The sequence below is a fragment of the Calonectris borealis genome, chromosome Z, assembly GCF_964195595.1.
Source record: "Calonectris borealis chromosome Z, bCalBor7.hap1.2, whole genome shotgun sequence".
Lineage (NCBI taxonomy): Eukaryota > Metazoa > Chordata > Aves > Procellariiformes > Procellariidae > Calonectris > Calonectris borealis.
Genome location: NC_134352.1, coordinates 46983231 through 47055319, shown reverse-complemented (window position 1 = coordinate 47055319; position 72089 = coordinate 46983231). Strand labels below are relative to the sequence as shown.

The 72089-nt window shown below is 40.7% G+C and overlaps 2 protein-coding genes across 4 annotated transcripts in view; one reads left to right on the top strand and one right to left on the bottom strand.

Annotated features, from left to right (window-relative positions):
- Positions 1-11998, top strand: part of ZFAND5 (zinc finger AN1-type containing 5) — a 15478-nt gene extending 3480 nt beyond the window's left edge. For all 3 annotated transcript variants that reach the window (XM_075137570.1, XM_075137571.1, XM_075137572.1), the window contains exons 2-6: positions 412-569; positions 986-1097; positions 1520-1617; positions 9985-10110; positions 10334-11998. In XM_075137570.1, the coding sequence (XP_074993671.1) occupies positions 419-569; positions 986-1097; positions 1520-1617; positions 9985-10110; positions 10334-10482 (636 nt within the window). In that variant the 5' untranslated portion in view covers positions 412-418 and the 3' untranslated portion in view covers positions 10483-11998. The remainder of the gene's footprint in view (positions 1-411; positions 570-985; positions 1098-1519; positions 1618-9984; positions 10111-10333) is intronic.
- A 20441-nt stretch (positions 11999-32439) lies between these two features.
- GDA (guanine deaminase) lies at positions 32440-60944 on the bottom strand. Its single transcript, XM_075136278.1, has 14 exons — positions 60714-60944; positions 55801-55889; positions 53997-54168; positions 51349-51436; positions 49993-50098; positions 47193-47220; positions 45672-45779; positions 44507-44614; positions 42258-42355; positions 41413-41480; positions 40796-40942; positions 38275-38393; positions 37134-37161; positions 32440-36094 (listed from the first exon to the last, which is right to left on the bottom strand). Exons 1-14 carry the CDS (start codon positions 60834-60836, stop codon positions 36024-36026), a joined length of 1353 nt encoding a protein of 450 aa, XP_074992379.1. The 5' UTR covers positions 60837-60944; the 3' UTR covers positions 32440-36023.
- Between the last annotated feature and the right edge of the window lie 11145 nt (positions 60945-72089).

Below are 72089 nucleotides of genomic sequence, written 5' to 3'. Positions count from 1 at the left end.
GTGGGGAAAAAAATAAGCTATGTTATTTGCCAGAAATGTTTAGCAGATAGGAACTTGGTCTTGCTTATTCTGCGTATCCCTGTTAGTGCTCAGAGGTTGGTAATAAAGGGCTTTTTTGGCTGTCAAATTGAATTTGGTAATAACCTGCACATGCAGCTCAGTACCCAGCAAGTACATTATTTCTCAGTATTAGTATGATGACACTTATTCTTCTCTTAAAGGTTCGTAATGATGTTACTTAGCAGTACAATTGCACTATTGAATGGTATATTAACATCCATATAACCCTCTTTAAGAATGCTGATATCACTTTTGGGGGACAGGGTGAGCAGACATACTTTAATTCTATAACCCTGTAATTGATTTTGGTGACATGCCAGCTCCTAATGCAGTTCTTGGTTTTATTTACAGCATCGAGATGACTCAGGAGACAAACCAGACCCCAGGGCCCATGCTGTGTAGTACAGGATGTGGATTTTATGGAAATCCTAGGACAAATGGGATGTGTTCTGTTTGCTACAAAGAGCATCTTCAGCGACAGCAGAATAGTGGTAGAATCAGCCCAATGGGTAAGGGTGTGTGGTTTCTTTTTTTTTTTACTTCTTTTAAAATAAAACATAGAAGATGACAAGGAATCCCATAACATTTTTCAGGAGAACTTCTGAAAGCTGTGTACTAAAACAATGAATATCAAAGAGAATACCACTTTAAAGCACAGTAAAGATGAAAATACATTTCTGTGTAATGTGTTCTGGTCTGCTTGGCATTCAGTCATAACGTGCTTTCCCGCTTAGCCTCCTCTGTTAGCATATTCTTACACAATCTGTATTTTGGTTGTTAACAGTATAGCTTGTCTTTAAGTAAAAAGTAATATGCAGTAGCAGTGACGTTTGTATGCAGACAGTTCATAGCTGTATACAAGACTGTTTGACTAACATATCATACAATTTGTTCATAACTAACTTGTTAAATTCTTGTTATATAGGAACAGCCAGTGGTTCAAACAGTCCTACCTCAGACTCTGCATCTGTACAGAGAGCAGACACTAGCTTAAACAACTGTGAAGGTGCTGCTGGCAGCACATCTGAAAAATCAAGGTAAAACGAAGGTATTTCTTTGAGATTTGAATGAGCTTCTGTGAGTGTGCAGCAAGTTGAAGGCCTGCAGCAATCCTGCCCCATTGCAGTGAGTTTTTGCAGAGGAAAAAGGGACAGTTTACCTGATGGTGCTTTATGAATCTGTGTAAATGAGAACTGATTAAAATATTTGGTGTTGGACTGCTACATTTAAAAGGGTGTTTTTGATTTATCTGGAGAAACATTTGCTACAGGTTTGCCTGTTTTCTTCTAAGGAAACTAAAATAGAGTAAAAAGTGTGTTTTGAAGATCGTAGAAGCAGAGGTCAGGAAAGTGTATCAGTAGTAATTGAACAGGTAGTTTATTAATGGGTCTGGACAGTTTAAGCTTTTATTATGAATGCAAAACTAATGTAGACTATGTGTTACACTGTACTTAAACAGAAATGTGCCTGTTGCCGCTTTGCCTGTAACGCAGCAAATGACAGAAATGAGCATTTCAAGAGAGGAAAAAGTAACACCGAAAACAGAGACTGAGCCAGGTATGTCTGCAGAGTAACACTGGATACAACTGGTGACTTAATGGAAGCTGACCGTTTGTTTACTTTCTAAGGCATCTCCTGTTGTGGTGACGGTCTTGAGGAACTGTTAAGATGATTGTTAAGCTTGCTTTTTGAGTACTCTCATCAGAATCAAGAAAAAGGGCCACAATAGAGTTTTAAGATGCAAGTTCCATTTTAGTAAAAAAAATTGACACCTGCGAGGGTGGTTTTGGCTCCCAAACCTCTGCTTTTAAAAGTAAAGCATTCTAAAATTGCATTTGGGCAAGGTGTTCAGTTTTGAAGTCAAAATGTTAAGATTTCTGTGTATTATCTAGCAGTAAAATTCATGCTGACTCATGGCAGTCAAAATGGCTTGTTGCATTTGGAGAATGGAGATTCCGTTCTACAGAGGAATGAGGCTATGAGGGCAGGGAATACCTAGTTTAAAAATATTAACAAAAGCTGTTTAGGCTTCTTGACCTAATTGAGTAATCAGTAGATACAACCAAAGCATTGATCTGCGGATGTAGGATACTTGCAGCCTTAATTGCTAGGTGTGAATTGTCAATTTAAAAGTTTTATTCTTGCACTGGAAGGTTGTAGCTATAGTAGTTAAACTTTGAAGTGTAAACTGTTACTTGGAGGGAAGCAGGGAGGGGCAGCTTTCTTACCTACAACTAGTGAGTGAGTGAATTCATATCAGTTTGTTCAAATGGATATCTTAACATACTTGTTCTGTAGTTAAACATATCCACACTTTATTTAATTTAATAGCTCTGAAACAGTCTTAAAACACTAAAAGCTGATGTTTAGTAGGAAGCCTGTTGACTCAAGCTGAAGATAAAATTCATTTTTTCAGTCTTGAAGTCGGTGAGATGAAAATTGCAGAAGATGCTACTCAGGACTGTATAAATGTAATTTTTATCTAGATATATCTTTGTCAGCAAAGACTGCTCTGACACCTGATATTTAATTGCCGAGTATTTGTACAGAGGATTTTACCATTTGCAATGTCATGCTAAGTCAAGATTCTGTGACATGAACTAAAGTACAGTTCTACAATAGACTGGGTTTTTCATTATGCATAGACTGAGAGGAGATTTTTGCAAGTATAAACTTCCTGTAACTGATGTCACCTGAAGAGGCTTTCGGTATGTAACTGAGAAGTAATTTAGACTTTGCTACAATATTTATAAACCCATCTTGCCTTGTTATGAATTCCTACCTGAAAAGTTGCAAGCAGGAAAGAGGAATACATAAAATGGTAGCAGTGGTGAAATAATAGGTGATTTTACTCTTACTAGAACTGCCAGTAGAAATCTGTCATTTTGCCGGTTGTAAAGGACAATCTTCAGTTATTGTTGACCTATTACCTGTTTTTCAGGTACTGTGGGTCAACTGTATGATAGGTAGTGTCACACAGCATTCTATTAATTAGAGGAAAAAATCCAAAAGCAGCTCAAGATACTTATGTATTGTTATAAATAATCTCGCAGGTTGAAACAAGCAAAAGCTGTCACAAGTTTGTGTAGAGATCACTGGAAAAACTACCAGAGAACTTAAATGTGTCTGGAAAATTCTTGTGGAACAAAACTGCTTTCCTGAGTACATACCTGTAAATTCATGAGAGCCTCAGCTGCTGTAACGCCCAAATTCCCTTTTAAGTGCTATGGTTTGGCAGAGATTGTAAACAGCACAGGATAGCGTTCTTATATACTACTTTTAGGGTTTGTTGGACATCTAAAATACACAAAGTGTTGGCTGTAATCAGTAGTACATTGATCTGTCTCGCAGACAAGAGAAGCTGGCCTAGACTTTTTATAAAAATCCCTGTTGTGTCTGGACTGGTTGCATTTTTCTTCTCTTCCTTTGTCCAGCAGCATCCAATATCTGTTGGTCTCTCCTCTCAAGGAGGAACTGAAACAATGGTAAATAATTCACATTGCCTCATAACAACAAAGCTAATACTTTCTATGAGGTATAGTTCTTTAAGATGATGCCACAGTCATGGAGTTGCTAATGAAAACACAGTCTAGTTATAAGCACAGTCTGACCCTAGCAACTGAATTTCATAACCCTCTATCAGATAGCAACAGATCATGAACAAACAATGTAGCCTTCAGTGCTCTCCGTATAATGTCTGAGTCACATTCTCTTCTGCCAGACTTTTATTAGCAAATGAGATTTTGGATATTTCCCTTACAAGCCAGAAAGTTAAAAATAGAATTACATCTGGTGAACTGATTATTTTTTTTTTCGGCAGTCTGTAGCATAAAATTATACTTGTTTGCTGTTGGAATTGAAGCAACTGACTTGAGAAGGCGGTGAAGTTGAGAACAGTGGAACAATGAATCTTAACAGGCATATTTTTCTTGATTTTTGTTTTTGTTTGTGTTTTCCTTCACACAGGTTGAGGATGCAACCTGGATTCTCATTCAGAATAAATCCGGTGCTAAGACAATTAATTGTATCTTAACATTTGAAGGAGTAAAGGCATGATAGATGTAACTGACCTAGTTGGTTGTAATTCACATGTCTAATGTGCTGTGTTTTCTTGTAACTTGTAATTTCTTAGTTCAACTTACTTGTTTGTTGCAGTCTTATAATTGAACAGTGGCCTGTGTTCAGTGCAGTTGTGTGTCTGAACTGCTCATAAGTCAGAGAAATCTAAAGGCCTTTATGTCCAAACTCAAATTCATAAGTGGGCACTATTTACAAAATACTTCTTAGAGGATTTTGATAAGCTTTTACACTACTTATTAAGGATTGAATTCTAATACAGTCTTGACCAAAGTCAGACTATACCCAAAGCATTCTAGAAATATGTTTCATAGTTGCTTTTTTTGCCATGCTGAGTTGCAGGAATTAAATGCAAAACCTAGCAAGCTCGTTTCCTTTCCTTGTGTTACGCTATCAGAGCAATGTATCTACCAAGTTGGTGAGGCATAGTGGAGCCCTTCCTTAAGAAACATGGGCGTTTTTTAGCAGTTATTCAAACTTGCGTTTTTGTAGGTCATACCTTGCTGAATGATGAGCCTCCCAGTCATGTCTGTCAGTGTTTCCAGATGTAATTAGTATCAGCATGTGTATCAGAGGCTTGGGGTTCTTTTTTTGTTGTGTTTTGTTTTGTTTTGTTTTTTTAAAAACCCAGTAATAGCTCTGTTTTAGGGAGTAGTATGATTAGCTATCATTTTGTGAAGCCACAGCTGCAGAGTAGCACTGCTTTTAAAGTGAACCAGAAATTGAACTGATTATGGTCTTGGGTAAATTACGTATTTAAAGAAATACCCAAATACTGCTAACTTACTGTATAATTCCATCCATGTTGTAGCTTACCCTTTCTGTTCCTGAATTAGTCGGCTTCAGAAGACAGCAGGCAATGGTAGTTGGCTCACTTGTCTCTTGGCTTTCTACCAAGCCAATATGATTAGAGTTACTTTACAGCTGTCTTGCATGCAGGTTGAGACCCTGTTATGGGTTACCCTCACTTATATTGTAGATATAACACAGTGGTTCTGTCTGTGATGTGTACAGTGTGTTGCAGGTAATACTGTGAGTAAGATGCCGAGTAGAGGCTAGCTTATGAGAGATAGTAGGCTCAAAATTGTAACTAAATGCTATTCCTTAGATCTTGTTGTAATGAGTACCTTGTTAATTCTGATTCGTTTTCACACACGGGTATAATATTTTAACCATGTTGCAATCTGTAGACAGTTCCTTTGTGGCTGTTGGTAAAATTGTCTGACATAACAACTCTGTCTTGTGTTGAAGATAATTAGCTCGTCTTCATGTTTCCCATGTCTGCTGTAGCTTCAGTAGATGCCCCTGACTGAAACAATTCAGAAGTGGCACTTAGTCTCTTCTAAGCCCTGAAGCTGTCCACCTTGGAAAATAAGACTGGGGGCCCAACTGTTGGTCCTATGCTTATTGGTGGTAGGACGCTATTACTATTTTATTTCAGCAGCGGTATATCACAGACATCAAGTCTTCATGGTGACCGAATTAAACCATATTTCTGTGTGATACTGAAACTGGGGTATCTTTACATTGTATTAATGTAATAGTGAAGATACTCAATACGCCTGTTAGAGTTGGGCTTGTGGGAGATGAGTTGCATGCTGCAGAACGTTTCTATTTCCTTTCTTTGGCACGAAATTAAACATGATGGAAGTTTATTCTGCAGCCTTTCGTCATGGGCACCTAGGTTGACATAGCAATTGTAGTTCCTGAAGAATAAAATATTTAAGCTCAGGAAGCTTGATAAAGCATAATAAGTACTGTCCATCTTTTCAGAATAAAACTTTATCCATTGTGTTAATATGCAATATAAGGATTGCACAATCTTTAGTACAGCTTTCTGGTCCGGTACTGCAGAAGTGCAGTCTAATGTCTTTCTGATGACTCTTGACTTCACCTTTTTTCTCTCTTGTTTTAATTTTTCCAGTTCTTCCATGGTGGGAATTGGAGGTTAGCTTCATCAAGTTAGAATGCTTAAATCAATTTTTTTTTCTAATGCATTCATGCTCCACTGGTATGCTTACATTTAGTACTACTGTGAAAGTCATGCAGTTTAAGCTGTTGGGATCTTATTTTGGTTAATTTTTGTTTAGTCAAAGAAGCTTCAAGAAACTTGTTAGTGTTACTTTGGTAGCTCTTTCTGGTTGCTTTTCATATGTGGAGGGTTAAAAAGTAATATTGCTTTATTTTCGTCAGGTTTTGTTCAGCTGAAATACTGGATTCATTCCTTTCCAGTGTGAATTCTCAGTGGGAAAATACCTGCAGTAGGCATGCTCTTTTGCAGCAGCCATACTGGTTTATATAAGGAAAACTACTGTCAATTTTGAAAATCCTGTTCTTAGGGTGGTTTTTAATTTTGAGTGGCAGTCCCACATAGTCACTGTGGCTTAATACTTTGGGGTCTGAGAGCTTTGTTCTCCAGTTTGTAGGACCTTTCTGCATATAGGTTGAGTAGCTCTTATGCTGTGGCATGCGGCTAACTTCCTTCATCAGTGGCCTTGCTGTTCCCACATGCCTTTTGTAAAGATGCATCTTCTTTTTGAGTACACATGAAGGAAATTTTCCCAAATTCATGATGCAATGCCTGTATTTGTGGGGGTTTTTTTCAGGCACCTCTCCAATACTAGGATTATGTTAGTCTTTACTATCCTAGGAGATCGGTGATAGTCTTCCTTGTGCATGATGGTAATGCATCTTACAGTGTCTACAGATAATAATTTAAGACCAAAATAATAGTTACTAAAGGCCTGCCCGGTTCTGAAAATGTGTTGCTCCTAAATTTTTTAGCCTTGTAATAGGAAAACTGGTATGGTAAAATTCAAGTGAAGTAAACCTGATTGGGTAACCTCTTGAGCCAAAGGTTGGAAAGGGAAGTGACGAGGTGATTGGAGCGGGGCATATGCCAACAGGAACTGTGTTAAAGTGGTAAAACCTGTTTTAGTGGGAGGGGTTTGCTTCACCTGAACACTGTTACTGAGGAAGCAGGTCTACAGCTCCTGATATCATGGCAGAACAACTACAATTTACAGTATTTTTTTATCTGAGCCATAGGTTGATGAAAAAGGATTTTTGTTCTGAGCTTTAAGTAAGGAGCAGGGTAGGCAGCTTTGCCTCTGTCCTCGCCATTGCTCAGAAGCACATTTATGAAGGCTTAACGTGATAAAAACTCGTTATCAGACTCAACTCTGCTGGCGTAAAAGAATAGGATAGTCCTTTATTTGGGGAGAGTAATAAATTGAAGGCTTTAATTTGGATATATATTTAATTTGGAGAGGGGGCTATGTCCCATTTGTCTTCGGACCTTTTAGTGCCCATTACTGCATGTTGTGTACTGCTTTTCTTTCTTGGAACATGTTTTAGTTGTGGGGAAGGATCCTGTTCAGCAGCCCTTTCAGGAAATGTGCCTTCTTAGGATCACTTTCATCACTTTCCAGTTCCTGGGCTGCCAGTTGTCACAGTTTCTTCATGCAAAGGAGGAAGTATAACTGTAGTAGTTGGTAGCATTTTCCCTCAGATGGATTTGTTCTCAGTGTCTTTGTTTTGGGGTAGTGATCTGCTAGGCTATCTCTTTGCCTTGGTGATTCCTGGGAAGTTGCTGTTTCCACTTACGCTTCCTTGTTGACATGTTAGGCAGTGATAAAGGTTGCTCCTCTTTTGTGAGTGACTTTAGGTCACCGTTGATTTGCCCCTTCTTCTACATTTTCTTTGGCATCTGATTGAAACAGCATGCATGCTCCCAGGGCTCGTATTTATAAGTTAGTTCTGATGCAGATGAAGCTTCCCCCTGGCTAGCTAAACACCAAATTGCAAAGTGTGTGAGCATTTCTGGTTCCTGTTTTTCATCTGCCATGGCTTACGATTAGCATTTCATTTTTAAACAAATTAGCAATACAACAAATATAAAAGGAGTTTGACCTTGCTTTTTGGGAGGTGTTTGGTCATTTTTTTTTAAGGTCTTAGCTGATGACTGTTAGCCAAGGTGCATAGTATGCAACAGGTTTACACTGCTTGTGATATCACTGTTTTTTAACCTAGTTTTTGGTCACAGGCTCTCAAATAGATTAACTGATACCAAACGCTGCTTTCCATGGGATTTAAAGACAAGTTCAGAGGATCATATCTGTTCATCTAGAAAATGTTAATTATCAAGACAAAGAAATTGTATTCTCAAAAAAACAAAAGCGGCAGCAGAAATTACTCCCAAAAATTACCAACAGCAGTAGTGACTGTAGTGCTAGTACTGTAATAGTTTTCTTATCCCTCAGACTTGGCAAAATAGCACTGACACTGAACGTCTCAAATTTTTTAGAAAAAGCTCTATGCAAGGTGACAAAAAATAAAGGTGGTAAATGGCCTTAGTTGTTTATTAGGACTGATGCTATAATGTGTAAGTAAAGTTTAAGAAAATATTAGCAACCATTGTTTTACTGCATTAAATTTTTTGGTGATGAGCACTGAAGGTTCCTTGTTACCTCTGAGAGCTTGTCACTTTTAAGTCTTGTTTAGATTATGAAGTCTTTGTCTTGTACAATAAATTGTGAGGCTTCCTAGGTGTTAGTCATAATCGTGAGCTGGTTTTTAGAATACCTATGAACATGGTAATGCAAACGCAATTTTAAAAAACAAGTATGAAGAGTGAAGATAGAAAAATAGTCAACATAACTGTTTTTTCGCATCTGGGAAAAATCCACTTTTCACAGGACACAACACTTACTGATACAAAAGAACTAACAAATCCTATTTGTGTGCATAAAGTTGATTACAAATAAGTCCTTAAAGCTTACACAGTCAATTTATTCTGGAATGCGTTTTGTAGTTTGTTCTATTTTAGAACAATAGATATCATCATCATATAGCTGGGAGTGTTCAGGGAAGTTGTACCAAGAGCAGGTGTTAAAGTTGTGTACAAACACAACTCTCAGCTTTCCTCTGTTTCAGTTTGGATATAAAGAGGATATTAAAAAAAAAAGTTTGTTTGATAGAAAAAATACTTTTTTAAACAAAATAAACAGGTTCACAAAAGGACAAATTTTTATCCTTCAGAGAACTTAAGGTGACTCAGGTTTGTCTGAAGGTGTTCATGACAGAGGCAATTGAAAAATGACTCATTTTGACTATACCTGCTTGAACACTAAAGCTGAATACAGTACAAAAATACAGTTACTCAATGTAAATCTGCACTTAGTTCTTTAAATTACTGAAACTGTTGAAAACGTGAGGGCTCTTTTGAACTGTGTGTGTTTTGTAGCTGTGTTCTTCTGAATCTCTCACAGAATAGGTGGCTTGCTGGCTGCTATCCTGGTGAACTGTTTTAGACATCTGACTTTACAAGTGTAGTGGCAGAGTAACCCAGTACTATGATAGTAACACATTACTGAATTTCATTTGCTTCTAAAATACGTTCCTATTATATTCTCTACAGGTAAGCCCTCTGTTCAGTAACTTTAGCTGTGACAATATCGTTATTGTTTTAGATTAAATGTTACTTGATCATCTGATTTTTTAAAATATTAAATGTGTACATGGAACTTCTGGAGTGCTTTCCGAGCCTGTAACACCTGTATACACCTGTATAGGTGTAACGAATAAGTGTCTTACATTTTCTAGCTGGTGGAACTGTGGGGAAAATCTGATTGTCTTGTGTAGAGCCAAGAGGAAAGAATACAGTACCTAAAAATCCCTATTCCTGATTTACATTTTCATAGACTAGTCTATGTAGTACTTTAGACAACAAACATCAGGATCTTAGTAGGGGGAATTAATCCTTAAGAAATACATGCACGCTACTGAATAGCTAGTGAAGACAAGAAAAGGAAATTTAACCTTTATTTCCTTTGCTTGCTTTAACAGTTGTTACTCAACCAAGCCCATCAGTTTCTCAGCCTAGTACTTCGCAGAGTGAAGAGAGAGCTCCTGAACTGCCCAAACCAAAGAAGAATAGATGTTTCATGTGCAGAAAGAAGGTTGGCCTTACAGGTATGAAAACACTTTGTCAATTTTGAACAGATCTGTATGATTAGTTGCCTCTTGCTAGATTAAACTTATTTGCTTGTTCAGAATCCAAACAACTTAGTTCATTTTTCTTACTCTGTATGTCAGAGTAGACAAACATACCCCCTTTGTAGTGACTAAGCCCTTAATTTACAATGTAATTAAATATGAAGCTTCCTAGTGATGTTTCTTCTCTTTCTATGTACAGGATTTGACTGCCGGTGTGGAAACTTATTTTGTGGACTTCACCGTTATTCGGACAAGCATAACTGCCCGTATGATTACAAAGCAGAAGCTGCAGCAAAAATCAGGAAAGAGAATCCAGTTGTGGTGGCTGAAAAAATCCAGAGAATATAAATCAACCTGCTTGTGAAAAGACTGACTGACTTTTGTTTTGTTTTTAATATATCCTAGGAAAACACAAAAGAGCAGGTGCATGGCCATTTTCCTTTGTTCTCCAAAGTTTTACTTTTAGTCTTGTCTGTCTTAATGATATTTCAGAATGTTTGGGTGTTTGTTACAGGCAGAATTGGATAGATACAGCCCTTGAAAATATATATGCCCTCCCTAGAATATAACTGGATGATCAGAAACCTGCACAGGAATACACATGCACAGAGGACAGACTCTCTAGTTCACATGTGCCAAACAGATGTATGCTGTCTGCATGTTTGCAGCAAATCTGCCTTTTGAGATGTGTTTGAGGTATATAATCTTTGGCTAGTGTTACGTGCCTGTTTTGGAGAAGGATACATCAAAAAGGTTGGCAGTCTACTTTATCATTTAAAATCTCACTCTAATTTTAGTTTCTACACTCCATTGTTTTCCAGCAGAATGTAAGCTATGTAGAAGGGTCTACCATCCCAGTAAGATTAGTGTTGATGCCATCTTTAAGAAAGTCACTTATCAATAGCACTGAGAAAAATGGAAAAAAAATCAGATAAGTACGAGATGAAAACGGTTTTGAAAAAGATTACGTTAACTTTAGAATCTTGAAAATAGGTTCCCAAAGGAAATGTCCTGCTAGGAACTTCTAAACTGGCCTGCAACAGATTGTCTGCTTTTCCTTGCATAGCTAAAAATATTGTTGTGTAGCACAAGATTGTAAGATTGGTTTACAAAAAAAAAAGTTACATATGTTTTTAGACATACCACAGCAGCTCTATCAAGCAACATGTCTGATGAGTAAGTTGCTGAAGTATTAGAGCGGCTTATTATTCATATAATACTTATGTTCTGTGTGTTCTGAGTTCAAAAGAATATTAGGAGTTAATTTTTTCTAGTTTTAAATGTAACAGTTGCACCGTTCTGCATGGAAAAATCATACCCAACATGGCTGCTGTAGACTTAAGTGGTAGCTGGAACCACTCTTGGAGGGCTGCTTTATCATTTTTAATTGTACTTGGGTGTAGGACTGTAGTGTTCCTGGGTGTATTGCATGGGCTGCATTATCTACAGCATTGTACAATAACAACTCTAGAAAAGACAGTATACTTCACTGATGCTTGTCTGGTAATATCACTTCTGTGTTATAATGGAAGGGTTTTTTGTGATGTATGAAACTTGTGTTTTTTATATAAACAAGTACAGTTTAGACTAGTGTTGTGGTAATGCCTGTTCTCATCTGTAAATAGTTACTTATGTACACCAGACGCAACTCCTGAACTTCTGATTTTTTTATTGCAGTCTTCAGTCTTAGTTTCTACTTCACTATTAAAAGCATCAGGTTTTTGCTTCTAACTTTGTTCTTCTGAGTTACTAGATATGCAAACATGTACAGATAGTTCATATTTATGTATTGCACATAATCATGCTACCCAGCATCTATGCTATATTGTATTATGTAAATAATAAAATCATGTACAGAAGGAAATACTTCCTTTTGTGATAGTTCATTGGTTTTAGGTTTTGCTATAATCAGAAGGTGACCTTGTAGAGGTTGAGGTGCAAAGTTAGTACTAAGTTCTTATAGATGTCGTCTTTATGCTTAAGCCTGCCTATGTCCTTATTTCTTATTTAGATGTATCAACTTCTTTTAAGATAACTAGCATGAGCAGCTGGAATACAGATAACTACTTGATGGCCCGACAAAAATGCCAGCAAACAACAATGTGCTTAGAGGGAGCAAAGGAAAGCGTTAGCAATGAACTTCAAAGGTTTTTTCTTTTGCCTACAAAACTTATTTCCAGTGGATCTGTTACAATAGAGCCTAATAGAGCCAGTACACTGACTACGCCGTTCTGTCCACATCTTCACCAGCAGACCTTGGCAGAGTTATTGTCAGGGTCAGCATCCAAATACAGATGTTAAATATGCCAGATTTATCCTTCCCAGTGAGAGGAGAAGGACAGAGCACACAGCACATGTTGCCTTGGAGAAAGACATCTTCACTGCTGGATAATGCATAAAAATTGCTTATATCGGAAATGGCTAATGTGCATCCCACCAGTTAGCTGATACTCACGTGATAAGTTACTACTACAGCCACTGCATATACCTCCAATAAGGGAACACAGACATGCTCTGGGACTTCATTTTCCAGGATTAATTGTATGACTTAATCATTTGAAACGATCTCAGTAGAACTGTGGAGGAAAGTATGGAATGAAGAATCCCTCATTGACCTGTAAAATCATGAACTGTATCATACGTAAATTGCCCACAAGTGGGGTATGAGCCTGTACTCAAAAGTAAGCCTGCAAGCTCCCCTGAGCTCTGTTCTTTTAATAATTTATATATTAGTGATAATCATTCAGGAGCCCTAATTCTGTTGAGGCTCACTGAACACTTAAAGGAGGGGAAGGTTGTTTAAAAAGCGCAGGTATTGACAAAGTGTGTGTGAGGGGAGTGTTTAAACTTAGGTGCAAACATAGTGGTATATCTTACTTGGCCAAGAGTAAGAATGTAGGTGCAGAGACTTTCAGATCCCACTGCCTGCCACCGAACTTGGAGACTCTTACATATTCCTAAAATAAATGGCTGACTCCCACAGCACTGTCAGTCACAGTCAGTTTTAATACAGTGGTATTAAAATGCTTTGAGAAGAGTCCGTCTTCTCTAACGTCTAAACACAAGCCATTCATAAATCTGCTGTCGTTTGCTCTTTCAGTTTAAAGTGACAAACAGCTACGAATAGTATACTCGTCTTCCAAGAAAGAAACATGATCGCTTCACATGACACTGATCCTGATTTAACGTTTGGCTGTTAGACTGGGATGTTCTTAACTTACACATAAACACACTGTTCTGGGAAGAGTCTTCCTCTGTCCTGGACAAGTTTACCAGATGATGGGGACTTCTTAGAGAACAAAAAGGAACATACAAACAAATGAGTAAATGAAAGCAGCTAAGTGACTAAAAACTGTTTGGTAATCTTCAATCTGTGAAATACTTGCCTAGCTAGTGTTACGGCTGTGCACTACTGTGTTCCACAGGATTCTGTGCAAACTTACTGGCAGCCGTTACTGTTAAACCTGAAATTTGGAGTGTAATGATGAGCTTCCTATGGTGTTTCCAACCTGTTGCTGTAAGGCTGATGAGCTGCCAGATGACTTGGTTGGTTGTGGTACATAAGGATACTATGGGGTCAAGAAGCCCTGACTATCTTCCCGGTATTTAGCACTTTGAAAACGTGCTTCTGATAATCAGCTACTCTGCCACGTGTTTTGGAAGGTCATTATTCACAAGTGTAAGGGCATGTCTTGGACACTTGCTTGTATTTGTCATGTCTCTTAGTCTCAGTCACTCAAAGGATACTTAATAAGGATTTGACTCGTGTCTGGTGTCTATAGTAAGTCAGAACGCATGTCAGTTTCTCAGCATTCCTAGGCAGCTCTACGATATCACCTGATGCGTAGACTTGAAGGAGGAAATGCACAGCAAATAAGGAAATTGGTTTGTTTCAGATACCCAGGTGTGTTAAATAGCAATGATTCAGTAAGAAAAGGAACTTTGCGTTCTGTGTAGATGTGTGATTTTTATGTTTGTTTTATTAGTTTCTCAGCCAGCCAAACAATGAAAATGTGTTTTCTCACAAATGACCTATTACTGACTCCCTTGACCTTTTTCGTAATTAAACACCCAGGAAATTTGCAGGACTGTGCTCTGATTCAGGAGACACAAAGGACTCTGGCAGTACATCTGAAAGTACCAGGATGCCACTGGAATTAATAAATGATAAACCCGAACAGTTAACTGAGGAGAACAGTTAGAAAACCTGAGCTGGAAAAATAATGAGAGTGACTACCTGTGGAAATGCTAAAAGTCCAGGAGCAAAGTTCTCTCTGTGCGTGCAGTGAGGATTAGTTATCACCACAGTGAGGTCAATACCTAACACAAGAGAATTTTAAATGCCATTTCACAGCCCTGAGTTACCCCTTAATCTACTGTAAACACTTCAGCAGAATGTGCTTCAGCCTTTAAATTGCTCATTGTAGTAGTAAGTTAGTGATGGCCAAAGAAGAAACAGGGTTGGGTTGGGATTTTTTTTGCTAGACTGAAGAAAATACAGGCTGTTTCTGCTTGAAAGGGCACATCAGCACAACGAAACAGAACCAAGTACCAGATTTCTGACCCAGATAAAGAATTTAATTCAGTGGAAGAAGCAAGTCTTGGCATGTGGGATGCAAAATAGCAGAGTATCAGCAGCCTGTGATTTAAATAGAATGAAAATAGAGGTGTAAAACTGTTAAAGATGGCAGTACTGAAATAAATGCAAAATCAACAGCTACAATGGCAATCCAAAACACTGTGGCTTGACTGCTTATTTGTGTAGATACAAATCTGCACCATTTAAAAAAAAAGTGTTGATTATTGAAATGACTAGAGTCACAGCTTCCTGAAGAAGCTGTGTCTCACTCTTGCCTTTTGTACTAGATGGTAGGATGTGGATGACAGATTTTTTTTTTAATGCCAATTTCATTTCAGTGTGTGTTTCTCTCCTGTAAGCTCGTGGCCAGTATTGTAGCAATGTTGGAAGTTGGGTTTCTCGTGTGAATGTTACTTTGGCTCAAGCCCCGTAAGTAAGATATCTGTATCTTTACTGAACCTCCTTGTAGTCCTAACTTTTTTCTCCCTGTATCTACAACCAGCTCACAGCATTTATTCCCAAGTAGCAATAAGCCTCATTATCACAAACTGAGGTTTATTTATTATGGAGAGAAAATGAAGAATAAATAGGATAATTATATCTACTCTTACACCTGAGTACAAGCATGCAGGGTAGACTATATTGTGTAATTAGTCCTGACCCAAGGCAGGTTAAGTCTTGCACTTAACTGACTGTATGGGCACCTCAGGGGGTTGTAGGGTGAAGTGCCTCCCTCTCTGCAGGCATTTCACAGGGACGCTACCCATGGCCTGTGCCAAGCAAAGGCATTTCCAGAGCCCCCCTCCTCCTTCCGAGTTCCCGTCGGGATGCCTCTCATGATAAATGACTACCATTGCAGCGTGATGGTACTTCTAACCCATACATGGGTGACAACATTTCTCAATTATGTCACTGTGACTGTGGAGCAAGTTCTTACTTTGTTTTGTTTGCTTTTTTAATTGTTGTGCATGTATTTTTTTTTTTAAATATGTATAGGGGTTTCCGTGTATCAAGGAATTTTATGTATAAAATATCTTTTTCATTTTTCTTCTAGTTAACATTCCGTATTTTAAAGGATTCAACTGAACACAAGCCTGATGTCTGCAATGTCATATACTGTAGTTATAAAGTGACCATCTCTCAGCATAAGACGACCTTCCCTAAGAATAGACCAGGGTCGTGTTTGCTAAACAAACCACTAAGGCTGCGTTGCTCATGAAAAATGTTTAAATCCAAGGAAAGAGAGTCACTGACTGCGTAATAGCCAAATGTACTTACCTAATTGGACTCAAAACACCTTAGCTGCCCACTGCTTCACTTGCTAAGCTACCTTAAAATGCGGCTGCATCTGAATTGGTTTTACTCTCCTCCACACCCACAGCCAGCCAGCCTCACAATGACATGGTTTGCTGTTAGGGCAAAATCAACAGTTTTAAAATGTTTTGTTTGGGGGTTTTGTTAGGTTTTTGAGGTTGTTTTGATAGGACTGTGAGCACTGTTGATGGTAAGTCACTTTTAACCTGCTCTTCCTGGTTCATGTGTTTCTTCCTATAGCTCCTTCTGATGGTACAATAAAGAAATCAATATAAACGGAGGCAACATGACCTAAAGGATAAACTGAAGCCATGATTTAGTATGGGGCCCTGCTCACAGCAGAACTTTTCTTTCAGCTTCATTTTCCCACTGCAACCATAGGTATCTCCGGATCTCTTTATCTAGTGTCTGAAAGATGTCATTAAATGTTAGCTGGGCATATTTAGAGATCTGTATTTGGACTCCTCTTTAATGGTTGATTTTATTTTCAAATTTCATTGAGAGTGGTCTTTATGTGTAGTTAATATATTTTGTTTTCTGAAAGCATTTCGGTGGTGATGCTTATCAGCTTGTTGGTATACTGTTTTATGAGAGAGGTGTTAGAAGCACAAGGTGTTTGCTGAGCTACTGCATGCCAAACATGTAGGTGGAGAAATGCTCCCTACAGCTCAGACCTTTCACCTTCAGACACCTACAGTGCCCTTCTCTAATATTTTTGCCTGATTGGTGATTTTGCAATATAGCGAGACAGGATGAAGTCCCACTGTGAATTTTCACTTGTTATGTCACCGAAATAGTAGCACAGATCTGAGGAAAAGAAAAGCAATTTAATTCACTGTTCCTCATTCCTGTTTATCTACTCTTTACCATAGTGTATACTTATATTTATATTGTTTAAAACCCACCCAACCTGCCTCATTTGCTGTTGAGGATTTTCCTTGAGCGGACAGCATTTTTACTGTAGATTTGATACACGTTTACTTAGTAGGTCAGCGAGAAGTTGGGCACATGATGAATAAGCCCTGAGTTCCTAAGGGAGCCAGTGAAACGGTTTCTGCACAGGACCATTTGACTTTGATAATGCTTCTGGGAGATCAGGTCAGACTAGGTTTAAACAGGATTAGGCTAAAGTAGATTTTCCTTAGTTGTATTTTAAGTAGCATGGGATTTATAAGGGGAAAGTAGGTTTATGACCCCGGAAAAATCTTATCCCTTTCAGTCTGGTTACAGTCATCAGAGTGAGGCTGAGCTGGTTCCTTTGATTGCTATACTAGACTTGTCTGATGGATAATATCCATACGGATTCTATCTAGAAGCTCACCTTCTGACTGACCTTGTAGGACCAAATACTTGGATGTTTTGCTGCCAGTTCAGTCACCACAACAGCTCACGGAGAGTTCACCGAATACTGGATTTCGTGCAAGCAGGAGGCAGGGACGGGCAGGAGAGGTGAGACCACCACACACGGATTTGCAGTTGCAGTTTCACTCTTGGTGCCGAGACAAATTGGCTGGTAACTTCAAGCGTGTAGCAGTGACACAAAGGTTGGCATTTGCCATCATGGCTTCAAGGTTTGCTAGCCGAGTCTGAGCCCTTAACCTGCAGGTTGCAGAAATGGGTTTACATTAGATTTAAGGTGATATTTTTGCTGATATTAGTAATTTAGTCTCTTAGATGTAGGCACCTGGCAATAAATAAAGGACCAAGAGTGGGAATAGTTCACTGGCTCCTCAGCAAGATTTTCTAAGCCAGAGTTTGGAAATCATACTACGTTGGGAAATGGCCTGGAGGTACAAGTTAATTTACTCAGCGTTTCACGTAAGCAGAGGTTGTTGTGTTTAACGGTTTGTCATCTGGTGAGGGTGAATCACAGGTCAGCACAGAGTCATTTCTCAGTGTCGACGAGCCTTCAGTAAATAGAGGCATTTAACACTCATCTGCAAATAGCTGCTGGAGACCAAAGATTATATCGGTGAGTAATAACATTAGGACTTTTAGAGCCCTCTTCCTCTTTGTTTCCCAGAGCCCTTCACGATGGAGGGTAAGGGTTGTCCCCAATGCACAGAGGCGAGGACGTAGCGTGGAAGGGGTCAGTGAGGACACAGCCCTGCGGTCCTGGCTCCAGCTGAGCCATATTACCAGGCTACTGCCACCAGCTGCTTGACTCTCACACATCCCTAGTTTTTCATTCCCTCCACCCTAACATATGCTATAGCTCCCTGATTTGTTTTTGTCCAAGTCATCCAAGTTAAAAAGCCACATTTTAAAGAGCAATACCACAGATCACAGAGAGGGTGGGTAAGTTACGCTGCCAGGAGCAGAGGCACAACACCTGGCGATGCCCCAAGTGCAGACCAAACCCATCTTTCTGCGAGAGGAGCACATATTCGTGTCCTAATCTGCCCCTGGCTGCGTAAAGCAGCAGTGACAGTGCCACGTTCCAGACCCAGCTCTCCTCACTTCTTCAAGGGTGCCTCTGCCGCATCCCTGCTTCCCGCAAGCTCTGGCGTAGCAACAGCTTCTCCCCCTCCCCGAGGGCGGGGAGGGCCAGGGGAGGTGCAGCAGCCCCTTGGTTGGGGCCTGAGCCGGCACTACACAAGCCGCACCTCCATGGCGTTCTGCTGGCGGGCAAAAACAGATGAAGCCTAGAGGTAACCGTTCCTATTTTTATCTTAGAGCAAACGCTGCCCCAAAATATCTATGTACTCCAGTGTGCTTCTATGAAAGCTAAAATCCACCCACCACCACACTTTGTCCTCGATCAGGCTATTAAAAATCTTCAATTGCTGGCACTTCAGCTCAGGAAACAACTGTGTCACACCCACGCCAAACAATAAAAGCGGCAAAAGGCAAGAATACCCTTACTCCGTTACGCTGCTGCTCCCAGACCTCAGAAACACCCTGACTCTATAACACCCTACCTCCTGCAGCAGCTTTGGCTAGCCTTTGCTTTCCTCTTACATTTCATCCCCCTGTCCTCCTGGTAGCATTTCAATAGTCTGAAGCAAACCTATCCATGATTTTCTTAATGCAGTTCAAATAATTTGAAAAGCTGCTGGGGGGGTGTTATTTTTTAACTAACCGCAGTAAAAGGTTATGCCAAGAACAAATCTTTGCAAGCTTATTAGTACTGGAGAAAGAAAGTTAATACATGCACAGCCTGCTCCTGAGTATAAGTAGTATGCTGTTTTGGGCTACAAATAGAGGGCTATTTTTAAAAAAGCTGACACAAGAATGTCACTATTGACTATAAGTCCTAAGCAGTCAGGGTAACTTCCACTTTTTTTCTGCTAATTATGCCTTTTTTTAGGGTATGTTTTACTAGCAAGAGTTAAGTTGCTGACTTATGTTTATTTTGTTAACCAAATACAATTTAGTTAGGTGGAGTACAGGCAAAGGAATTGCATGAAATCCCTGTGTTTTCCCAAACCTGGTCATTGTGTTTTTTTAAAAGTCTGTTGTTCAAACACACCTTGTTGGTGCACAGCTCTGGTTCGAGATGAGAGCTGGATCTGAAAATCTCTGCCCCTCGCTCTCCCACCTGAGTGTCTTAGTGCTGTGTGTAGAGAAGAGAAGCCTTGTGTTTTTCAGAGACCAGATGCACACTTTTGCTTTTTTAAAACCTTTTGTGTATGCAGGGTTACAGCCACGAGCATAATGTATAGCTTTTTTGTTTCCTACTTCAAGGACAGAGCCGTTCGGAGCCCACGAAGGTAGTAGCACAACCAGCTCATGAGTCTGATTCAGCTTAAAATAACCTGTGGCTAACCACAGCCTTCCCTTGTGCCTCGGCTCCCCACTGACACGTCCAAAAGTGATTGCTGGGTAGGTCCTGGCACTTCACAAAATCTTCTGGAGAGGAAGGGTGGCCAGGACAGCCCGGCAGGGCCTCACGGCTACGGGTTGAGCCCTGACACTGCCACCCCCATGTGAGCGGGAGTCCCAGCTGCCATCCCTCTCAACAGCCCAGTTCGGGCTGCCTGTGGCCCTCCAGCAGTCGTGGCTGGCCAGCAGGGCTGTGGGAGCCCTTAGCCGTACCCGCTGCGGTGCCACCCCCAGCCCATCCTGTCCCGTCCCGGCAATGCCTCCTCCGGCCGTGGCGAGCCTCTCCCTTCAGTGACTCAGCATATGAAAAATAGCCTTTCCCCCCCCCGCCCCCGCCTGTGTATTCACAAGGAATTTCAGCATAAGGAAATGGCATTTAGAAGGAAATTAAAATAAAAGAAGCTAACTGGCATCTTAAGGTTCCCTTTTCCCAAGGCTACAAACTACGGACAAAGCTACGCTATTTGTTTAGTTAAAGAAACCATCAGACACATCAGCTAGTCCCAGAACAAGGTTTCAGGGCCAAGTAAATATTTTGGGCAGGTGTGTTTATTTTATCTGGTCTGATAATGCCCAGATCCAGCACCATGAAATCAGACCGCTTCGACCGTATCCTGCTGAGCACCAGAGCTCAGAAGGACTTCGAGTAGCCCAAAAGGCTCTCCAAAGGGCAGGGTTATTCACAGGGCTCAGGGGCTGTCTATGCCACACCACCGCTGCGATGCTGGATGCGGAGTTTCAGCAGTGTGTGGATGCGGTCAGCTGCCCGGCCCTGCCTAGACCAACTCAGCCCCTGCCAGGTGCACCACGAAGGGGGTGAGCATTTACGCCCATGGCACTGCCTCTGCTGGTCCCAGGATGCTGGGGCGAGTGACTAAAAGATGGAGAAAATGCTTGAAGTTGGCCAGGCAGAGCTGTTCTGGACAGGGGCAGGACAGCGTCCCTGCCACCAGCATTGCTCCAGCAGAAGCAGTCTCATACCCCCACACTCGCTGCAAGTGCCAGGGAAGATTGAATTTCCCCAAGGGATGCTGACCTCGCTTTTACCTGTGCTCAGAGGCAAGGCACAAATGTGCCACCAAAGTTCGCACAAAACCTTGCAAGCTGCCATGTGGATCGCTCCAGTGAGGCAGTGTTGTGTCTCAGGGCCCTTTTTTGATTTTCAAAGTGATGTTTTTCCTTTAAAAGCGACAAAGACAGAATTTCTGCAATATGCGATTGCCCTTTATAGGGCCTCCGCATGAATTTTGCCCATATCTGTCCTGATTTGTGAGATTTTACAGCGAAGGTTTCCCTGGCTGCCCAGGCAAACTGCAAGGGGAACACCACAAAAAAAAAAAAAAAAAAGGGAAAATGCAAAGGAAATTATTTCTTGACAGGGAAAGGGGGAGTACTTTTTTTCCCTGTTTATTTTATGATTTTATAGAGGTTTGCAATCAGGAATTTTAAGTCACATTTAAGTGATCTGTCATGCAAGCAGCAATAAATAAGAGCATTTGTTCTATTTTTCTGATGGTACGATAAAATGTTAGGAGTCTCAAAGTCCAGCGTACAAATATTTTAACCTCTGGTGTCATGTTCAACTGTTATTTTAGTGCTGAAAAGGCCACAGTTCCCTAAAGGTGATCACCCTCTGCCAGGGGAAATGCAGAGGGAAGTGTGGGAGCTTTTTATGCCACTGAGAGACACCACACAAATCATTCTCATACTTAATTTTGTCTGATTATTAGTATGCATTTGTGTGGGCAGTAGAGGAATCTGCTTATTAAATACCTCTTTGAAATCCATTAGCTCAGCCCCCATATTTTGCAGTTAAAGATGTAGAGATTTAGTGAACTCCGTGAGTCACCATCTCAGCAAATGCAAAAGCCAGTTCAGTGCATTTAGCCCTAATATCACATATACAATTAACACTTCAGAAGCCTGGATAAATAACAGAACTACCCAAAGCAATTATTTAGACGATATTACTAACTAGGGTGCAGCGTTCTTCGCTGAACAGGCAAGAGTCCCCTTTATAAGCATCTTCCCATGCTGTTGAGGCTGGAAGTAGTTGGTAAAATTATGCCTGCAGAAAGGCTTAACGTTCCCAAAGCAGCACAAACATTACAGAGTGGAGCAATATGATGCAATCTTTCACTGCGCATCAGAGCAGGTCTTTTAGACCTTTGCAAGCAGTCAGCAATGGCTTTCTATTCTCCAGAGAGGGGCAGAGCTGGCAGGTGAATCCTCGAGGCCAAGGGAGATGCACATCATTAGATCCCCTCTCTTGGCAGAGAAGCAGCAGCGTCCAGCTGGTCTTTCCTGGGCTCTGCCAAAGACAGAAGAAGCAATGGGGCCATGCTGATTTTCTTGCCCTCTAGTGCAAAAGGATGAGTAGGTCTTATTAAAGGACTATCGTGGTTATTACAAAGTAATTCTTGGTAATGTGTAGGAGCTTGGTTTTGTAACCTTCTTCCACAAGAGACAGCCAGCTGAAATTTCCATGGTCTTTGCATCTATGAGAATGTTGGGGTTGCATGGTAATCTCGGGTTTAGAAAACAAGTTACAAATGCTTATCCTTGCTATATATTAATATCATGCAGTTCATCCATCCATCCCACATTTGTCATCACATCATCTGAATGTTTACCTAATTGTACTTGAGGACGATTTAGAAAACAAAATGTAATTGTTCTGGGTGCTCATGGGAATAATAGAAGTGAGTATGAATAATGATCCAAAGGGATATTTTGCACTTTTTGCATCTGTTTGCAGTCAAGCTATTTTAACTTTGAATTTGCAGGGGTCGGAGCTCAAGTATGTCTGTAGTTTCATGCAGATTTTTAAAATTGTCCCAGGACATAAAGTTTTGGTAGTGCTCACAGACTGCACATCAGCAGGAACCCACAAAACACCTCTGGAAGGGGTTGTGAAGGGTGACACCGCTGTCAGCTATGAGGCCTGTTCCTCTCGTGTCCTTATATATAATAACCATGTGCTTAGTGTACCCCTTTTCTGTCAGAAAGGATCTCTTTTAAGAATTAGGTTTTACATAAGTAAGGACCAGTGAAGAAGAAGGAAATATCCTCCTCTTGCCTCTCTTCCCTCTTTCTAAGCCCTGGCATACAGTTACTGCTTCCTTCTGCATCGTGGCTCTCATCCCACACACCACATTTGTACAGGGAGGAAGAAACCGTGCACACTCGATACCGTTAATCAGTCTTGGATCAAGATAAGGACGTTAGCTGTACAGTATTTTTTCTAAAGTCTGGCCAACCCTGAATCTGACGCTGTCCTTCAGCAATGCCCAACTCAATATGTGTATCAGTCTTGGCACGGACAGATCAGACATTTCTGTGGCTGCAGACAAATCCCAAGCTCTTTGGCCCTTGCGCAACATGTACAAAATGTTCTGCTGCTTCCACATCCACGAAACGGTCTGTTTTGTTCGGGGGATAGGTAGGACTGGCTGTTACTCCATGCTTTCTGTGAAACCAACCCAATCCACTTCACATGTAATTTGCTGTCCAGCTCTAAGCTTTCTCTATCGAGCCAAATTGCAAAATAAATACATTTTGATAAATCCGAGCCAAAATGATAAGAAGCACAAAACATTCCTACTTTTCCTCGAAACTGATTTATAAGGACAGTGCTGCTAACAGAAAAGGTGACACTATATTATTCACTATAGCTTGCAGTCTGGGGAGCAGGGATGTGTTTAAGCAGCCAGTTTAAAACAAACAGAAGAAATTATTGTGCCACCCAACACATAATGAACAGGTACGACTCACAGTCACTGGCTGTTACAGAGAGCAAAAATGTAAATGTTTCAGAAAGGAATTAGACAAGCTAAGGAGCTAAACCAAACTTCACTGCTGCAATGTGGGCTTTAAACTTCTTTGACTTGTTGGCTGAAAGCGGGGGAAGCTACGAGGGAAGGCTCTTGCTGTGTTCTGCTGTCCTCTTGCACATTCATGTTCATCAGCCTTGCTAGAAATAGGACAGTTGTGCTAGATAAACCTTTGGTCTGACCCAGCTCAGTCCCTTTTACATCCTTGCGTAAGGAAGAGCGCAGTTGTCCCTGCAGGAGGAGGGATGCGGCGAGCAGAGTCTGGTGTGCCGTTGAGGACATACTCGCTCTCCACGTGAAGAACGTTAACACTGCCAACAGCTCTGGGGTTCCTGAGCCCACTCCCCTTTGCTGTAGTTTTTGCCAAATCAATTATTTTAAATAAATGAGAAAGGGTCTGAAGATGGAAGGGCCAGGGTCATCAGTGTGAAGTCCTCTGTGGATTTACAGAAGAGGTATTGTGTAGGAGCGAGAGTTGTTCAAGCCACTTTGATGCACAGTTAGTCCCACAACAGCCTAATATGCCCAACAGGATATACAGATAACATTTGCCAGGAGAAAATCAATTCTCTTTGCAATGGGTGAAATTTTACTTTCTTTCTTCTTTCTTATTCTATGTTTTTTCTTTTCGTTCAGTTGCATTTTGGTTAGCAAAGGCCACTGAACAACCATTAGCTTGCAGCAACTTTCTGCTGCTGACAGCCTAAGCTGGATTTAGTGGATACCCTACAAGTGACACTTCATGAACTAATTATAGGAGCAGCTGTTTTTCAGCATCCCAGAAAAATGATTCCAGACTGACACAGGGATACAGAAAACCACTGCTCCCGTGATCTCTCAGCTGAGCATTTACCTCACTTGGTTGCTCAGAGATACGAACTATTTCACTGGAAGCCCATGTTGGCTACATCTTGCCAGTTGCGAAAATGCCTATCGAAGAACATTTTACCTAAATGATGGTTAAATTCCACTGGAATTTATGAAATATTGGAAACAACACTTTTGTCAAAAGACATTTTTCCACCCGAAAATGTTTCACATCGCATTTTACAAGCAGCTCTATGCTCAATGTTGCAAGCAGGGCAATCGCCTGGCTCTTTTTGCAGAGAAAAGCTGAGCTGATGTTACTGACTGTGAGGAACAATCATTGCGCATCTTCGCTGTTTCTGTTTAGGGTAACCAGGGGTAGGTGGCCACATGTTTGGTGGGGACCTGATCAATTTCTGCAGTGCCATCTCCCCGGAGGGCGCTCCCTCTGCAAATACCCACCATCATTTCAGGTGACCCCAAGCCCAGCCAGTGCCTAGGCACGGAGCGGGAAAGGTGTCCCAGCGGTTTACATGTTGCCTTCATGGCCTCCGTACCTGAAATCACCCATCAGTTTAATGAGGTGATGTGATAATGAGGTAAAGCCATTTGCTTTCCTGTGTTTCACAAAGTTTTGTTTTTTACTGTACCGATAGTGTGTCTCGCTCTTTCTGCACAGTCAGTTGTGCCTGAATACTTGCATCTCTCACTACAGTTTACCAACCTGGCTATAAACAAAAGCCAGCCCTGCCAGCATTAACAATAGATGCTCTTTCCTTAAGCGGGGATGAAAAATGCTCCTAAAAGCATATATAAAATAAATTCCGTTGCATTCAGTTCTTCCTGTTTGACTTTATCTTTCCTGTTTGGGGTTAAAAGGGAGCAAAAATGCTGGAAAGTTGCTATAAAAATAGCCCTTCTTGGAGACCACAGTTGCACTGAATAAAAGGACTAGACGTGCTGGCTGACCTTTCCACCCACGAGGAAAACTAGCATTTGTACTGGGTTTGATTTTCTTCCTTAAGCTTCCCCTTTACAGAGGGAGAAAGCAGTCCATTCCTCTCAGAGGGCAGAGGTTGTCACCTGGGCAGTGACAGGCTTCTCGGGGGGGCAGACGCGGCAGGAGGGCTGCCGGCGCGTGGGACTCGAGGCTGGGCAGGCGCCAGCCCAGCAGGGACCTCTCTTCGAAGGAGATTTTCTCCCTGGTCGTATTTCCATGCTCTTGGCAGCTTGCATCGAAGTTCACGCTTGGTTTTCCTCTTAGAAATCCACTTCAGCATTGCAGTCCGTGTAGCATCTGCTCTTTGGACAACAACCACCAGGTAACTCCACAGACCATAGAGGATCCACATGACTGGGGTTTTTTTTGTTGTTGTAGTGGTTTTAATTTAAATGCCGTTTTCGTGGCCTAAACACCAAGCAACTGAGTGTTCCTTTGGGTTGGTCGTGTCCTCTTCTCAAGTGTAGATCTCCACACTGCAAGAAGGCTGGAGGACTGTTCAAAGAGGTACCACAACTGTCAGACACCGTAGCACCTAAGACTCTCATACCTTTGCCTACCCTGGATTTCAGCTATTACTCCAACTATCTATCTGTATGGGTCAGACTTTTTTAATGAAAAAAGGTTTATATGTCACTGAAGTCAAAAGTGTGAAATGGCAGTAAGCATGTAGGGCAATGGCTGCATGTTGCTTGTAAGCAGTTGCTTCTCTGGGTGATGCACTGTACTGTGAAGATGTGGAGATGCTCATGAAAGGTGATGGCACGTGATACTGTGAGGGGGCGTTATCAGAGGGCTGTGGCTCGCGAGGGGGCTAGGAAGACGTAGATGCCCTGGCAGCCCAGCCTTGAGGAGAGATGCTCCAGGAGAAGAGGCAGAGGGGCTGTGCAGGGATAGGGGGAGAGCAGCGCAGGCAGCTGCCACCCTCCACTCACAGCCTGCCCCCCACCGCCCCTACCCGTGGCTGCGCCCACGGGTCTGAAACACCTCTGTAAGGTACAGCCTTGGAAATACAGTAGGGAAAAGCCAGAGGAAAAGGCTTGTTTCTTCCATTTTTTCCTCTGCCACTCTTCCTTTCATTATTTCTTTTGTTCTTGCTTTGCTTTTTTTTTCGTATTTTCTTCCCTTTCCCTTTCCTCTGCAACTCCTCAAAGGGTTTTACAAGGCAGGGGTAGCATTACCAACCACTGTTCTTTTTAAAGAGAGTTAAAAAAATGAAGTGCAGGGGTTTATGAAGGTTGCTCATGCCATGTCCCACCTCACGCTGCCTCACCTTGTCTCAGTCTCACATCAGCACCCACAGCCAGATGTGGCAGCTGCTACAGGGCAGCAGCAGCTCCCAAACTACGCAGAGGTGCAGCCGAGGGCTGTCTGTGCACATGAACCGCTTTAAGATGGCTTTTGTATCAAAAGAAGTGCAAATACAGCAATTTGAGTTTAATTTTATTCTTGACAGTTTGAGATGGTGTTGAGGTGAGGATGCCCTGGTGATGGGGGCACCAGCCCAGGAGTGTGGGAAACTGTGCTCAGGTCCCTGCTCTCCGATAGGCCTCCGGAGAGAGTTTGGGCTGGTCGTGTAAGCTGGCTGAGCGGTGGGGTGTCCAAGTGACCTTCCAAACTATTAGCACAGAGTTCAGCACAGCACTGCGCTTGAGGGAACAAGCCCCCGTAATGAGCTGAGACGGCGAGCATTTAGCACGTGCATGGTGTCACGCTGCTCTTCTTACCTACCGTGCCTGCAACAACCCCAGCCCTCGTCACTCCAACCCGCTCTGTGCGTGTCCCGGCTTTCACCGAGACTTTCAGCCCCGTACAGGTGGGTACGTGATGAAGGCACGGCCTCACGGGATGCCTCGGCCACCCCTCTATCAGGGCCTGGAGAGGCCACAGCAGAGGATTGCAACAGTTCATTTCTTTATAGGTTTAGGCTTAAAAACCTGTGAATCTCTCTTTCCGTAACAGCATCTTCTGCACACTGTTCAAATTCTTCTTTTTTCCCTCAATTATCCCTCGGAGCGTGTGAATCTTCGTAAAACAATGCTGGAAATGCCCCCAACATGTGCAGCCCCTCAGCTGGGGTAGGGAGGATTGCTCAGCGCTGGCTGGCATGTGCTGCAAGACAGCGCTGTTCTCATTTGGCACATCTGCTTGCTGTTTCACAAGCCATAAAAATGCAACAATGGTAACTCCTTCCCAAAAATAAAAGCTCAGGGAACAAATTTTACAGCACCGAGTTAATACAACGAGCATTAGCGCTGCCCACAGCTAGCTGGAATTGATATTCTGTACGAATTATCAGGGGAGTTGGATTTCTTATAGCTACGAACCTTCACCAGTGTGCTGGGACATTGAGATTTGTTTAAGTGAGGGCTGAGATTAAACTTTAGCTACCATTTTAACACTTCCAGGTTCTAAGAAGCAAAATGCCTTTTATATGTGGAGATGGTACTTCCAGGACAAAATAGGAAAGGAAGAAGCACCGCTCATATTTCATCTGGATATCATGGCATTTCTGGCCATGTTTTTAGGTCCTAAAGGACACTTTTAATCAGAATTAATGCAAGAATGCAGTCACAAACTCATTACTTTGGAAGGAAGACAGCTAATTACAGAGTACAAGCATAGGGCAAGCAACCTTCGTTTTGCATTTTAACTATCCTCTTAATTCATGAACTATAAACCTATTAAGCTCAGTTATAAATGATTCAGTATCTGATCCCAAACCAAGGAGAGTCTTTGTATTCTTCTTAATAGCCATGGGAGAAGACTGATGAAAATTACACTGGTAATGTGTTCATGATTATTCAATGGCTTTTTTTTAAGCTGTGTTCACTTGTGCACACTGTGCCTGCATCAACTCATTGTAGTGAAACAGGTAATTGTAGCCTTACATTTACTGACAACATACCCAAAGGCTCTCAAATTTTCAAACTGGCTCACAAACCCTCCATACCGTAACAACTGTGCTCACATCTGGGGTTTATACTGCTTTGAATCGGTAAGTCTCAACATAGTACTCTAGCAAAATGTCCCAAAAGTATTTCTTACTGCTATTTTCCAAAATAAAATGTCAAGTAGCAGAATTCCTATGCTGAAAGCCTAAATGGGCCTTTCTATTAAGAACAGTAGTCTATAAAAAAATTTTCTTTCACTTGTCATTTCTCTGTAGCTTGCATGACTTCCGCTGATAAGTTGGTTGATGAAAATACAGAACAGCTTTGTTTCTTGTGCACATAATTTTGCATAAGTTGGTAACAACTTGCACATAATTCTCAAAATTTCAGCATAAAATTCCTCAGTGTGTAATTAGTGGTTCTCTGATGGTATTTTTTGTTTTAAGGAAATCCACTTCTGCTGAGTTTCAGAGGCTGCTTACACTGAGGACATTTTTATGCCTAAGCTTTGAAAAGTAAAAAAGTGAAGAAAATCACATTAAAGGAGATGTGACTCTGTATGCTTGCTGCTAAGCTCAAGAAGAAAGCATTTCAGGATAGTCTACTTAGACACAAAATCATAAAGAGATGACTGAAGCACTGGCTTTGGTTTACCAAGCCAACAAATCTGGTAATAAAGATACATCAAAAGCTGTAAGAGTTTTGAATCTGGACAAAGATCCCCTAAAATAACGTTACGCTTATTAAGCAGAGTTTGCAAGCCCCTATGATGGGTGTGCCCAAGCTTCCCAGGGAACAGGTAAGTTCTGTGCATCTCCAACACTTTGCTCTGCATTATGGTCTTCACTGTAAATCTTCATTAGGCAGCTTGCCACCTTTCTCTCTCTCCTCCAAAGTCAAACACAGAAAGAGATGAGGGGTTGGTGTAAACACAAGGCCTCTTTATTTTGTTTCAACAGTACATGACTTCCCATTTAGCATGATCAAAACCAAGCAGAAGAGTGGAAATCGCATATTCCATTTTTCCTAATACATTGCTCTTCCTTGAAACTACACGAGTACAAAAGGAAGGATAAATTCAACAACATTAACTCCAGTTAGGCATTTTTCACAAACGAAAGAACCAGAGCCTACGCACAACAGGTGACGAGCAGACAAAACTAAGGACCAGAATCAGAAAAGCTTACTCCAGTGAGATGTGAACTCTCCTTTGCGGAAAGAAGGTTCGTCTTGAAGCAAGGGCTGCAAACTTCCTCAGCTAAGGAGTATGCACAACTGCTTTTTAAAAGTTCATCAGCAAAAGCTCTTAAAGGAACACAGAACCCAGCTCCAAAGCCACAAGGCCAGGTAGGACTCAGAGGTCAAAGCCTTCAGTTATCACTAACACTGGTCCCTTCTACTGAAGGCTTATCTCCAGGGACTTTTTGTACTAAATGCACTTAGGAGCACTTGGCTAAGCAAAGCCTTTGGTCACCTAAGTGCAGATCAAGGTAAAACACTTCTATGTTTTTGTCAGCTGCTCACAGTTTACGCCCTGGTCTCGGCAGGGTTTAATTGTTACCACCTGACTCAAGTCATTAAGCCAAATCACTGATTCTAAGAGCTGCGCAAACATAACAACATCTACCTGATGGGACAAATCTTTTGAGTTGAAGCGTTAGGCAGGCAGGTGTAAGATTGCCTTATTTTAGCCTTACCCTTCTCCCAACTCCACTCATTCAGCGTAGTTATTTTCAAACTAAAACCAAGTGTATGAGAAACCACAAACTAAAGCCAGAATTAAAGCGAATACACACTTCTGAATCCTGACCGGGGCGGGGAAGTGTGAGTCTAGGCACGACTATTGCGTTCACTTCTACAGAAGTGACTGCCTCTGCAGAAGCCACAGGGGACCTCATTGGTTTGGAGCACACGCTGATTCAGGGCATGTTCCAAGAAAGAATTTCCACTCAAATTTCCAGGAAACTGGCCTCCAAAAACATTGCTCAGCCTTTCGTGAAAAACTAACTACTATTAACTTTACACAACAGATTGCTGTTGATGTTGCTGATGTCCTTTTGGCTTCCCAAGAATTGTTTTTGTTGCTGCTGTTAGTGGGTTTTGTACAGAGAGCCTTCCAGATGTCATTTGCTGGCTTCTCTGTTGAGAGAAGCACGAGTTATTGCATATATAGTACAAGGGCTTAAAAAAACCCCAACTTTAAGCCGAAGTTCCTAGTACCTAGGAGTTCACTATTAGGTATATGCTCATGTAATTTAAAACGTGCTGTGCTCTCTGCAGTGTGCTTAACTTCAAAACAACCTGATTTGTAAAACAGCTTATCTTCAGTTACTCTAGTCACATCAGATGCTTGCCCTCCTGCGTCGGACTCGGCTGTCACTGCCCCACCAGGCACATGACAGGGGATGACGTCTGAGGCATGCAGGAGCAGGGATTCTTCCCCGGGACCAGACCAGTTCAGTCTCTGACCCGTCCAATGCCAAATGTTTCATAGGACACATGGAGATAAAGCATAACGTGCCCTTGCATTAGGTTTCTTCTGAAGTTGTTACATGTAATTTTGATTTAAATCTCGAAGTAGAGGTTGAGAGGTTGAAAAGTATTATATAATTATGCTATGATTAGCTACAATTATTTGGGTTTGTATCATTAAGCATGTAAATAACTGCTTTGGAAATCTGTTCAGTTGTTGGGCCTCAATGACTCTCAGAAGGAATGAAGACTGTGATTTAACAAAACATGGGCTGAAAACGTATCTTCTTTTCTGAGCGTTTCCCACCTAAAACTTCACTGACACGTCCTCTTGTTTTCATGAGTTCCTCTGATCCAGCCTCTTTCTACTTTGCATTATTTTGTATTCTGCCACAACCCTTTTCAAATCTCTTCTCAAATTCATTTTTTTCCCCAGTCCTTTCTCAAATTTTCAAAATCCCTTGGCTTTTTCTTTTAAATACCTTAAATACTTGTACACTATCATTTTAGAGATGAGTTGACCACTGCTACACACAGGGCTGCAGATAAGGCAGGACCGTTTATTCATACAAATCCAGTATTTTAAAAGCTGTCCACCTTGTCATCTGTTATAGATTGTTCCTGGAAATGCTTACAACAATGTTTTTAAACAGCTTGTCTGTGCAATGTTGTTAGTATCTTTTCGTTCTAAAACTGGGATGTTCTTTGAAAGAACTTGGGCTTTTTATTTTTCAAGACTTGCGTATTCTTTTTAAATGTATAATCAAGAATAATTACATTCTCCTTTGCTCAGTAGAACAGTAGATATTTAGCAAGGATTATTACCTTTTGCTAACCTGCATTGCATAATCATGATTAAAAAAAAATCTATTTCTCTGTAAATATTTTTAAATTAAAACATTACTATTCCTGTCGGCTTTCATAAAACCATCATAATTTTTTCATTCATGAGTGTATAATCAGACACAGACTTTTAAACAGGGTCATTTTCACATTTCTTTTTCTAACAGGAAGTCCACTTAAAATACTGAAAATGTTCAGTACAGTGACAAATACACATTTTTTCCCCCTACAAAGATTTCTGATTGCACAAAAAACACAGAATAAATATAAACATTAGGCCAAGGCAATATTTTAAAGTGCAGAACTCCACTTGCCATACATGAATAATTCAAATAACGCTGCATAATGCATAGGCGATACTTACTAGCATTTCATTAATAATCAAAATCGAAAGTGACACAATGAGATCAACATATAACAGTAATTCAAATACATTCCATTTATAATAAATAAGTGCTCGTCTGAACATAGAACACATTAAGCATATTGTCCCAACAAGCAAGCTTTCCACAAACTACCCTTTTTTTTTCCCCTTTGTCTGAATGGTATGCTAACATTGAACACAAAGACACATTAAGAAACGAAGATCCCATTCACAATCTGGCAAGAGAACTAATGGGGAGTGACATCTGGAAACAGTTGCGTGTACAGTTTTCCAGAGGTTTTATCTTAAGTCAGTAGCGCTGTGTCAATTTATACTGACTGAAAATTATCCCTTTATTTTCTTCCACTTACTCATTTCCCCTTAGTGTTTGGTTGCCTGATTTTTACCTTTTTTTTTTTTCTCTTTGGAAGAGCGAGGAAGAAGGAAGGAGGTTGCTTTAATTTGTCTTCAGCTACTAAGTTCTGTGACAATGAGGATGGAGGGGGAATAGTCCAAGTCCTAGCCTCCATGAGCATTTTGGTTTGAGACAGTAGTGCTGTTCTGAAATGAATTCCCAACCATCCTCCTTTATTGAACCTTGGTTCAGTTTGCAAGGTGGTTTTGGTACACAAGGATTAAGTTTGTTTTGGAGGAAAATACACTGGAGGCTCAGCTGCACGCCAGATATACTCCAGCCTCTAAAAGAGACATTAAGAGTCTGAACCAATTATTCGGCCTGCTTCAAACTGCATGTGCAGTGGGGACATTTATCCAAGGAAACAGACTGTATGTAGTCTTAAGCTGCATACAGTGTAGATGTAGAAGTCTCAGCAGTAACTGCTTTCATCTACTGATCCTCCCCTACTGCACCAAGTATCTTGGCAATCTACACATAGCCAGGGAGTCCCAAGGACCGAAACTTCACAGCAGGATCCTCAGTGACTTTCCCAAAGTTGTTTCGGAGAAGTTTGGCTACTACATCCTCTGCATCTCCTAAAACCTTACAAGTTCCGTGTGTAAGCCATCTTCCACTGAACAAGCTTTCGGGACTACCTCAGAGGACCCCACCTCAACTCTTTTTTCTGGCATTACAGTCTTTCTCCACTTAATTATATTTAAGATGCTGCTGTTGAAAGTACCTCCCAGTTTATTTGTTATATTAATTCCTCCACTGGCTTCCTCTCACACCAAATTCAGGCTTCTTTCCTTTACCCCTAAGCGCCTCAGCATTTAGTGTAATGCTATCCGTCTTGGTCCTCGCTCCTCCTGGTCTGGGGCATTGCAGGGTGGTGCAGGCAGCCCACGCCACTACCTGCAGGCAGAGCTCCTCCTCCAGCTGAGATTCTTAAGAAGCTGGTTCTCCGTTTCTAAGTCTGGGTAGTGTCAGGGTACTAGACACTAGTAAAGCTGTAATCAAAAGCCTGAGTTCCTACCTTGTGCCTGAATTTAACAAGAATCAAACTGCTCATGACGCAGCCAATATTCAGATACAAAGCTCACTGGCAGCAGTTGTCCTAGGGAGTCCCTTTGTAACTGGGCCAGAAGGACAGTGTTGAACTTGTTAAAGTTCTTCTGTATTCCCAGTTTGCAAACAAGCAACCCCTCCTCCCCTGCAAGTCTTTTAAGAAGAAATGCTGAATCCCATTCTTAACAACACTACAAAATAGTGGGAAAACAATTAAGTCAGAGACAACTGTTAAGACTACCACTAAAATAAAAGCGTTGATTTAATTCATAGCTCTGGAAGCGAAGAAGCAGGGCACAAACATACATTGTACACAAGGCTGTATAATCTTTCTCTGCCCCAGAAAGCATTCTTGCAGGAAGGCCAAAGCTGAAAACTATGCAACTCCCTAAAAATAGTTTCAGACAGTAACTGGGAGGATTAAAACATGTGTCTCACAGATCTTTGGTTTTGGAACGTGAAATTTGATCAATTAAATTCATGTCAAAATTCATGAGGAAAAATGCTCCCTGAATCAGGAAACCAAGTTAAAGAGCTGAAGATTGTATTTGCCAAGCAAGCGTGCTACTGCGTAGGTGACTGGGACACATAAAAACCAAAATGGTTTAAGGAAACACCCCGATGGGACCTGGAAATCTTAATCCTTAAATCTTGACTCCTAAAGCCTTAGGAATCACGGAACACAATGGATGTGAAGGCCGTACCTCCGCACAGCGCAGTGCCCCGTGCAGACACCTGCGCTAGCTCTCCGTGCGCAAGCCGCGCCGCCGCGCAAGCTGGGCGGCGGCTGCAAGCCAATGTCCACTGCTGCTCAGCAGGGCTGCTCGGCGCCGGCAAAAAAACCACGCTGACAAGACTGTACTACTTTAAGTGCCCAAGCCAGCGTTTACACTTCCACTTGACGCTATACTGTCTCATGTAAGCCTACCTGTAACGGTATGTAAGCTCTGAAAAGGCGTTTAAAATCAGAAATTTATCAGTGACGTTTGGCCAAGCCCTCTCTCAGAAGTAGACATGAAGTGAGACTTTGGTGCAGTGACCTCCCTTGTTTTGTGAACAGAGGGAAAGCAGTGAGATAAAAGTGTGAAACAAAGCTTAGTGAAATCAAAGGAGTTTGAAGCAGGCCTTAAAACCGTGTTCAACACATGTTTATAGTAACTCAATACAATATTGTCTCTATTGACACTGAAATTAAAGCTTACACCCTTTGTGTTGCAAAAACATAATAAAGAAACAAGAAGCAACCCCCTCCTCAAACTAACCTCGCGCAAAAAAAAAAAAAAAAGTCTCTGATAAAAAGTAGGAAAATATGCTTTTTAAGAAAGGAAATCGCACAGATTTCCGAAACAAAAACGGCACATTTTTTACCTGGAATTGTACAGGGCTGGAATTATGGTTGCCATGTTGAAAGACACAGAAGAGCACGATAAAGCTCTCTGGCCAGAAATAGCCCCTTTCTCTTGGCTTTTTTTTAAACCCACTCATTTCCCTTACAGAAAGGAGAAGGGATGTGGTACCGTCTGGTCTGAACGGTCAGGAGCAAGTGAGCTTGGGAAGGTTCTGCAGGAGGCTGAGCTAGATGAAGCACTTCCTCTAGTCCAGAAAAACCTCTTCATTTGTTTGCCATCGGGTAGCCTGCTCAGATATCTTAGTGCCCACTTCTAATTTAACACAAGTTTCATTCAGCTGTCACTCAGCTGAGGGTAATTCCGTGGAGTGGGCGGAAGATCAGGCTGACCACTTCTAGACTTAGGAACAAAATCTGTGGAAATGCAGTTTCAGCTGAGAGCATCACAGAACAACGCAGCCCATCCGCTCTCCCAGCCCCTCTCCCTGTGACTAATGCCCACCAGTTCTCTTCTGTCGGACTATGAACGACAAATCTGAACTCTTTGATAATAAGGACCCTTATTTATTTATAAATACACACTTCTTATCTAATTTCTCTTAAAAAAATAATGTTTTAAATGAAATAATTAATTTAAAAAAAATAAGCTCCTAAAGAAAACTGAAAAATGCTCTAAATGCCCCCAAATGTCACTGATTTTTCCATACTTGATGATAATATTACGGAAATTGCATTCTTCCGTGATACTCATTATCTATCTGCAAAGTCAATTTACTAGCACTGGCATTTTTTTAATTCAGATGCATTATAGACAATGAGAGTCTCATTGCTCTTTGTAATGCTTCCTACACTATTATTGAAAGGAACAGCAGGTGTCCTCTTTGATTAACATATTTACCAAATCCCTTATCAATGCACATATGCTATTTTTACAGAGAAATTTAAATACCCGTTTCCTCTAGAACTGTGACAATTTTGGTAAAGTAATTCTTGAAAGGTCTAACAAAATTTCTAATGTTTGCAAGTTTTAAAACATTAAACAAAAATGAGGTGTCATTCCTGATGATCAGGCACTGTGTTTAATCAATCTTTTCCAAATCAGATGCAGAATGATCAGCAGAGTACTTTGCAAAAGGGAAATGGATTTATACTGAACTTGAGAAAGGAACCACTTGCTTTCCAGCCACATACACTTCAGAAATATTCCGATCATCACCTGAAATAACATGGTCAAAACAGAGATTTGCACATAAATCTATGCACTGATTTAATTAATGAAAATTATGCAATCCACAAAATCAGTTTTGGAACACAACATTTGCAGTGACCGCTTCCTAGGACTGAGAAAGTTTATTTGGAGAGAAATAGTCAGGGCTACCACAAAGATCAATTGATGTTTAACTACCCATGCTTTTTTTAAGAAATAAATACAGCATTCAGCTGCTGCAATGGTGTCATGGGTTTTCTATATATTTAGTAGATTCAAACCCCGAAAATATTATATATCTGTGCAGAAAACGCATTGCACAGTATCTGAACTCACTCGGGTACCAGGCAGCAGTAAAAGCTGGTCTGCCTCAGCCAGCTTCTCAAAAAGGCAAAAGCCTAATTAGAGAACGACACAAACGCGGCCAGAGCTACCACCAGTTACCTCTACATAATAACATAACGGGCAGTGCAGCTTTTGGTCCAGATGATGCCCTATAAAGAAGTAACTATTCTCTTAAGGGGGGTGGGACTGTTTGGGTTGGGTTTTGTTTGTTTTAAAGGCCATTTTTTTTGTTTGGGAGTAAAAAACCACAATGGCAACTGGTCTGCAAAAGTCCTTCTGAGCTGAACTGGTTCTGAACTGGTGATTAGCATGTCACTGTTACTTTACGGTGAAACATGATTTAGCTCATACTGTAGATAAAGATAGGTGTGGTAATAAATCTGACAAACTTGGTGCATCTGATCATGTTAAACTGACTACTTAACTATGTCCCAAAGAACAAAAGTTTAACCACTTAATTCTTACTCAGTATTTATAAATACATATTAATAAATGTAAGTAAATGTATATTTAATTAATGTAAAAAATATTAATATTAACATTTATATATATATGATGTAAATAAATCTATTTAATTACTATAAACAAATGTATATTTAATTATGTCTAAACAAATTTATTATTAAACTCCACATTAATTTAGGCAATTTTTCATGTATGAAACAACAAGAGAATTTTATGTGGGCTGAGAATCAGAACATACCTAAATACAGGAACTTCTGGAGAGTGTCCTATAAAAAAATGGGAGAAAAGCAAATTCAGAAAGCAGTATATGCTATCCCAGATCATAATTATTGGAAGATTGAAATAATTGATAAAAAGAGCTTTCGTAAATATTCCTACTAACAGTAAAATCAAGACTTAATGTGCACATTTTCTCATAAATAACTTTCAGTAAGGAGGCTGTATGTCTCAGAAAGAAAACACGGCACAAGTGTGACAGTATAAACAAGTATATGCCTAAAACACAATATTTCCCCTTCTTCTTTTTTAGAGTTCTCAAATTCATTTACTTATTGAAAAATAAAACAAAACTGTAAGCATTTTTAAAGTCCTAAGAACTGCTAACTTAGCTAAAAAGGTGTAGACTTAAACTGGAAAATATTTTTTTCCAGAATTATTTGAATTAGGAAGAAGATTTAAAACTTAAAGAATTTAATCTAATCCAGATTATTGTGGCTGAAACAGATTAAAGGCCAATTACCTCACCACTTATGCCCGCATTTCTAAGTAAACGGTGACATTCAGAATAGAGACGGCAATAGAGAGTCTGGCCACATCAGTAAATTCAAGTGACTGTTGTTCATTACCTTTTTTAATCATAAAAGGTTTTTGCATGAGAAGGTGTGCCCACTGCATAATGCCAATACTGCTTACATGTTTGTATAAAAACTGTGCTTTCAACTCAAATTCGCCGTCTTGAGTCCTTGCTTACATTTACAATAGCAGTGCAGTCAAGCCAACCTAGCCTTTAACTGGGAACAGGTTGCCATTTTTGAGTTTGAACTCGAAGTGTTAACTGAAACTAAATTGCTTTTTCTTGGCTGCCATTTGTCACTGCAAATAGCTAACTCTAATTGTCAGCTTGGGCTAAGAAAACATGCATTAAAAATTGTCACGTGCATTTTTGGTCATGGGGATACAGGACTGTCACTGAGGACAGCAAGATTCTTAAAAAAAAAACGACCACTGAACCTCCTGGGCTGAAACACAGACAGCAGTGGTGTAGTACACCTGATTCCTGTCACTGGAATAACTCTCAAGAGGCTTATTCTGGCTGTATCACAGACCTTCCCCACATCATTTCCAGTAGTTTTTTGGATCATTAATCCCGTTCCTATTACCTCAAAATTATCAGCAGAAAACAAGTCAAAAGGGCTGTCTGAAGCCTTCGTGTTGATTAGCAGCGCATCAAATTCTTTACCGACCTCAAAGTTTCCAATCACATCGTCTAGTCCTAGAGCTGAGGAAGAAAATAAGCTCACAAACAGATCTTCAACACACGCCTCTTTCCACCCTGTGGAAGCACCTGGCAACTTACTTGAGATGTTCATAAGAAAAACTACGAGAATTTAGACGATTACAAGGAAAAACATGAAAGCAAATTCAACATCCGAGTTCTTAAGCATCTTCTCAGTAAAAACATGTAGATCTTGATGAATTTCTGAAAGGCATCTGTTAACGGTAAAAGAAATCCGAAAAACAATTTGAACCCCTCTTTTGATTTTTTGTTCTTTGAACGTTCTCCATTGATTTTGTGTCATTGCAGATCTGATGTATAGGCCACTAACTGTTTAAAGTGGAATAACAATCATCTACGTTGCAAAAACGTTAAAGCTCCAAAAGGGGCAATGAAATGAAGTCAGAGAAACAGTAGAGTATATAATAATACTCACCTTGCTAGGGCAGTATTAGATTTAATTGTTTAAACAGTTTAAGCAACTTTGACAGGTTGTACAGACCTATTACAATAGTAACATATAATAATGTGATACCAAAAGAGGTGTGTGGAGAGGATAATTAAGGGCAATTAGCAGGAACAAAGAACAATATGCTGTGGGAAAAAAAATCATAGCCAGATCTGAAGGTCTCATACCACCTGTAAGGCTTGTCTTGTGGTCTATTATTTAGCTTTGTTATTTCAAAGCTTCATTACAACCTCTAGTTCTCAGGTCCACAAGCACTGAAAATCTACAGTTCCATCTTCAGCGACTGGGTGCTTGCAAGTGCTTAGAATACCTAAAGAGAGGCCTTTGTGTCTCCTTGGAAATTATTTAGCATAGTCTCTAGTTGTACAAAGTATCTGTGTATTAAATCAACTTTTCCAATACTCTGGAGTTAAACTTAGTTATCAAAGAGGATAATATTTGCAAATAATTTCTTCACTTGTTTTCAGATTGCTCCTGTCTGACAAAGGACCTTCAGCCTGCAGTGAAGTTTGTTTGTGACAGGAACTTCACAATACCTTAAATATTTAAACTCCTCCAAATGGTGAAATATTTTTACTCCCTATCAGTTTCAACTAAAATGATCTCATATTCCTTCAGGTTTGTGAGCGGAATGCAATTTTTAGATTAAACACAAGAGGGTGACAAGCGTTTAGGAGTCTCAGCAAAGCAAATTATTGCAACAAAGAATTGCTCATTTAAATTTCCACAAACTCTACTTGTCCAGGTTACTGGAAGGTTGTACAAATAATTCATATTCTAGTGATTGAAAGTGATTCAGTAAGGATAAAACGGCTTAAAATCAATATATAAAATAAACACATGACTAAGTAAACCTATGAACCCAGATAAAACAAGCGCAAGAATAGCTGGGAAAGGAAACCACGTATGAGTTTGCGATTTTTGTAAGTTTTCCTTTCCATATCTCAGCTAATTTATTCTCACCTTTTATAAGAACAGTACATATTGTGGGAAAAAGACCTCTCCTTTTTTGTCCCCTGCCCATTTTCTGTCTTCTCTATTTCCCCATTACACCCTCCAGAAATTCAAATACTATCCTGAGACCACCTGTTTGGTGACATTTTCATTACATCTTTCAAACTTCCATTAATAATTCCCAATGGTGTTTTCTGACAACTAAAAAAATGTTACACTGAAAAGACTTTGGACCAGTTCTTCAGCAGGTAGTGAGCTCATTTCTGCTAACCGGAATAGTAATAATTTTTTACTTATGTGTGGATTTGCTAAATCATACAAGTTCCGCTCAAACTTTGCTAATTGTATAAGTCAGTATGTGCATACTGATCATGACAAAACATGCTGGTGAACCAGAATAAGCGTTATACTATATGACTACATTCTGCAGATGCAACTGTGTCTTAAACAACCATGGTGCATATCCTGTTTAAACCTTGTGCTTTTCTCTGACTGAGAAAAGTGATTTGCATGATGTTTTGATTTGCTGGAAATACAGTGACAAATTGCCTCACTGAGAGCTCAAAAAGCAGAAACAAAATTAGAAACTGATGACAAACAGGATGCATGATTTTATAGTAATTGCACAGCTTTTCCTCTAAGTGTTGGTTGCTGAGTAAAATAAAGTCTTTCCAATTGGTGTGATAAACATACAAGCATTAATGATTAAGAAGTCTGAGGATCTTTGCAAAGAAAATGTACAACCCTGAAAAATCATTAAGATTCTATTATTAAACACTCTCAACATCAATACGAATACTCTTCTGTAATGAGCCTAGTACGGGTATGAGAGACTGAAGGATCTCTGCCCAGCAAATACCATTTTAGACTTCACTCTGGCACCACAAAATCTGTCAATTCAGCCACCTTTTGAAGACAGGGAGGCGTAATATCACAAAAAGCTGTAGTTCTCTGTGTACATCCTAAAGAAATTTCTTCTTACCTTGGCTTCCTCCTAGAGTGGCTAGTTGAAAAGCTTCTTCAAGAGTTAGTCCTGTTTCATTTACTTTATTGATCTGAAGACTATTAGATGCCATCATTGTTTTCCTGATGGCATCAAGCATAGAAGCTGAATATCCACCAGCAACATCTAGAAGGGATCAGACTCTTAGAAACGAGCTTTGGGAATAATTCTCTGTGTTAAATTTCTATAAGCTTTAATTAAATGTTACGAAGTGGCAGATGTGGTAAACACAAAAAGTTTTACTGCTAAGCCCTGTCTCCGAGTGTATAATTCCTAATAAAGGTGCTCTCACATGCAAAGTCAGGTAAATAGAACACCACACAGAATAACAGAAACCTGAAAAGCTGTTGTTCAAGCCCTGTTTACTCTCACGACAGGAACAAAATTTTCTTCATTCATTTTTGGTTTTCTTTTTAAACGCTTTTGGACCAGCTCTAGATTTCAGTACTCTAGACTTCGTTACTCTAGAAGTAGTGGGAAAAAAAAGCAGGTCCATAAGTTGGAGACATGCTGACTTCTAAATACAAACAAGTAGGCATGTTTTTGTATCTCCCAATGATTTCCAAAAGAAACCGTTTTTACAGCAAACTACTAACCTGTGCCAAGGCCAAGCTTCACGTTGTGTTTCAGGACCTTTTGCACATTTAAGACACCACTGCGCAACCTGGATTGGAAGAAGAAACGTCTTCTGTGTGATACACGCAGAGAAAGTTCTGGAAGAGCAGGGCTGCAGAGCCGTTTCATGACAAAGGCTCTCAGAACATGTGCAATAGATTGGGCTTATTAAACTGCGATGGAGCATTTGCATTCATACATCTGAAAGATGGGGTTTAATCACTAAAAATAAAGGCCGTTTTTCTGAATTAAAAACTCCCACTGTTTTATAGTTATCTGCTGAAAATGAGCTCTCAATACCCGTGAAAAAATCCAAATATGATGTAAAGTATATTCCAGGAGCTGGGAGGTCATTTCATGAGCTCCAGTAAGTCATTGCAAACAAGATATTGACTACGTTAAAGGCAAAATGACTGTTAACATTTAGTACAGTATCCTGGCTGGATACCATACAGTATCTCATTTCTGCTTAATAAAAAGAAGACTATATAGCCCATATGCTAAAACATATGCATGCTTTGGGGGGAAGCGAGATGGCCTGAATCTGCCATTGATAGAACAGTCAAAAGAAATAAAGTTTAAAAAAAGAAGTTTTTATATATATATATATGACTATACCTAAAGATCACAAGTCAGTTCAGAGCATACCACGCAGAAGTGGATCATGAATAGTCATGCTCAATCCAATATGTCACTTCTGGTGGAATGGGGTATCATATACATATAGCCTTGTAATGGTAGGCTGGACTCAGGGTACTATGTGAACAACAGCTTTATTTAATTGTACACCATTCTTTTTTTCTTTTTTTTTTTTTTTTAAACTTACGAAAAATTAGAATTGGGGCAATGTGAAATTGCAGCTCCACGAAGACTAAAAAGTTTCAGCTCTTCTTCAGAAAGATAACAGGCATGAGCCATCACTGTCTAAAGAAAACAGAATCACTAATTTACTCAATATTGCATTTACTTCAGTGCCTGTGATTTTTGCTGCGCTGCTTTTAATAGCCGAAAGGACACCTGTTACCACCGAGGGAAATTAATGCACTTCTTGAATGAAGCTCTTGAAATCAACAGGGGATAAACTCTCATTAACTTCAGTATGCTTGACATATCACTCCTTCAGCTTTTTTTCCTTTATTAACATAAGAAGACAGGGTGCTGACTCTTGCAGTGACTGCTGTGATCTAAAAGCTTCAAGGAACAAAAGCAAGAATTCCCCAGTTGCCCTAGCACTGTAGTAACCTTATGATTTATATTTCGTAGCTAACACAGAGATTAAGTACTGGGACTAGGAGTACATCAGATACAATGGAAAATGTATGTACTCTGAGCATGTTTCCAATTGTCTCTCTAAAGGTTTGCACCAGGTAGATATATATATCTGGAATATTCTTTAATTAAAATAATCTAATTCGTTATGCAACAGATCAATAACCTTTCTTGGCCTACACAGCTGACTTTAAAAATAAGTTCACAAGCAGTCTAAACAAAACATAGAAGTATAGGATAGTATCATTTAACAGGACATAAACCAATTATTCCCAGACAAATCCACTTGGAATTACCTCATGTGCCAAATGCCCGCTCAAAGAGAAGAGCAAGAGCTCTGCTAGGCTTTGCAGTCTGCTGATAAAAATAAGAACGGCACAGGGACTGTTTCCACTGAGCATCTCCTAATAGCACTATACCCTCGCCGTCTCTACTCATCAAGCTCAAATGTAACTGAAAATGCAATGAGAATAGCTACATCTTAAGGACATACATATGGTAGCTGCTGAACCCTGTCTCTGCTGATCTGTACTTCTTTTAAAAAAAAAAGGAGATATTTCAGCCACAGCTCTGAAAAACATACTTTTAAAACATAAAAAGTTTTGGTGGTTGGGGAGGGGCGAATGTCTGCAGTTTTGTTATGCTTGTGTTTAACAGAATGCTTCCCCAAACAACCAGGAGCCCGGCGCCAGAAAGCACCAGTAACCCTGATTTTCAGTGGCCATTTTCAGTGCTGTGCGTGTAAAAGTCTGACAGAATTAAGACTTATGTTTTTGCAGCACTAATATTCTCTTCAGTATGTTGACGAAACAAAACAGCATGCATAGAGAACAAAAGTTGTGCTAGAGAACAAAAGTTAATATTGTGTATACGTAATACTTAAGTAGTCCATACTGGTTTCTCAGGTAAAAAGGACAGTAAATAAGTAATATACTGGGGTACATTTTCTAAGACAGAAATGGGAGTTCAATAGCTAATTCCCAAGAAGTTACCAGCTGCCCTTTGCGCCTCTGAAAATTCTCTCCTAAATTTTAAATCAATTTGACTGATGTTTAAGCACTCTGACTGTAGTTCGGCTGCTCCTACTCACTTTTGCATGAGCTCTCCACTACCTAATAAGTTGTGCCCTTATTACAGACACTCCAACCTGTACTTAGTGTGGGTTGGTATCAGATCTGCTTGCATTTATCTCGCCAGCATAAAGCTTTAATGAATTTCAACTCTTCAGACCACTGTGCCTCTCAATACTTGGTAAATCAGCTAATGAGATAGAGTGCTTTTGGATAGTCGGAACAGTAAAGTGTACCTGTCTGTATGTGAGGTTCACACACAGAACACAACAGGACAAGCTGCTTTTCTGTAGGAAACTGCCAAAAAATGAAGTTGGTCCTACCATAACACCATAGAACAAATCTTCAGGCAAAACCAGCATGCAAGAACATTGTAATATAAGGATAACTAGGTACTGCCTAAGAATTACCAGCTCCTACAATACCAGCTTTACCTAGTCTCCTGCTGACCCCACTGCCCCAATTGTCTTTGGAGCCCTTGGAAAATGGATCAGGAAGCATAAAATACCTTTATTGTTCATTTCCCCTAAAATGCTTAGGAAAAGCGTGGGCTTGTCTAAAGTTCCAATACCCTGGCCAACACCTGTGCAACGGAGAATATAAAACCAATTTACTTTCCCCCAGATGTCATTGACCTTGACAAAACAATACAAACTTTTCAGGTAACTACAGTTAACCATCATATTCTCTACATGGATAAATCTAAGCTATGCTGTGGAAATTTTTATGCAGCTACCTTGCTGGTAAGCAGCTTGTTTTTATCATACAATTCAGTGTAATTCTGGTAGGCAGGAAACATGTTCTCCACAAGTTTGAGTTCTTCTTCATTCTCACTTATGTGACTCTGCAATAAGAAAATATATAGCAATGAGTGCTTTAAATAGCATTAAACCTGACATTACAACGTTCTGAGCAACCTACTGGTGCTAAACATATAATGATAGAAACTATCGTTAAAAAGTCTATAGTTAGATCCAGTCCTCGGGCTTCTCTTTTCATCGGAGAGGTCCCTGGGACCCAAAAGAGTAGCTCCATTTGTTTCTTTAAAAGTGATATGAGATGGTATGCCTGGATAGTCCGTCCCAGTAGTTCGGTGACGTAATGGCCCACTTGGTATTTGGCAAATGTTAAAATAATAAATATAAGAATACATATGACTGTGAGGTAAAAGAGAGAAACAGCCTACCACAGAGTGGACCCTGGGATCAGGGCAACATATAGGTAGCTGCTCCATGTATCTTCGGACGGGCTGATTAACTCCTGGTCTCAGATAAAAATCTGATCCTCCTGTACTCCCATTGGAGCATATATTTTCAAAATGCCCACTTCATAATGACAAAAAATCCTAATGTAGGATAGCTTTAAAACAGTAGATGCTTAGAATTGTGTAACCAAAAAAGAAACATCTTAAAGTTTCAACAGACCTGTAAGCTTTGAAATATGTCTTTTTTAAACAGAGAAACTTCATCACACTGGAAATCCTACAGCTATGTTAACAATGTTAAATAAGATACAAAGATGAGTAATTCTTTTATCTGCTGAAATCTGCTCTGTACAGAAACAGCAGGAGGCGGAGAGACAGACGTAACAACCTTGGACTAGGGAGAGCAACCTTTAGCAACCCAAGGGTTGCTCTGACCTATGATACTGGGTGCCAGTCTCCTAGTCACCATGCCCTGGGGCTTGCTGAATTGTGCATCCTTCCAATTATGAGCCTTCTCATTTCCTGGGCGGGTCACAGTGTTCTTGCAGAGGACTCTTAATAATTTCAGAGGAATTTGAAAGACAGGCTCCAAAGTAAGAACGTGGTTTAAGTGTTTTGCTGAAATTATGAAAACTCCCTGGTCTGTATGTTATCTATCCAAGCTATTCAAATCGTATACTGAGCTCTCGGAGCTTACCTGCACATGGAGATCACGAGCCTGTGCTAAATCGCCAAGTGCACATAGCAAATCCTCTGTGCAGGAAGGGCCAAAGCGGGGGGTTATTACAGGCTGTACCCTTGGATACTGAAAATATTACAAAGACATGCTTGGGATTCTACATCTATATATCAGTAACCATAACTAAGACAAGCATTTACACAGCAATTACATTTTGTCTCCATCGCTTATTGCTTACTGCATCCTTGCCAACTCAAATTAAGCCGTATAGTCATTTCCTTATTTTTATTAGAAATTCCATCACAGAAATAGAGAATCAAAGTTTTTTTCTGAAAACAGTTTTAATGAGCCTTAGTAAAGAAGTTATTTCCATTAGAACTCTCTCATTGAGTCACTGAGATTTTCCCAGACTTCAAGAGAAGCACTGGATGCTTTTTCATATTTGCTGACAGTCCAGTATGCATTATTTATGGAGAAATAAGTCAGATGAATGACGAGACATTTTCCTGAGTTCTGCTTCTGTGAATATCAAAGACGTAATGATGCAAAACTGCAGAGTTCTGTAAAACCAAAGCTTTTTTCTTGTTCGATCTTCTCCACTCATGACAGCAACAAACTCCCTAGATAGGAAGATTAGTGGTAGCACCAGATACGCTACGCAGTAGGAAACAGTGGAGAAGACACCAAGACTAGAGCTACAGATGTTTACTTTAGACCTTGCACTTCTGGATTAAATTTTTCATAAAAAATAGACAATGGCATTACAACTCTGCCTTCAGTCACAGGCAATAGTTTTGCGTGTGGCACCACTAGAAGACAGTAGATGATAACTTGGTTTGCAGTTTCTTATACCATCCCCCAGATACAAGGAGCTCAGGACTTCTGCAGGTTAGCTGACTTACTCTACTAATACATATGATTTAGGCATTAAACTCTAGGCATCTGTTTTTGAATATTTTGAGATACAAATGTCAACAAATTAAGCCATTGAAAACAAAAGGCTGATAAGAAAAGCATCCCTGCTTGTAATATTGCAGTGTAAACCTCTATCTTTACCTCAGGAGTGCAAACTGAATTTCTTTAGAAACACACTGGAAGACATGTGCTGACCCAAAATACTAATATGGTAATGGATCAGTAACCGTACTGTAAAAACACTGATTTCTGCTGGTGAGAAATTCTTTTACTAGTCTATTTATATACCACCGAGTGATCGGCTGACTTCCATCTTTCTTTAACAGAAAATTGTCCTTTCTAGGAAGCCAAATATTTTAAAGTCAATAGAGAACACACACAGGACATTACTCTGCTGTACTCTGACCACTTGAAACTGAATTTACACTGCTACAGGTCCATTTCTCAACAACACAGCTAGCAGAACATTTTTCAGACTAATGATATCTGTCTACCACACAGAAAGATGCATATTTATTGATTTGTCACTAAGCCAGTAGAGTTTGTCAGCGGGATTAAGTATTTCATATATTCACACAGCATCTTCTGAATACAAAAGTCAATACAAAGGAGAACTCTACTTACTTTCTTTTCCAGTAGTTCTTTAACAAATCTGAAAAAGGGTAGAAAAAAATCTGTTATAAATCTGTCATCTGTGTTATAAATTATCAAAAATACAGAAAATATCTACTTAGATACCCTATTAAGCATTTCAGACATAGATCAATTTTTTATAGAAAGCTGGGCCAGATTCTCAGATGAAATAAAAAGAAGCAACACAACAAAGTCAGGATAGTTACACCAAATTATGCTAGTTGTGAATTTGACCCTGAATATGCAGAATTTTTTTCATTTGCAATAATTAACATTAGACACGTGGTAATTACTCTGAGTTCTCACTGAAAACCAAATCCATGTTACGTTAAATTCATTGAAAACATAATTATAAGCTACAGCTGCAATATTAGAGGAAAAAAAACACACTTAAATTTGTCTGTCCATGAATTTAAATTACAGCATTGAATATACTCTATTATTTAAAATACTATTTTTAAAAGATGCTGCAATATTTCATACCTCACTTACAGTAGTTGCATATGTCCTCATTCACTTAAAGGACCCTTGATTTTCTGGAAATGCTTACATTAATGCTAGCAGATAAATTATCTACCTTATGGAAAATACAGTATAGATTTACTTATTTTGTTAAATAAAAGAAGCTATTTCAGGGACGTCTACAAAAAAACCCCAAGAGTCAATGTGGATAATGCAGATGAGCAAATAAAGCTTCCTCTGACTCTGCAGGGAAGAAATTATTTAAAAACTCATATGCAGAGTGTATGCAAATAACTTCCAAAAGCCAGTTTGAGATGGGTGCTGGACAGGACCTCTGTGAATTTTTATGTCATACTTTCTATTCAGAAAAACCCGTAATTTTGGTCACAACAAACATTGAATAAAATTTGTCAAGTATCTTCGATGGAAAAGAAAATAATGCTGGAGGCTAGATTCACAACACTGAAGCTGGTGCTAGATCACCAGCTGGAAGTGAGACATCTAAGCTAAACTTCTGCAACGACCAAAGGAGTTTGAGAGCCAAAATGCAGTGTGAATTAGGTATCCGTCTGTTTGTCTTTCCTCCTATTGATTCACCTGATATAATAAAATATTCACTGGAGCAGAAACTATAACACAAGTATAACTCTCAGGTGATAATCCAAAACCTCCAGATAGCTGTTTTCATTCTTTTTCACATTCTTTGAAGAACGTCAGCATTGTTTCGTAACTGAAATATCTTTCTCAAAATACCCTATACTTTATTGGTTTATGTACTTCTCTATGAGGAAAAAAGCTCAGGTTCAAACCACTGTCTTCTGTGGCAGAAGAACAGATTTGAACATGGGTCCTCCTCTTTCCAGATGACTACAACTGTTAGTAGCACATAACGTATTCTAGATTTCAGTTCCCTAACTTTTTATTCAACACTCTTTGCAGGAGAAGGGTAGATTCAAATTCTTGACTTGAATTCAGATTTAATATATGAAGCACTTGGAATTGCATATTATTTCCATGCATACAATATAAATATTTCTGGAGGTTAACTGTAAAGAACTGATATCAGTGTAATACATTTTCTGACAGTGTGACAGATCACATTTCTTAGTTCTTTAAAAAAAAAAAAACACACAGGTTTCCCTCTTAAAGGAAGAGCTTTTTCATCCTTCTGCAATTGTATTGCTGCGATTCAGGCCTGATGAGGTAAGTACTCCTGATCGATGCCGACAAGCACACAGCTCTCTTCTGTAGACAGCCTGGAGTACTTGTGGCACACTCCCATCCAAAGCTGAGAAAGATTTGTTATTAACACAACCACGAGAAGGGAGTTGGAGGCACAAGGCAGGTATTTAAAAGAAATCTATTTGGATCATTCTGAAATCAGAAATATCAGAACTGGAAGTTCTTCCACTCTCAGGCCCATTCAGCAGGACTCATGCTGTATGACGAAAACTGAGGGTTTATGTGAAGGAAAACAAATGTTAGTAGAGTGCAAATGACTAATACTACATGTTTTAAAAATGTCTTTAAATATAAACACCATTAGAAATCTATGACCATTTCTATCTTTTACTGGCATTCTTCTAGCATGATTTGCAAAAATAAGGTAGCAACTTCACGTAAGTGCCGTAAGATGTTTATATTACTGAGGTATTTTGTCTTTCAGCATGATAGTTGAAACATTTATATAAGTAAATAAATAGTCCTGTGAGAAAAACTGTACATCTGCTTAAACATTTTCTGAGCATGGATGTGAAAGACAAGGGAAACCGAAGACAGCAGGCTGCCGTACTCAGTCTTGGCTCCCCTCCGCCATGTACATTGCCTTGATTTGACTCTCCTTCGCTCTCTCAGCTGCAAGTTAGAGTCATTTCGCCGGTGCTATGCTGGAGGAGAGGAGAACCACAGCATGTTTAAAATGGGGTATATGAAAGCTGACTTCTACAATTTGAATAAAGCTTTACTCTAAATGGGGGAAGGAAATAGCTCAGAAGTTAATGGGGGCCACCCCACCATCCCATGTCAGGTCACACACCTCCACACACAGAGCTGTGAAGGGAAAAGAGGAGGCAGAAAACAGACAACAACATACACATATTCTCTCCAAATCCTAGAGCTGTAGCTTCTCCCTTTCTTTGGAAGAGCTACAGAGAAACCGCTTGGGCTGCGCAGCAATTGCCAGAACTGTAGGAAACAATACTGTCGGAAGAAAAAAATCTGTTCTTAATAAATTTACACCAGTGGGTTCTTAGTCAGCTTCACATTCACTTTTCAGATGCATGAAAAAGTCTTATTTCTAAAGGTTGTGCCACCAATTTAATCACCTTACCTTTCTGTCTCTTGGACAGAGTCAGCAGTAATCTCTTTGTATTGTGGCACACTGTCATTCATATCCATGCAGACTTTTCCAACAAATGCTCGTTGGCCAAATTTATCTGTTGAGATGCATAAGAACATAAAACTCAGAATCACTGGCTCTTAAAAACTGCTATCAAAGCCCGTGCTGAAATCAAAATAGCAAATTCCACCCCAGCCAGCTTCACTTAAGGTGAACAGAATTTAAGCTCTTTTCTTATCTTTAAGTTGGGACCATCCATGCGACTTTCAGGGCTAAAAAGGAAAGAGAAAAAAACCCAAAACATTTTAGTAGGAGTTCTCCTCTTCCACATTAGTACCCAACTTTATGAATGTTATAATTGAGGAGTAGATTACTGTAGTTTAACCACAATCCGAATTCATAACGGTAGTATATGAAGAAGACCGCTGTGAAGTAGAGAATGAGAAACACAAGCACCAAAGTACAGAAGCTGTAGTAGACGATTACCCTGATCTGAGAAAAGGCACAAACAAACCATCTTTCCTTACGAGAAAGGAATGAGGTTCCTAACATGCCTCCCACGTGCAGTTGGATGGAGAAAATTACCAGAGCTACTTCTAGCCTCTTTCTTGAGACTCATCCATGCTAGGACTCAGAACTCACGTGTAAAAGGAATGCATATAATATTAAAAGTCTAAGCTTTTAAATTAGACCTCTTTTGTCCACTTCGACTGTCTGAGTTATTGAATACAACAGCTTCAAAGTTTTAGGTTCTCCTACAAAATCAGAAAGACTAGGGAATTTTTGATGGAAACTGAGATTCTCCTTAAATTGTTCCACTTCGGGAACTGGCTGAGCCTTCAGAAATCCTGCAAGAATCACACCACTTTCAAACAGCAGGCATTTGCAATGGTAAACAGAAAGGCGGGATACGATCTTGATGCCACTCCCACTGTTCTCGTTTCAGAGGGTGTGAGGCGATTTTTGATGCTGATTCTGAAACTTCAGAGTATCAGGAAATTAATGCACTGACTGCACCTCTTGTCATTCAGCCCTTTAATCCTCAAATAGCAAAAGGCTAGAAAGAGCAGAGAACTGCAGCAAAAGAGCAACTCCAGCAGATCTAATTCAAGCTCAGCCAGCAGCTGATTTGGGAATGAAGAGACTAGCAGAAACAACAGTCGGAGAGAGGCGGTTAAGTGAAGAAGGGTAACTAGGGTGGATTTTGGGAACACAGTATGACAGATACAATAAATAAAAAACAAATTAGTAGAAAGACAGATCCCTAACTAGTCTAAAACTCCTAAGTTCTGTTTCCTTCAACTAACAGTCTGTGCAACATCCTTCAAAACTCACTGTTAGTCTTACCTATAATTTCAGCAAGAAGAAGAGAAGTATCTGTGTAAATTGTTGCAAAGTAGCAAGCTGTAGTCGTGCCATTCTTTAGAGTTCGTCTCTATAAAAAGAAATCAGTTTCAACTGTCTGGAAAAAAAAATAGTCAAGCTGCCAAAATGCAGATCAGGCAGTCTGATTTCAAACTGCGAGAACATTTAGTTATTGTGAAAATTGTGCAGTGAAGTGGGAAGGTAAAATACAGATTTTTAATTTCATAATAGCTTTTTTAAGTCTGAGTGTTAATAAATACAAAAATTCCTCTTCCAGATCCATACAGGATTTTAACAATGGCTGAACCCATAGAAACAGTCTATATTTCCTTCACACAAACTGGAAATAAATTCTGAGTTATATTTAGAAATATAAACAACCAGTCATTTATGTTATTTCCTAGTTTTCTTTTCCTAGTTTTGAAAGGCTCTCCAGTTTTCACAGTGAAGCACTGTTTACCTAACATTAGCAAAGCAAGACTTTTGGGAAAAGTAGAGGTTTCCATTTGGCCACCTGATGTGGCTGGGAAAAAAAGCCAGGCTTTCACATATAAAAACCCTTTGTTATCCCTGAATACAAAGTAACAAACTTCAAGGTAAAAGTAAACGGAGAACAACTGTTCAGAGCATACTTTAATTATTTATTTAATTATACCATTTGAAAGGAGAGGGTGGTCGATACCTGTTCGTATTACTTTTGGAGGACATAACAGTAAATGAAGAGCCATTTAAAGTTACATTAAGTCATGATGAAATGTATAGCTTCGCTTGATCTTGGGACTAATGCATACTATATTGACTACCCATCCAAGATACAGGTTTAAATTACATTTTTGGATTCTGGCTACAATGTAATTTGAGATTTTATTTTATTTTTTTAATGAGATAGAAGGTGGGACATCCAACCCAACTTTTTAGAATGGCCAGAGGTAATTATTTGACAAACATGAAGCCAAGCTCTGTCTTTTCCATACAATATTCAAATTAAAGCCAATAATTAAAAATATGTCTTTAAGGGTTCCTAAAAGAAGTCTCAAAAATAACAATGTCATTACTGAGACAAACTACCTTTGTCTTTCTTAGATTTTAAACCCCAGAATTCTCTACTTCTGGATTCCTAACATCATTGTTAAATGAAATCTATAAACATTCTACTTCCAAAACATCAGCATGAAGAATTGGCTTTCCTTAAATTTGAGGGACCAGAGAAGGTTCCAGCTAAAATCTGGCAAATTTCACCTAATTTGTTTCTTTTACCAAGTCTAGAAAGTGTTTATTGGAAACAGAATTTTGATTTGAAAAAATTCACTATGTTTTCATTACAACTCCAAAAGTACAAAAATACATATGAAACAACATGTGCTCCCTGCAGGTTTAGTCCTGTTTCTAACAGTTGAAGGTTATTATCAGCCCCATCAAACATTGCAGAGCAACTGGTATTCTGCAGCATTTGGTGGTGAAGACATTTTCCTGACCTTGTCCTATCATTGTGTTGAAGCTCCTACGACTAACTTCCATCTCTCACTGGCAGTTCTTTTCCAGATGATGTTATTAAACACCTTGCACAGTAAGCACTTTAGCTGTGCCGATGTCACCCAATCTGGACCGATGGAGACAGTAACAGTACGCTGAGGCACACAGCTGGGAGGTGAGATCACCTCTATGTTTTAAGAAGATGAAGGCATGTGTGCTTGTCACTGGAGTTTATGAACAAGCTGCTCCCACATGTTTTTATGATGGCAGATGGCAGAAAGTAATTTTTAAAAAATTTGTGTGGCGAGGACAGTATAACTATTTATTTCAGATTCACTATGTTATTATTTTGACAACACATGTTGTCACAGTATTAGACAAATGCAAGGCAACTTATGCTGGCCAAATCATTTAATCTGTTGCAGATATTTCGGTCCACATATTAAAGGATACATTTCACTTATAGGACAGGATCAGTACTCTGCAATGTGACCTAACTGCTTCTTGTTCATCAAGTGGAATTTGACCTTCAAACCTTTATATTGCTCAGAACCAGTCTAGCTCAAACACAGTCTCTCTCTTTGTGCCACAATACCATTGACAGACTTCATCTAAAGCCCCTGCAGTGAAAGATATTCCTGCTACAAGGACCTCAGCTGTAGAAACGACTTCCTTCGTTACTCCAAAACACCCCAGATTTGTGTTCTGTGAGAAGCATCTTCTCTTTCATATAGTCTGTGCAGCAGACAATTTCATAATAGACGCTTTTTGTGCAGAAAAGGAAATATCATCTGAATTTTTTCTTTTTACCACGTTTGGTTATTTCTGCATTGAAGTTGCCAGCACCTGCTGGCTATACTAGCTCTGAGAGTACTCTTAAATGTTGGTCATTGTACTCAGATATCAGAAAAGATGATAAACAAGTTTATTGTTAACCATGTGATTAAATGAACTGTCTTATCAGCAACAACAAACAAGACTGGAACTAGTAGGGGACAATCTTGGTTGGCAACTAGAACAGTGCCTATACCGTTGGTTTTATCTGGTTTTCATGACATTAAAACATGCTCTACTATTTCTGCCGACCTCTGAAAACATACATCTATTTCACAAATATGAATGTCGTCAAGTAGGTAAATGACATTTGCAGTACTTACAACAACTCTGGTGTACACTTCTTCTGCAAAATCACTATCTTTGTATTTGGCTTCTGTTGGGAATGTGTAGGTAGTCAACCACTGCAAAAGAGGTAGATCTACTCTTGTACCAGTAAATGAATACTGAGGGGCATGAATGTGTGTATCAACCATTCCTGGCATGAAGAATTCACTAGGGCAAGAAAAGAAAATTGTAACAGTCCAAAATGTCACAGAATTTTCCACAGTAAGTAGTTTTGGTTTGAACAGTATGTTTGAGCAAAATCCACCAGAGTAAATGGCAAGTAACCTTCCTCTTTCAACATCAGCCTATCAACTCCTACTGTACCTCTACCCGTACTTCTTTTACGGTATGAAGCAGTTGAATAATAACTTTTACACAGACATATATAGCTAACTGAGAGAAAAACAATATTAGAGCATGATGAATCCAATTATCTTTAATATTTATCCAGACTAAATACCAACAAATAGAGCCAAACTGACTTCACAATAACTACAATTACTCCACCATAGAATCCACCTGAAAAAAAAAAGATTTAGGCACAGTCTTGCACCTCTAGCTGCCAGACCATTATATTTACAAAACTGTAACTTTCTATATCCCAGTTTTCCTCTACATTATATACGTGTCTATATATATATTCAATCAATGAATTTCAACATTTAATGGAAGAACAGCCACTGTGTCTACAAATGCAGACACAGACACTGGTGAAAAAAAGCTCTGTTCAGTATCTTGACAGGAAAGGCATATTTGCAATGGAACATACAAATGTTTGTTGCCATGTAGTGTTCATTTAATAACAGGGATGAATATATTAACATTACCAGGAAGTTGCTGTAATTGTTTTATTTTGTGCTGGAACTCCATACAGTATAAATTTCTCTCACTCCTCTTCCCTTCTCCCTGACTACTGAATGAACAGTGATTTCGTCTCTTTGTAGTTCCCCTTCTCCCTGTTTTCCTGCATGCTAGAAATGCTGAAAGATGTTTCTCAATCTGATCCATATTCCCAGCACCTTCCATTTTCCTCAGGCTATTTCAAGTGAAGAAAACATCTGGTGACTCATATATTCTGTATCATTAGTCTTCCAACAAAGCATACAGATTTTTTAACAACTGAATACTAAAACGATGCTGCAACTCTAGATTCTAAGCCACAAGTCATTTACAGTTGTGCTACTACATGCAAAGCATAGTAGGTGCAATCCAAAACTATTTCACTTCACCAGAAAGGTGGGGGATTTCACTGGCTGAAGAAAAAAGAAACGCTCTAACTGCAATACAGTTAGAAATCCAAGGCTCTGCGTTTAGGTTTAAATCTTCTAATTTTATTAGTTTTTATTAGCAATTGAGTTTTATACCTGCAGTGTTAGTGTTACCTACATTTACTAAGTCTAGAGTTTCAAGGTAATTGGGCACAGACCGCTGCTAACAAAAGGGATATAAAATGCAATCTCAAGAAAGAATGTCACTTACTTCTGTAAGCACAGAAGAGGTCATGCATGAAAGCTAAATATGGCATTTTGTTCTGTGCAGTGTAAAGCAGACAGCACAATTCAGCCATGGCTGCAGTCCCAAACCAAGGAATGCAAAAAGCACACGGACCGTCCACCCTCCAAGTCCCATCCAGGACGCCGGCAGCTCCTGGGCTAAGAGCTCTCACAGAGCTGAAAGGGAGTCTTGCCCATGAGATTGGATTTAATGTGCTCCCTGCCAAAATGTATTCACAGAGACTCGCATTATTTCACTCAGAGAATAGACTGCATTTGCAGATATTAATCTTAAAAAAACACATACTGGCTACTCAGTTCTCTTATGTCAGACGTTTTGAACCCCCACTTCTTAGCCAGTTGCTCTTGCTGATCAGTTTGTTCCAAAAACACAATCTGAAAGAAAGAAAACACAGTTAGATACTTTACACCTGTATCGCATATCAGCTTTACATGAAGGCAAAAAGAGTCATATCTTAAAACAGATTTTACACACTTACTACAAAAGTGATAGGTTTGCATTGAAGTACTTGTTCTTCCTGACTATCAAGCATGATTTTGAAATACCTATTCACAATCCAGTGAATAACCGCACCCACTTTGTAACTTGTAAGAAAACAATTAATTCTTTGTCAAGTAATACATGGGCAGAACCGCACAGAATTCAGTGTCCGCTGGCATTCCTGCAACGCAACACCATGCTAGTAGTAGGGTCATTCGTTGTGGAGGTGAGCGACAGCCTAACGGGAATGCAATTACAGTATTCAAAACCAGAGAGGTCAAATTAATTGCTTTGCCTAGGACTGACCAGCACTGAGCTAAGTATTTTCTAATTTTCTGCTTGTGTCATTCATTTTGGTTTTTTTTTTATTTTTTAAGTGCCGATGAACAGAAAAGAAATCGAGGGAGAAAATGTGGATAATCTTTTCATTTTCCAAAACAGACTAAAAGCATGCCTAATATCTTTGTTTATTTCAAAAAAAGTACAGTCTGGAGCCTAACTCAGCCCCATTTGACTCCTAGAGGACATCGACTCTACTGCTGCTAAGTTTCTGTTGCCAAGTCAGAATTTTAGCACACTTTCTGTTTATTTTTAAATTCCATGGTATTTTAATCTACAACATGACTCTTGGCAGCTGAATTCTCAACTCTTAAATTCTCTGATATGGCAATAATAGGCACGACAACTCTCCAAGAAACAAGGAGTGGGGAGTCTAGGAACTGCAATGCCCGCTCGAGGCAGGATCCGGGTTTCCACAACACTCAACCGAGTAGAGGACCCTGCCACCTCCCCCGGCCAAAGACCGTCTGTCCTGGGCTTTCAGGAATTCTTACCTAACCACTGTTTCTGCCAGAAACCAACTCATGGTCTTCTAACTCCCTTGGTGTTAGAGCTCGTTCCTCTAAGTTCAAGGGAGTAATCTTACTGCTATTGGCATTCTTCTGTTCCCGTGAAGATTCCCACATTGAGGGCCTGTACCCCCCTCATGACAGCAGTTTCTAAGGCAGCAGTTAAAAAAACATGTAAAGGCAAGACCAAATAGTTGTGCAAAGGCAACAGGAAGGAACTTAGGAGGAAGATCAAGAGGACCAAAAGAGCAGTTATTTGCACACCCGTTTTTTTAGTGTATGACATTACCTTTTGCATTTTCTATTCTTTCTATACGGAAAAATAAGCAAAGGCTGCCAAACTGTAGACAAGAAGCTTTTGGTTGTCTTTTAAATGCACATATGGCTTATATGATTTACATTGTCTAAAGAGCAGATATTTTAAACTTTTAGACAGGAAAAAACCTATTAAAATCATACCATATAAATAAATACCACACTAGCAAAAATTGCATGAATATTGTAGTCCATTAATACTTCTCCTTCTAAAAAGGAATATAGCCAGCTTGATTAGCTATGTATCTGCAGAGGGCTTAGAATACAGACCTACTGAAGCTTCTGACGAGCAATGAAGAAAATGTCACTCAGATGCTGAAGTCAAAATGGATACAGAATGAGTAATGCTAGAGCTGGTGAAAAAAAGAAAAAAAAAAAAAAACAAAAAAAAGGAAAGAGAGAGAGAAACGTGAAACACCAGATGGCAAATTCTGGAAACAGGCGTTGCCATGGGAAAAAAGTGACTATTATATACTCTTAGGGTGCAGATAAATAAAACACTTAAATCATGGAAGAATGAAGAACATATGTTTCAAGGGAGCTGGACACATGAAAGCAACCCTGAACCTGACACCTGGTCCATTATTGTCAGATGCAGCTATGGATGAATCAGAAAGACATCTATACTCTTTTCAAACAGACTTCCCCACAGAACTCCTTGGTCACCCAAAAGATATTCCCCATTGCTTTAGGGTAAAGGATCCAAAGATGAGGAGCTGAGACCTCCCTACCCTGGTGCCTAGCTCAGGCCTTTTATATTCCAAGAGATACCCAAAGCTCCTCCATCAACGCATAGCGGGTCCACTAAACTATGCATCAACCCTGATGCAGTAAACCCTGACTGCCTTCAAGCACCACGGTGCAAATAACTTTGCTACCACAAGAATGGAAAGTGAACGATACTGGATGAAGGAACACAGGTTTTTTTGCTGGAACAGTGCCCGTGTTACTTCATTTCTGCCTATGACATTCATAAATAAACATGAGTAAGGGGCCCACCCTTCTTTCCCCCCCCCACATGCTTCTCTTCCCTCCCTGTTCCCACCATGATTAGCTGACTTTTGCAATCAGAGACATGATGCCTATTGCTTGCCTAGTTCCCAAAACTGGAATGTGAGGCTAGATGAGAGACAGGAGCACTTATTAGACCCAGCTCCTGAGCGAACAGCCCAACTGCTGAGAAAGGCTAAGCAGCAGACTCCAGGTGGATGTTGGTGCCTTGGTACCTTCCTCCTTGTACAGCTAACACACATCACTTGCTATCCCAGCTGGCTTAAATTGAACACTTATGTTTGGCAGTACTCAACAATATTAACTCTTATTCCACAACTCTTGCTCTTTTCATGCCTTCAACAAGAGCTTTTAGCTTAACACTTCTTCTATTTACTTAATATTCTACTCAGCTAAGTTAATTACACCAACATTTCAGTGATAACCCACATTTTGCACCTGTCTCTATTTTCTTTACCCTGAGGAATACTATTCTTTCTATTTGCCGTTCCTCAAGAGCGGCACCACACTGCTCTGCAAACCGCTCAGTTAAACACAGTCCTTATTTTACTAACTTAACGCTAACTTGGGTCTGCATACCCGACAGCAGCATTTTCCTTGCTAAAGCCCTCTTTTCATCTACAGGCAAAACACAGAGAGCTGACATTTCATCTGTGGCCTTTACCAGCCAAGTATCCCCACGTGCAGTGGGGGTCTGGGCAGTGTTTCTGTGGCACTGGTTGTATGCTCCTGTCCCTTGGAGGACAGTCAGGGACTCATACTGGAGAACAGGATCTGGCTGTTCACAAAAGCTGATCTGTTCACCCTGTCAGAGACCATGCAAGATTTTTCAGTGATGGAGTCAGCAACATGAGGCAAAAGAACGATACCTATTTAGTTCTTTGGGAGCAATATTGAAACAGTTTCCGTGTAAATTTGGACAGTAAAGGTAAGCAATTTTCTAACCACCATGTCATTCTTGAAAAGCCAACTCTTCCGTGATTCCAGTGGAACTTCTGCATGAAGTTCAATTATGATTAATAGGCTAAAGGGTACCAAAACTCACTGTATCAGACTCTGGAATAGTAAAATGCCAAGAATTTGTATTAAAAAGAGGAGAAAATGAAAGTCCTTGTTACTGTACTCTGGTGGGAATTTTATTTTTGGACAACAGTGTTTTACTGGAAAATATTTTTTTTTTAAAACAAGTGCATGGGAAGGTGCTAATTTATGCAAGGAAAACAATATGAATCCTTGTTCACTAGGAGAAGGGAAGAGAGTGACTGAGAGCACAAATCCCTAGGTATAGCTTACTAAGGTACCTGTTTTTCAAGAAAATCACTTGAAGGCCTTGATTTCCTAAAGATGCTGAGTAGGGACCCTTTTCCGGAAACTGCCACTAAAGAGAGTGGGATGGGGTATGAGTTTCTGCCTCCTGCACCCAAGTTACACAAACCAGACCCTTTTTTCATTCAGCTCTATTGTTTTTAGTTGACACCAGCCAATACATACTTATGTAAGTTTTTACTCCCCTCCTGTACATCAAAATACAGCTTCTCACAGACTTTGCTATGCCTTGCTATGCTTCCTCAAGAGCTACAAGAGGGTTGTCTTGAAACAGGTCCTCATGGACCTGTATGAACAGAGAAAATAAACACTGTAAGGGCTCAAAATGTGCTTTGCACAGATTTCAAATGCTACTGTCACACTGAAGCCTGTTATTTAGCCACAAGAAAGAAAACGACCTTTTTAAATTATATGTAGGGTATCTATGTATGTTATTGAATCTATAAGAAATTACCAGTCTACCTACGCAATGTGCACTGTGAAACTGAGTTTCACCTGTGAATTGTAAGGGAATGATACAGCTTCCTTGCCAGAATCGATTCTGCATTATCAGTAAGGGCAATGCGTGTTTTAAACTTGGCTTGTACCAACATGCCCAACGTCATCATCTTCCTAACTCTCTACGGGTATATGCCATGTTTTTTCTTGTGACAAGGAAAAAAAAGCCTCACTCACAAGGCTGTGCATGACTACAGGGGGTACACTGCAATTACTCACAATCATTATTTTGATACTTGGAGAATGAAAAACCCGCTTGTGAAACCGGAAGAAGACTGAGAGAATCTGAGAGAACCCCTGGTCCAGGCGTGCTACTGTTTTGGAAACACTTAGCACACTTCAAAAACAGATTTCGGCTACCTGCAGACTCGCGCTAAGGAGATAACGCGCCATCCCAGTTATCTCCAGCTCCTGCAAGCACGAAACCCCTTCCCCGCGGCTCCCTTCTCTTGCCGACAGACACCGAGTACTTCGAGTGCGAAAATTTTCCACTTTCTCCCCACCGCCCGGCGAGACGGCCCGGCCCCTCACCACCCCCGCACCAGCACCCGGGCCGAGAAGGGCCATTTTCACCCCGAGCCAGGGGGACGCCGGGGAGAGCGGGACAGCTGGAGACCACCGCCCCAGCGGAGCGGAGCGCCTCGGGCTCCTCCCCACGCCCCCCCCGGCCGCCCGCACCAGCTGTCCCGCAACGCCCCTTCCCTCGCCCCCCGCGCTCACCGTCCCGCTATCGTCCACCCCCAGCAGGTGTCCGTGGAGGATCTCCATGGGCGCGGAGGGGCTGGAGTGAACGAAGGTCCCCCTGAAGACGTGGGCGAGCGGCGGGCGCTGCGGGGAGCCCATGGCGGCGGCGGCGGCGGCGGGCGGGCTGGCTAGCGGCCGCCGGCGGGGCTCGGTTCGCCGTGGCGGAGGCTGCCGGGAGCTGCCAGCTAGCGGGCTGCCGCCCCTCGGTGTCTGCCGGTGCCGGCGGCGGCTTCCTGCAGCTGTCACCATTTCCCCACCCCCTGGTGACTTTCCCTTCGAGGAGTGGTTTCGGCGGAGGGAGGGCGGGAGGCCGGGCCGTCCCTTTCCCCTTCTCCTTCTCCTTTCTCCTTTCCCCTTCCCCTTCCCCTGGCGCCGCCGGGCGGGAGGTGCCCGTGGGCGGGCGGGACGCGGCCGAGAGGTGCGCGGGGTGCCCCCCCGCCCCAAACCGTCAGCCACCCCCACCGCCGGACCCCCTCCCGCCGGGTAAGAGGCGCAAAAGCCTGGAGCAATACCCGGTGGGTTTGGGGGTCCCGGTTACTTCCTGGGGAGCGGTGAGAGATCCGACAAGGTGTCTGGCAATACTTTGCGAGTGTCTGGCAACTAACTTTTGCAACCAGCCTGAAGGTTGTAACCGCTTTCAAAAGTTTAATTTACAAAAGGTTGAGGTTGTAAGCTTGCTCTGCCACAAGCTGCCAGCAGCTTGTAACTTGTTGCTCTGTGCCTGGAGCACTAGGAAATTTATTGGACGTTTTCAGAAGAATAGACCTAATTTTAAAATACTGTAAACTTTAAACGTGTGTTTTGAGGTGGCAATTACTGGTTTGTTTCACCTCTTCTGTTGTACTCAGTGCTCCAAGGTTAGTCTCGCAGACTGCCTCCTCAGTCCTCGGCCCCTGTACAGCACGTTAGTAGGGTACAGGAGGAGAAGATAGATGCCAGCTGAGGTACAAGCACTACCAGAAGTAGGCAACCAAATGCCTCATTCAGTGGAGATGGTCTACAGAAAAAGAGAAAACAGCCTCAGGAAAATGAAAGGCAGAGAAAAATGAAATTTGATAACCCAGAGAACTGCACTTCTAGAACCATATTCTGCTCCAACAACCTAAGTCAAAGTACATCATGAACACGTGCTAAGAGGATCGCTATTGTGAATATTGGGATAATGTGGAGAAGAATTAAGAGGTGGCCTAATGAGTACCAGCTGATTCAAGAACAGAAACAGGTGAAGGGAATTGTGAGCATGTGATCGTTGCCGGAAGGAAGATGTAAGAGAGACAATGGAGGGAGACAAGAGAGAGAGGTGTAATGAATGGAGAGAGATGGGAGGGCTGCCCTGTTATGATAAAGGTTGTGCATGTATGCAATGGCGCCCAAACTGAAAGAACAAAACCTGAAGAAAGAAGGTCTTGAAGAAAGGAAATAAAAATATCCAGTGGCGAGCCCCGCTGAACTGCAAAAGCTGTTGAAAAGAAACAGGAAAAAAGCCGTTGAAAGGAAACGGGATAAAAGAAAAAAAGCCATTGAAAGGAAACGGGATAAAAGAAAAAAAGCCGTTGAAAGGAAATGGGATAAAAGAAAAAAATCCGTTGAAAGGAAACGGGATAAAAGAAAAAAGCCGTTGAAAGGAAACGGATACAGAGGTGAGCGGCCGTGGGGAAGTTATATGAACTTTATACATTAGTCATGGGGCAGTCAGCATCTCAGTAGAAGAACTGCAGACGAGGAAAACTTTGCAATTAGAAGATCTAGGAGGAATATTGTGTGTATGCACCTCTGCAGAAGTTGCGTCCTGCAGAGCAGGTGTTGCAAAACGTGACTGATTCAGCAATTCTGGAGGGAAAATCAAAAGATAAGAAAGCTTCATTTGAACTTGCGCCAACAGCAGATGGAGCTTTACAGAGACAGAGGCTAAAGATGAACTTGTTCTAGTGAATGTAATGGCAGCAATTCTGGAGGGAAAATCAAAAGAAAAGTCATTTGAACTTGCGTCAACGGCGGATGAAGTTTTGCAGCGATAGAGGCTAAAGCACCATTTGTTCCCGCCCTCCCCCCACCCCCCAAGAAGATCTGCTGCGGGGATTCATACCCACACACACACATATCTAGAGGAAAGTGAACTGTGTGATGGAGAATAGGAAAAAGAATTAGAAATGCTAAGTTTGTCTACCATATGAAGTGATTAAGGAGGTATGCAAATCAATAAAAGAATATGGGTTATGGAGAATAGGAAAAAGAATTAGATTAAGGAGGTATGCAAATCAATAAAAGAATATGGGTTATGGAGAATAGGAAAAAGAAGTAGAAACGTTAAGTTTGTCTACCATATGAGGTGATTAAGGAGGTACGCAAATCAATAAAAGAATATGGGTCACAGGTTTCATTTGAATATGAACTTGTTCTAGTGAATGTAATGGACAATTTGGCAATTGAGAACAAAAAAGGGGGAGATGTGGAGAAGAATTAAGAGGTGGCCTAATGAGTACCAGCTGATTCAAGAACAGAAACAGGTGAAGGGAATTGTGAGCATGTGATCATTGCCGGAAGGAAGATATAAGAGAGGCAATGGAGGGAGACAAGAGAGAGAGGCGCAATGAATGGAGAGAGATGGGAGGGCTGCCCTGTTATGATAAAGGTTGTGCATGTATGCAACAGGATAAGACCTCGTGGGGCCAGGATGATGTCCACCAAGGGTAACACCATGAGTGTCCTCTGAATTCCCATTTGAAGACAGGTTGTCGAGTGATGAATGAACTTGGCACCAAAGGCATATGATTCTCAAAGCTGGATTGCGAAGTTTGTTGTTTCATAGTTTGTCATTAAAACACCTTTGCACTTCCCGCTGTGCTGACACCATACAAATGCATAGCAGGTTATCTTTCCTACAAGCTCTCCAAATCAATGATGGGAGGAGAGAAAGACACAGTGGGAAAGCACAGAATGAATTTAATTTTGATCTGCTACGGGCATGTCATCAGCCTTTATCTTGCCTTCTTTGCATAAGAATGCTTTAGCTTATTGTGAAGCAAATTTAAAAAACAGTGGACTTACTGACTCCCACTGAAAGATCTTACCTTGACTTTGCTATCAGCTCAGTCAGGCCATAAAGAGTGTCTGAAATAAAATGGACATGTGAAAGTGACTCTTACATGCTGATGTTGGTAATTTCTTGTGAGAGGTCTTGTAGTTTAAGATGACTCCCAATGAGATAAAATGGTTTTTTTAAGTCACGTGGTTTTTTATTGTATTTCTACTCTCTTTGACATGAGAAGCTAGCAAACAAAACAAAACACAAATTAGTCTTGCAGGTTAATCTAGTTTGGAGAAGAAACTGGCATGAGAATCTTTCACTCAATTCAGTTTGTTTACAACATTGCAATACTTCCTGCTTCCTTGAACAGCAGAGTAATACATTTTTAAAAATAGCGCCAAAAGTCTTTTCAATTAGCACTTGGAAAAACCCTCTTACAAAGATGTTTCTGAGGGTGATACAGCTGTGTTTGTTAAGGCTGCAGCTGAAATGAGCTGTATTCCAAGCTGTGACCCCAGGCAAGGAAGATTGTCTTTTGCTGTATGAAGGATAAGGAGAGAGGGATAGGCTGGTTTTGCCACTGAATAATGAAAGGTAGAGGGAGTAGAACTGAGAAATAGGGTGAACAGAGACCAGGCCCCGCAGAGGTAAGCCCACTGGCTCCTCCTGTGAACAGAATAGTGAAAACAACTTTCCCCAGCAATAGCTACTGCTGCATACAGCTTGCCTCTGCCCTTGTGGCAGCAGCTAGCCCGATTTTTCAAGGTAGCTGGGTCCCACTGAATGGTGTCCTTTCCAATATGCTGCCCTAGGTATCTGTGTGCTTCACTTAACTCACACCAGGCTACACACCACTTTCGGATTCAAATCCTGAGCTCTTGGGCTGGCTGCTACCCAAACACACGAACACTGCTGTCCGAAATAATATTCAGCAGAGCTCACTGTTCCTGAGAAACCCTTTGTTTGCATTTGGTGGGCATGTGGGCTGCTCCTGAGAATCTGAGGCTGCTTCAACACTGGTTTTCCCTTAAAAATCTCAGGGATCTCTTCCAACTACTTCCATAACGGGTGATACTTACTCCACTGATTTCAATCCAGTGAGATTCAATCCAGCCAGTATTTATGCACGAGAAGAAAACCGAAAAGGCTGCCAGTTTCTTCCTTTAGCACTTTTAGGGAGAAATGCCAATAACAAACACTGTTAATGATAAATTTATTGCCATAAGTGTGTTCCAAACACCATGAAGTTTTATCATTTCACTGTTAAAAGAACGAGAGGTTTGTTCTGCTTTTTCCAGCTGTCATGTGGGAAATGGTTAACACCCGTTGCTCCTCCCAGACTTTTTTTGGTTATTAATTTGCAAGTTACACATGCATGCCTGTCCCGGTTTCGGCTAGTATAGGGTTAAATTTCTTTCTAGTGCTGTGTTTTGGATTTAGTATGAGGAGAATGTTGATAACACACTGATGTTTTCAGTTGTTGCTAAGTGGCCTCCTAGTCCAAGGACAGCTCCCGTGCCTACTGACTGAGCTAGGTACACAAGGTGGGAGGGAACATAATCAGGACAGCCAGCCCAGCTGGCTAATGGGGTATTCCATACCATGTGACGTCATGCTCAGTATATGAACGGTAGGCGTGATCCAGGAAGTACCGATCGCTATTTGGTTATCAGTCAGTGCAGGTGGTGAGCAATTGCATTGTGCATCACTCATTTTGTATATTCTATCATTACTTATTATTATTATTTTCCCTTTTCTGTTCTATTAAACTGTCTTTATCTCAACCCACGAGTTTTTCTCACTCTTACCCTCCCGATTCTCACCCCGTCCCACTGGGGGGTTGGGGGGGAGTGAGTGAGCGGCTGCGTGGTATTTGGCTGCCTGCCAGGTTAAACCACGACAATGCCCTAGATATTGACATGGCTCAAGATGAGACCTCGGCCAGCTGTGAAAAGCTGAGTCATTCTTTCAAGATATTATAAGAGGATTACACTGATGTATGTTTAATTTCGCTGGGATACGCTGGGCTAGGCGCTTTACCTCCTTGGATAGAAATGTAAAGCTCTGTTGTGACTGTTGCATACTAATTAACTTAAAGAGTGATTGAAATAACTTGCTCTTTTTTGCAAAATGGTTGAGGGTCTGGAGAGACACCTTTAGCTTCTTAGAAATTACACAATGTTTTGTTTGAATAGTATTTTAAAATAAATCTTAGTTTTAGAAATGTCCTGTGTTAATCCATCATACCTGGATTAACACATTTATGTTAAAGTACATAATCACCGTACTTTGATCTGCTGCTGTTAAAAAAAAAAGTCTCACCATTCAATAGCTTTTCAGTTTCTCTTTGTCTTCTAAATCATTGTCTTCTAGTCAATTATAAAAACGGATCGTTAGGCTGAGTCCTGAAGCCAAACAACTTTAGGACTAGAAGAATAATCCATCAAGGTAGTTCTAGGAGCACAGGGACAGATTTTAGCAGGATTAGCGTGTCTGCATTTTCATTAACGCTTTCACTTTCTGATCTTTTGTTTCACTTGGTACACTGTACGAAGCAAGAATTCAATGCCTTGTTTCAAAGTTTCAGAGCACCTAAGCTGATCCTGCAACATCTGAGAAATACAAGAAAAAGGAACTTGTTTCTCCCCTCCGCTTTCAAAAAATAGTTGATGGGGTGCATGCCACCCAACAGAAGCTCCTATCATCAGGACTCTGCTGAGGTAAGTGCCTTAGCACCAGGGTACAGTAATTATTGTTCTGATACAGAAGTGAATGTTCTTATTGCATTTTGTGGTCAAAATGTACCTTGTATGTAATTTGTAACATAGCAACTAATTCAATGGAGAGACAAAATATAATTGATTTATCTGCTATTGAGTGATTTTTGTCTGTAAAAGAAAGAGCTGAGTTTGCAGCAAATACTTGGGATTATTCAGAAAAAGAAAGAAAGTGAAGCATGATAAATATCTACTTTCAAGTGTGAAATTAAGATGGGAGCTAGGGTTAACCCAGCACAGGCTACTTCAAACACCTCAATTTCCCTGAAACATGTATATCATCAAGATCTGTTTACAATACTTTATTTTTCCAACTCCATCTAAAACTGAAAATTAACCCCCCCAAAAAGGGTAAGAAGCAATGACCATACATACAAGCTCCGTTTCATTTACTGTCATGGGCATTCATTCTGCAGGTCCTGGACTGAGCTTTCAGCCTTTGATTCCCAAGTCTACAAAGGCTTGGGAAGGCAAGGCTTAGACACCTCCAAGGGAAGCTGGAGTTACCTTCTGATGTTTTCCACCTTCAAAAGGGGCCAGTACTGGCATAGTACTGTCATAAAATATCCCATCATTACAATTTAAACATAGTAGGTCTTACTTGTTCACTGATACATAATTACGTGAAGCGCAGATTGGCTGATGTTAGTTTTAACACTGATAAAGACTTTCTGGTTTACTGACTTGTTCTTAACAGGAATTTTAGTAACTAAGCCAGAGGTGTTCTTAAGAAGAGACAGGAAATACTACACAAATGTCAGTAAAGCTCATCTTTCACTAGAAGTACAAGCACGAATGGGTGAAACATGCCAAAAGATTTTGTTGGCAAACCTGTTTTCAGTTTTCAGAAGATACACAGGATGAATCAATACACTTGCTAGACTTTACCTCTGGTTGTGCTAAGAGAGAATAGAACAGAACTTAGGTGTCTGCTGTTGTTAACAGAGGTTTATGGGGAACAAATTGGACCATTGGACTTGGTATAGTTGCCTGAACCCTTTCACTGAGAAAACTTTATCTGTGGAATCACATTACATGTTGAATGTGTGTTTTCCGCAATCCTCCCGGTAATGGGGGGAGACTTTGGAAGAAACAGGATATCAATATCTGGCTCCAGGACAGGTGCCTCTGCCAAAGCTTTGGGTTTTTAAATCATGGAAGAGCCTTTGAGAGACAAAGTATGCTGGGGCCTGACGGGATCCACCTGTCCCGATGGGGAAAGCAGGTCTTTGAGTGTAAGCTGGCAGGACTGATTGAGAGAGCTTTCAACTAGAATCGATGGGGGAAGGCGATACCAACAGGATTGCAGTAGGTAAGCCAAGGGTCGGCATGGCATCACCTGAGGGTGGAATGCTGGTGGGAACATTTACACTGCTCCTGGGAGCACCGAGGGCTGAGGAGTGTATCTGAAATGCTCGTCCACGCACACAGTGTGAGAAATAAACAGGATGAACTGGAAGCATTGGTCAGCTCCCAGAGCTACGATATCATTGGTATTAGTGAGAGTTGGTGGAATGAGTTGCACAATTGGAATGCTAGGATGGAGGGCTACAGACTGTTCAGGACGAATAGGCAGGGCAGGTGACGTGGAGGTGTTGCACTGTACGTAAGGGAGAGGTTTGATTGTACAGCCCTTACAGTTAGTGATGATGTGATTGAGAGCCTCTGGGTGAGGATTAGGGGGATGGCAAACAAAGGAGATGTTGTAGTCGCCCAGCCAGGATGTAAGCACTGATGAGTTACTTTATAGGAAATCAGGAGAAATTTCTGGGTCGGTAGCCCTGGTCCTTATGGAAGATTTCAACTTCCCAGAGATCAACTGGGAATATCATACTGCTGTGATGAGCAGGTCCTGGAAATTCTTGACGTTTGTAGGAGATAGCTTCTTGTCACAAGTACTCAGTGAGCCAACTAGGAAAGATGCCCTCCTAGACTTGCTACTTGTGAATAGAGAAGGACTCGTGAAGGATGTGATAGTAGGTGGCTGTCTTGGCCACTCAATCATTAAATGGTCAAGTTTAAAATTTTCAGTGTAATGAGAAAAAATGACAGCAGAGTTGCTACCCAGGAGAGCAAACTTTAAGCTATTTAGGGAGCTGTTTAGCAAAGTACCCTAGGAGTTCACTTTTGAGGGCTTGGGAGTTCACAAGTGCTGGGCAGTCTTTAAGAATCACCTTTCAGAAGCACAGGAGCAAGCAATCCCACTGTGTCATAAGCCAAGCAAGCGGGGCAGAAGACCAGCTTGGCTGAACAGAGAAATCCTGGTGGAGTTCAAGAGGAAAAAGAAATTGTATGATCTCCGGAAGCGAGGTCAGGCTTCGTAGGAAGAGTACAGAGCTGCGGTTCGTATATGCAGCCAGAAGGCACGAAAGGCCAAAGCTCAATTAGAGTTGAAACTGGCCAGTGTTGTTTCAGACAACAAGAAGGGTGGTGGAGGTAGTTTTTCTGGATTTTAGTAAGGCTTTTGATACTGTCCCTCACAGCATCCTTCTGGAAATGTTGTCCAACTGTGGGATGAGTGGGGTCATGGTGCTCTGGCTGAATGGCAGGACTCGAAGGGTTGTACTGAATGCAGCTACATCTGGCTGGTGACTGGTTCAATTCTAGAGCCAGAATAGGCTCGTTGATATATTTATCAACGATCTGGATGCAGGAGTTGAATCCACCATTAGCAAGTTTGCTGATCATACCAAACTGGGAGGTGCTGTTGACTCTCTTGAGGGACAAGACGACTTGCAGAGGGATCTAGATAGATTGGAGCATTGGGCTATGATTTAACAAGTCCAAATGCCGGATTCTGCACCTAGGATGAAGAGACGCTGGGCACAAGTATAAACTGGTAGAGGAGTGGCTGGAGAGCAGCCCTGCAGAAAGGGATCTGGGGGTGCTGGTGGACAGCAGGCTCCATAGGAGCCAGCAGTGTGCCCTGGCAGCCAGGATGGCAAACCACATCCTGGGGTGCATCAAACATGTGGAGAAGAATTAAGAGGTGGCCTAATGAGTACCAGCTGATTCAAGAGCAGAAACAGGTGAAGGGAATTGTGAGCAGACGTGATCATTGCCGGAAGGAAGGTATAAGAGAGGCAATGGAGAGAGACAAGGGAGAGAGGTGCAATGGAGACAGAGATGGTAGGGCTGCCCTGTTATGATAAAGGCTGTGCATGTATGCCGCAACAAAACACAGCATAGCCAGCCAGTCAAGAGAGGTGATTATCCCGCTGTATTCAGCGTTGGTGTGGCCTCACCTCGAGTACTGTGTGCAGTTCTGGGCCCCACAATTTAAGAAGGATTTTCAGGTCCTTGAATATGTCCAGAGGAGGGCAACAAAGCTTGTGACAGGGCTGGAAAGCATGTCCTGTGAGGAGCAGCTGAGGACCTCGGGCTTGTCTAGTCTGGAGAGAAGGAGGCTGAGGGGCGACCTCATTGCTCTCTGCAGCTTCCTGAGGAGGGGATGTGGAGCGGGAGGTGCTGATCTCTTCTCCCTGGGATTCAGTGATAGGACATGTGGGAATGGTTCACAGCTGCACCAGGGGAGGTTTAGACTGGACATTAGGAAGCATTTCTTTGCCGAAAGGGTGGTCAAACACTGGAACAGGCTTCCTAAAGAGGTGGTCGATGCCCCAAGCCTGTCAGTGTTTAAGAGGCATCTGGACAGTGTCCTTACAATTTGCTTTAACTTTTGGTCAGCCCTGAATTGATCAGGCAGTTGGACTAGATGATCGTTGTAGGTCTCTTCCAACTGAAATAGTCTATTCCATTCTATTCTAGTAATAGACCAGGATCAGTTGGTTTCTAGTCATGACGTCATCATAAACCACTGTACTTAACCAGTTTAAAAAACTGTCTTGCTAGTCTCATTTTCATGCTCAAAACGCATAAAACCTAATAATACCCTTCAACATATTATCAGTGACTAGACATTTATCTAATTTTGCATTGTTAACAGAAGATAAAACCCTTAAGACACGTGGACAAAAATAAACCGTCATAAGGAATTGAAGTGAGCAATTACTATTGATTTCCTCTTTAATGCTGTCCACACATGAACACCTTTCCTGCTTTAAAGAGAAGGAAATGACTGCTTCTTCCTCCTTTAGCCTTGCCTGGCAGAAGTGACTGATAATCCTGATGAGCTGGGTTGTCCAATGTGCTTCCACTTAACGCTGGAATTAATTTTCTTCTTGAGCGATTTGTCAACTCTAAACCATGATGAGTACACTAACTTACAAACGTAATTAATAATGCATGTATCCAAACCTGCTCCTGTAAAATAGCTTAATAATTGCAACGTTTTAACCAGCAGTTGCATTTCTAAGCTGTATGAAGGACCTGTTCATGTGTGCTAGTATTCAGTAGTAAAAGTAGTAAAATCATCATGAAAGGTTTTATGATCACATTGAAGGAAGTCTACTAGAAATATAAAAATAATATCACAGTATTATTATTTGTTCCAGAAGATATTAAAACATAAATATATATATATACTGTGAGAATTAAAAAAAAATTCAAACACTTACTGAATTCTTATGGTAATAGTGATGTGTGTACACTGAAATGACTAACTTACTTATTCACAGGTACATAGTTTTATGGATTGACAGCTCTGGAATTGAAAAGGAATTTATTTCTATGACCTGTTGACAGAAAGTTTCCTCTTTCCATCCAAAACAAGGTTTCTAATCCTTCTATAAGCGGCAGTATTTGAGGTATACAACATTTCCAACTTCCCAATAGTTTTTCTTAGTGAAGAAGAAGGAGAGGGAAGTGAGGGAAGGAGGAAGGCGGGGGGAAAGGAAGGAACTTACCCATGATAACTTACCGATTATGTAGATGTGCATGTCAGTATTATTTATCCAAGTTCAATCTGAGAAATTTATAAAAGCCCCCTTACCTCCCCAAAAGGCAAATACATACGACGAGTGGGAAAAAGCGGAATTTTTGTCATTTAAAGGTTGATCAAAATATTCATTGTTTCCCAAATGCTTCCCAACCTCACCCCTTCCCCAACAGGCTTTTATGGGATGCTGCCTATTGGCAAAGAAGCCCTATAACCTAGAGTACTGGTCAGTATCCTTTGTAGGGACCATGTGGACACGTCAAAAAATATGATTTCCTAAGGCTGCAAAAGAACAGGTGTTGATGGGCCTTTATCTTTCCTGTATCTATTTCCTTAGTCCTAGTTTTTGTCTATATTTTGCTTGTGTTTTCCGGAAACTTTTCAGTACTGTAAGTCTTCCTCATAAAATTATTATTTTATCTTGCTTCCTGACTCTTAAGCACTCAGTGGTATAACTTCAAAGTACTATATGTGTGTTCCATATTGACACTCAATAAATGCGTTTATATTAGCAATTTACAGTGCTGGACACGCAAATTTCCTAGATGGGATTTTTTTTTTTTGGGGTGCAGATTTGTCTTGTGTCTACATTTAGAGTCATGCAGTGTCCACTTGTGTGCACCGCTTGAGTGCTTGGCATGGTTTCTTTCTTGGTTGGAGGGAACCCATGATGACATTGCATGCCACATAGGAGGAAGCCACATAGAGGT

Bases quoted from the DNA above. Each gene is read 5' to 3' on its own strand.
- GDA (XM_075136278.1), bottom strand. From the start codon at position 60,836: ATGGGCTCCCCGCAGCGCCCGCCGCTCGCCCACGTCTTCAGGGGGACC. The intron at 45,780-47,192 runs GTAAGTAGAGTT...TAATATTTTCAG, and splicing joins AAGAACTACTGGAAAAGAAA to TATCCAAGGGTACAGCCTGT. The intron at 37,162-38,274 runs GTAATAGGAACG...ATTTTTTTATAG, and splicing joins TTTCTGCTGATAATTTTGAG to GACACTCTCCAGAAGTTCCT.